This window comes from Dama dama, chromosome 25 (assembly GCF_033118175.1).
Source record: "Dama dama isolate Ldn47 chromosome 25, ASM3311817v1, whole genome shotgun sequence".
Lineage (NCBI taxonomy): Eukaryota > Metazoa > Chordata > Mammalia > Artiodactyla > Cervidae > Dama > Dama dama.
This window is the reverse complement of record NC_083705.1, coordinates 71948702-72020485: the sequence shown is the minus strand read 5'-3', so window position 1 is coordinate 72020485 and position 71784 is coordinate 71948702. Positions and strand designations below refer to the sequence as shown.

At 49.4% G+C, this 71784-nt stretch overlaps 1 protein-coding gene across 1 annotated transcript; it reads left to right on the top strand.

Moving 5' to 3' along the window:
* Positions 1–15002: 15002 nt before the first annotated feature.
* UBE2QL1 (ubiquitin conjugating enzyme E2 Q family like 1) lies at positions 15003–69009 on the top strand. The gene is made up of 2 exons (XM_061129720.1): positions 15003–15857; positions 67677–69009. Exons 1-2 carry the CDS (start codon positions 15069–15071, stop codon positions 67806–67808), a joined length of 921 nt encoding a protein of 306 aa, XP_060985703.1. The 5' UTR covers positions 15003–15068; the 3' UTR covers positions 67809–69009.
* The last annotated feature ends 2775 nt before the right edge of the window (positions 69010–71784 follow it).

Here is a 71784-nt window from a genome sequence, read left to right as displayed (position 1 = left end):
GCACATGGAGGAATTTGCAAAAGGAAGGGGACCACCGCAGGACCACAGCATGGAAATAAGAGCTGGATCCCACCTCTCCTCCTTAGCCAGAACCAGCCCTGCTGGGCAGGAGTTCAGCACACACATTTGATGTGAGCGAAATGTCAGAGCAACCAAGAAGGACCCACACCTCAGCTGCAGGGGCTCCTCCCCTTCTCGAAAAATATAGTCACAAAAATGCTCTGCCCTGCAAGACAGCAGTCTACGTATAAACTCCTCTATCCGAAACCCCAAACGTTGTTTATATAATGAGTTTGAAAATAAAAGAAAAATATTAGAAGCCCTTCTTCATGAATTCTGATAAGGATATTATTCTGTTCAGAGGCTTCCTAATTAGAAAGCTGCACAGTAAACCCCAATTCCAGCAGAGTTATTCTTCTTCATCAGGCAGATGGTAATTGCTTTCAAAAAATATATATATGTGTGCACGACTCCTGGCTTATCTGCTTAAGCTATCTGTTTTGGAGGAAGTAATATCTATCTTCTTAAATTGCCTAATTTCTTATTCTGCAGAAGCTCACTCAGAATAAAATCTCTTTTCAAGAAAATATTGCTGTCTAGATGAAACAGCAGCACTAAAACTATAGAATATTTTCTCAGAAAAGATGAGACTGCAAAGTGATAGATTCAGAGGGAGGTCTCATAAACGTTTGCTCCCCAGCTAAAGTGAATGCAAAGAACAGCAAGGAGGTTTTAGGCTGTTCAGACACTTGGGCTCAGACACATGGGCAGGTTGGGATGGGGGTGGCTTCTGGGTTCATCCAGACCCCAGGAAGGGGGTGGGGGAGTGGTAGACATTTTTGGAGTAATCCAGTGTTGACTACCCCCAGGGTCACAGATGACCATCTTCTTTCTTTAAAAGTGACTTAACATAGAGTGGTCCAGCCATAGATGGAGATAATGCTTTCCTCCCCATAAGATGTTTCAGGGCAACAAATGCTTTATGGTGTGTTGAGGGGGTGGTGGTTACATGGTACAAGCCGGAGATGGTGTAGGAGAGAATTTTAACACAGCAGAGCAAAGCCTATCGGAAAAGAGTGAAGTCAATTCAGCATCATCTATAAAAGAAAATCATGGCTTCCCAGGTGGTGCTAAAGAATCCAGCTGCCTGAACTTCCCTGGTGGTCCAGTGGCTAAGGCGCTGAACTCCCGATGCAGGGGGCCTGGGTTCAATCCCAGGTCAGGGAACCAGATCCCACGTGTTGCAGCTAAGTGTTTGCATGCTGCAACTAAAGATCCCCCCATTCAGCACCTAAGACCTGGTGCAGCCAAATAAATAAATAATTTTTAAAAAAAGAATCCGACTGCCTTGCAAGAGACGCAAAGGACTCAGGCTCCATCCCTGAGTTGGGAAGGTCCCCTGGAGGAGGAAATGGCAACCCACTCCCATATGCTTGCCTGGGAAATCCCATGATCAGAGGAGGCTGGTGGGCTACAGTCCATGGGGTCACAAAGAGCTGAACAGACTGCGCACACACAGACACACACACAAAAGAAAATCACAGGAATTGACTAGATTCCTGGATTAAGACAGGACAAATAAGAAAACATCCCAGGGCCTTGTACATAGGAAGGATAAGCGTGGTTGTACAAACCTTGAACCCTCCCAGGACTAAATAGTAAATTACTCTGGGCGAGTCACCTGCTCTCCGGGCAGTGGGACCTCATTCTGCCCTGGAGCCATTTATGCTGAGACCAAAAGCACTGGAATTGCTGGAAGGTGACCTCGGGAGCAAGAACCAGAAAGTTCCATGAGGCAGAGCAACCATGGTCAGACGGAAACGTGCACCGTCTCTGCTTCAGAACAACAAACAGGCTGATCTGTTCTTTGTTTGTTGGCTCGTGAGCCAGTGTCAACAGAGATCCAAGTCTGGGGCAAACAGAAAAATGCTGCCCACAATATCCACGAGCACTCAAACATAAACCTGCTCAAAATAGGAAAGACCTTCTCAAATAGGCAAACGGGACATTTGAAATGTTTTCCAAAAGAGTTCATGTTACTTCAGAAAGAGTTCTTGAACTTGCTATAGATTCTTCCCATCAATGCTCGCCTATATACTCCGGCCCACTCACACATCCCGTGTCCTAAACACATCAATTTCTTGCAGAAATATTGATAATTAAATCTTACATGTTTAACAAGCTAAAGGACAAAATGAAACCCAAACGTGGGTTACAGAGGTAGAGCGGCATCTCAGAGTCAGCCCGGGGCAATTCAGAAATACCATTCACAGACTTCACCCCTGGTCCAATGGTGAAGAATCTGCCTGCCAGTTCAGCGGACCTGGGTTTGATCCCTGGTCTGGGAAGATTCCACATGCCGCAGGGCAGCGAAGCCTGAGAGCCACAACTCCTGAAGCCCGTGCACCGTGGAGCCCGTGGTCCCCAAGGAGAGAGGCCTCCCACGCCCCACAAGGAGAAGCCGGAGCACCGCAAAGAGAGTAACCCCCACTCTCCACAACTCAGGAAAGCCTGCGGACAGCAACCAACACCCAGCGCAGCCAAAGAGAAATGAATAAAACGAAAGATAAATATCATTTGCATCATAAACATTTGATGACTCAAACCACCAGCATCAGCCCCTCAATATCTTGCTTTCATCGGGTTAAACAAAACATTCTTGCACTTTGGGACACTCATAGCTTCTAAATCCAAGACGAGACAGTCGCAGCCAGGCATCGTAATCACGGCCTCTGTTTTCCATCAGAGCCTTGACCTTTGACAGTGGCTTTTCCCACCTTTTTTTCCCTAGTTCACGCTCGCTCTAAATTAAGCTAGAATATAGTTTTTTGGTTCTCTGCCGCCAGCCTTTTCTGTGTGTTTGAAAGAGTTCTCTACCAGGGCTCTCTCGTCATCTGATTTGTCTGTTGAAGGCGCTCTTGCCACCGACCTTAGGATAAAATCTTCCCCTAAATCCTGTGCCAGGAATTCTGGGAAGACATCTGAGCTCAGAGACGCCGTGTCATCACCACGGTCTCAGCTGCCAAGCAGCAGTCATGACTCGCTCCCACGCAGGGCAGTCCGTGTCTCTTTCCCACGTCACCTGGCTGTTGGTGTGGTCCCATCCCTCAAAGAAACATGGGATTCCTCTGGGGCAGGCCGCCCGACCGGAGACACTATCCCCTGCTTCAAAAGCAGATGGGGACCATATAACCCCGGAACAGGAAAACGACTCCTTGCACAAGACCATCAGCCCTCGCTGTCCACGCCGCCTGAACACAGGGACCGCCGCACAAACATCTCCCAGCAGCAGCTTCACCGGTGGGGCTGGCTTTGCTCACACCGGGCGCTTTTCATACATCTGGAATCGAGAAAAATGGTACTGATGAACCTATCTGCAAGGCAGGAATAAAGGCGCATGTGTAGAGAGCGGACTTGTGGATATGTCAGGGGAAGGAGAAGGTGTGACAAATTGAAAGAGTAGCGCTGATATATATGCCCTACAAGGTGTGAAAGAGCTAGCTAGTGGGAACCTGCTGTCTAACACGGGAGCTCAGCTCAGGGCTCTTAGGTGACCTAGAGGCGGGGAGATGATAGGAGGGAGGAGAGCAAGGCTCCAGAGGGCAGGGATGTATGTACACACAGCTGATCCACGTTGTTGGACAGCAGAAACCAACGCAACATGGTGAAGTAATTATCCTCCACTTAAAAACAGATTTTCAAAAATACAGGCTTTTCTCTTTAAATATACATTACTGGATTAATTCATTTAGGCGTGTGTTCAATTATTCAGTAACAATAATGTTCAGAAATGCCATCCCCTGAAAGACAGCAGGACAAATGTTATCTCACATTGCTTTTGAAGCTATCTGTTATATATATTGTAATCTCGTTTGCTATTCTTTGAGCTTTGTTTCCTCAGATGGTAGCTCTCTGGTTGGGTGGCTTTTCCGCAAGCCTTTGGAGGGGTTTCATTCTCTGCTCAGGAAACCCTGTTCATTCCCTGGGGAAGGCTGAGGCTGAATTTGCTGTCTTCCATGATTGTGGGTGACGGACATGAACAGAAGGAGCGAACCGGTGCTGATCATCCAGATAGCGTTAGTTGCTCTTTTGGGCCCAAATCTTTGCAACCCCATGGACTGTAGCCTGCCAGGCTCTTCTGTCCATGGAATTCTCCAGGCAAGAACACTGGAGTGGGAAGCCATCTCCTCCTCCAGGGGATCTCCCTGACACATGGATCGAACCCAGGTCTCCTGCATTGCAGGTGGATTCTCTACCATCTGAGCCATAAGGGAAGCCCGTTTGTCCAGATAAGCAGCTTCTAATTCACCCTGGGACGTCCAGTAGCTCCCATGCTTTCTCCAAACTTTGGGTGCATCTTCCAATGCTGCCTGTTGTGGCCCCTCCAGGATCACCGGGGTGACTGTCCAGAGTCCCCTCCCTGTTCTTTATCTTCAGTTCAGTTCAGTCGCTCAGTCATGTCCGACTCTTTGCAACCCCAAGGACTGCAGCACGCCAGGCCTCCCTGTCCATCACCAACTCCCGGACTTTACCCAAACTCATGTCCATTGAGTCAGTGATGCCATCCAACCATCTTATCCTCTATCTCCCTTCTCGTCCTGCCTTCAATCTTTCCCAGCATCAGGGTCTTTTCCAGTGACTCGGCTCTTCACATCAGGTGGCCAAAGTACTGGAGTTTCAGGTTCAACATCAGTCCTTCCAATGAATATTCAGGGTTGATTTCCTTTAGGATGGACTGGTTGGATCTCCTTGCAGTCCAAGGGACTCTCAAGAGTCTTCTCCAACACCAAAGCTCAAAAGCATCAATTCTTCGGCACTCAGCTTTCTTTATAGTCCAACTCTCACATCCATACCTGGCCACTGGAAAAACCATAGCCTTAAATAGATGGACTTTTGTTGGCAATGTAATGTCTCTGCTTTTTAATATGCTGTCTAGCTTGGTCATAACTTTTCTTCCAGAGAGTAAGTGTCTTCTAATTTCGTGGCTGCAGTCACAATCTGAAGTGATTTTGGAGCCCCCAAAAATAAAGTCTGCCACTGTTTCCACTGTTTTCCCATCTATTTGCCATGAAGTGATGGGACCGGATGACATGATCTTAGTTTTCTGAATGTTGAGCTTTAAGCCAACTTTTTCACTCTCCTCTTTCACTTTCATCAAGAGGCTCTTTAGTTCTTCTTCACTTTCTGCCACAAGGGTGGTGTCATCTGCATATCTGAGGTTATTGATATTTTTCCCAGCAATCTTGATTCCAGCTTGTGCTTCTTCCAGCCCAGTGTTTCTCATGATGTACTCTGCATATAAGTTAAATAAGCAGGGTGACAACATACAGCCTTGATGTACTCCTTTTCCTATTTGGAACCAGTCTGTTGTTCCATGTCCAGTTCTAACTGTTGCTTCTTGACCTGCATACAGATTTCTCAGGAGGCAGGTCAGGTGGTCTGGTATTCCCATCTCTTTCAGAATTTTCCACAGTTTATTGTGATCCACACAGTCAAAGGCTTTTGCATAGTCAATAAAGCAGAAGTAGATGTTCTTCTGGAACTCTCTTGCTCTTTCGATGATCCAGTGGATGTTGGCAATTTGATCTGTGCCTTTTCTAAATCCAGCTTTTTCGATGATCCAGTGGATATTGGCAATTTGATCTCTGCCTTTTCTAAATCCAGCTTGAACATCTGGAAGTTCACGGTTCACGTATTGCTGAAGCCTGGCTTGGAGAATTTTGAGCATTACTTTACTGGCGTGTGAGATGAGTGCAATTGTGCCGTAGTTTGAGCATTCTTTGGCATTCTTGATCTTCATTCAGTCTCAAATAGCCGCAGCCTCTGTGGCAGAACATTCATGTCATGGATTCACCGAACTGCTTTCTCTGACAATCTGCTTCCGTCTGCTTTTGTCTTTCAGGAATGCCTCCACATTTCAGGTCCACTGAGGATTCTCTCTCTGGTTTTCTAGCAGTTATGCTGATGAGAGTGGAAAACAGTGCAACCAACTTGGAAAAGAGTTTAGTAGTTTCTTGCAGAATTAAACACAGACCTAGTCTTTGACGTACTCCTGTCATAACCTTTTGAAAGAAGTAAAATCATACATTTTTTAAAGAAGACTTGCATCTCAGTGGGCACAGAAGCTATATACACAGTATCCAAAACTGGAAACAACTCCAAAGTCCTTCACCAGGACAACAGATAAACACCTCGTGGTATATTCACGCGATGAATACTGTAGCTCAGGTGCTCAGTCGTGTCCGACTCTCTGCGACCCCATGAACCGCAGCACACCAGGTGCCTCTGTCCTTCACTATTTCCCAGAGTTTGCTCAAACTCATGTCCATTGAGTCAGTGTGGTGAATACTACTGATGAATAAAACAAACTACCGATACAGGCGCAACATGGATGAATCTCACCATGAGACCATATATGGATTATATATCGACTGACAGATGCCAGACACAAAAGAGGATCTACTGTGTAATTCCATTAATATAAAGCTCAAAAACAAGTAAAGCTACTTTATGGTAATAGATACCAGAACAAAGGAGCCTTTGGTGGAGGCTTAGGATGGGCTTGACACATCATGGAGTGATGGCAATAGTCCATATCTTAACTGAAGTCTAAGCTACACAAGTGCATACATGCTTGAAAACCCACTCAGTCATGCAATAAAAATCTGTGCACTTCAGTGAATGCAAATGAACCCTCTACTTTAAAAAGTTCAACAATAAGATACTATTTTTGAGTACCAAATTTGCAGAGTTTATTTTTAATTATTTTTTTCAAAGCTGACATGAGCACACCAACACATTTATTGTCCTGCACTGCTGGGAAGATAAACAGCAAAAAAGGTTCAGAAGATTCCATTATATTCTAATGCTTTGAAAATGCATAAGATAAATATAATACATGTTCTCAGTTTCAGCTAATTACAATATTGCACTCACCACCCCTCAGCTGTGTCAGGAAGCAGGACTGACTTTCTCAGAATACTGTATTTGGGCCTATATTTAGACCTAATATTTAAGGTAACAGTGAATAGAGACACGCGCTACCTTGACACACAATATCAGCTGTCACTTTACACTTCCATACAACCAGAAAGTAACTGTCTTTGCCTCCAGCAAAGATAAAAAGGGCAGGAAGAATGAGATGATTATCTCTGGAAACCTCTCTAGGACCAAGCAGCTTCTTCTTCAGAAAAGAAAGCATGACTCATTTCATCAGTCAAGCATGCCTTCAACTGCCAAGAGAAAATCTAAATTCTGTAATTACAAAAGCCATCTCAAGGTCTTTCTTCTCTGCTCAAAAAGCTAAGTATAGCCCAAGAGGAAGCCTTTGGCGACCGTCGTGGCAATGGTTCATCAGGTCTTCCAGGTCATCAACACGCCGACCCCCTCTGGACTGGACCACCTGACCCTTGGAGGTCAAGAACGGACAAAGGCGTAGGGATGTTCTGCCAACTCCCAAAAGACGCTGCAGTGAGGGCAGCAGGAAGCAGCCGTGGGCAGCGATGGGGACCGCCCTCTGCAGCCATTCCAGCACTCATGCAACGCTGGGAGGGTGAGCGGCTAAAACCCAAGGACGATTCCCCTTTTTTTGGCTTCCTCGGCACCCCTGTTTCTTCTTTTGTTTCTCAAACACCTCCATGCCTTTGTCATCAATTTTCTAGATTAAATATCTCCTGCTGAAACACTCATATCTCTGTGTTGCTGATTTGTTGTTGTTGCTATTCAGTAGCTAAGTCATGTCCAACTCTTTGAGACCCCATAAAATGCCAGCCTTCCCTGTCCTTTACTATCTCCTGGAGCTTGCTTAAACTCATGTCCACTGAGCCAATGATGCCATCCAACCATCTCATCCTCTGTCGTCCCCTTCTCCTCCTGCCTTCAATCTTTCCCAGCATCAGGGTCTTTTCCAGTGACTCGGCTCTTCACATCAGGAGGCCAAAGTATTGGAGCTTCAGCACCAGTCCTTCCAATGAATATTCAGGACTGATTTCCTTTAGGATTGACTGGTTTGATCTCCTTGCTGTCCAAGGGACTCTCAAGAGTCTTCTCCAACACCACAGTTCAAAAGCATCACATCTTTGGTGTTCAGCCTTCTTTACGGTCCAACTCTCATATCCATAAATGACCACTGGAAAAACCATAGCTTTGACTACATGGACCTTTGTCAGCAAAGTGATATCTCTGCTTCTTAGTATGTTGGCTAGGTTTGTCATAACTTTTCTTCCAAGGAGCATCTTTTAATTTTATGGCTGCAGTCACTGTCCGCAGTGATTTTGGAGCCCACGAAAAGAAAGTATGTCACTGTTTCCACTTTCCCCCCTCCTATTTGCAATGAAGTGATGGGACCAGATGCGATAATCTGTTTTTCGAACGTTGAGTTTTAAGCCAGGTTTTTCACTTTTCTCTTTCACCTTCATCAAGAGCCTCTTTAGTTCCTCTCCACTTTCTGCCATTAGTGTGGTGTCATCTGCATATCTGAGATCGGTGCTCTTGATTCCAGCTTGTGTGTTCCTGATTGGACCTGGACTAATACAGGATTAGCACCAGGAGTGAGTCCGAAGACTGAGATGACCAGCTTTGACTTGAGCTTTGACTTGAGCACAACGATGGAATCGATGCTGGTGGAAAATGGAAACTGGTAGGCAGTGCAGAGCAGCAGCATCAGTTCTGTCATGTTCAGCACTTGTGCCGCCTGAGATGCGGGATGCACTTGAAAGGAAGGTTTGGGGAGAGCATGCAGCTGTTGCACTTGACCCTGACAGTAGAGACACTGATGACAGTGGAAAGGCAGAAGATGGGGGGCTCTGCACAGCGGGGAGAGAGCTGGTGGAAGGAAAACAACAGGCTCAGAGATCAGAACGATCAGCTCAAGAAGACTCAGAGCCGGCGGGACACTCCACCAGGGCCCAAAGAGACCATCATAACCCTTGGAGTTGCAGGACTGGCACAGCTGAAACCCGTCCCCAAAACTGCTCCTTGAGGCGGCAGGATCATACAGGACACTGAACTCACAGCCTTGCCAGCACTCGGATGTGAGAGCCTGGGCATGGATTGGGGAGAAACGGAAGCCAGATGACTGAGAATGGCCCATCTGGGTGACTGAAAGCTTTGAGAACCTAGAACCCTAACTGCCCTTGCCTGCCAAGGGAGGTTCACCACACCTGAATAAGGATACTAGCTCCCACGCCCGGGGAAGTATTAGTCACTCAGTCGTGTCCAACTCTTTCCGACACTGTGGACTATAGCCCGCCGGGCTCCTCTGTCCATGGGATTCTCCAGGCAAGAATACTGGAGTGGGTCACCATTCCCTTCTCTGGGGGATCTTCCTGACCCAGGGATCAAACCCAGGTCTCCTGCATTGCAGGCAGATTCTTTGCCATCTGTGCCACCAGGGAAGCCATTCTATGCCTGGAGGCCCCATGCTAATCATACCCAAGGAAGTCCTCCCCAACACTCACCTGCCACTCCGCCCTACTCCCCAACCAGAGCCCAGCTCACCCCAAGGGAACAAATGTCAGGTCTGATCCAAGAGGAGGGAGCCTGTACTCTGGGAGAAAGCAGCAAAGCCCGGCCCTGTTAGGCCACGACCTACGGCATGTGGAAGAGGCATCGGGCCTGGGGTCCAAGCTCCCTGGCCACCACCTCCTGTGACTCTGGCCAAGAGCCTCACTGCTGTGATTTCAGATGTCTGTACTGTAAAGTGAAAAGCTGAGTTTTCAATTAAATGATAAATTCTTCCGCATCCATCGTGGGTCTTGTGTTAGTGAGGAGCACTAACATTCCTTGATGTCCTCAAGCTCTTTCCTTTAGAGCTTCCCAGAGCAACTTTCAGGGGGCGCTCAGAGGGTGATAAAGATGCCCTCCCCAGAACCCCAGCTCCAGAGGGCAGGAGTCTGCACTGTGGTCTCTGCAGTGACTGCATGCAGTGGGTGCTCAAAGAGCAATGGTGCGGCACCATCTGTCCAGGTTTGAATCTTGGCTTCACTGACCATTCACTGTGTCATTTTGGACCAGGTACTTAATTTCTCTGTAAAGCAAGGCTAAATATGCTGCCTACTAAAGAGGTGTTAGGTCCCATCACTTCATGGCAAATAGATGGGGAAACAGTGGAAATAGTGAGTGACTTTACTTTGTTGGGCTCCAAAATCACTGCAGATGGTGACTACAGCCACGAAATTAAAAGACGCTTACTCCTTGGAAGAAAAATTATGACCAAGCTAGACAGCATATTAAAAAGCAGAGACATTACATTGCCAACAAAGGTCTGTCTAGTCAAAGCCATGGTTTTTCCAGTAGTCATGTATGGATGTGAGAGTTGGACTATAAAGAAAGCTGAGCACCGAAAAATTGATGCTTTTGAGCTGTGGTGTTGGAGAAGACTCTTGAGAGTCCCTTGGACTGCAAGGAGATCCAACCAGTCAGTCCTAAAGGAAATCAGTCCTTAATAGTCATTTGAATGACTGATGCTGAAGATGAAACTCCAATACTTTGGCCACCTGGCGCAAAGAACTGACTCATAGGAAAAGACTCTGATGCTGGGAAAGATTGAAGGTGGGAAGAGAAGGGGACGACAGAGGATGAGATGGTTGGATTGTATCACCAACTTGATGGACATGAGTTTGAGTAAGCTCCAGGAGCTGATGATGGAAAGGGAGGCCTGGCATGCTGCAGTCCATGTGGTCGCAAACAGTCGGACATGACTGAGAGACTGAACTGAACTGAAGATTAAGTGAATTAAGATTCAGATCACATAGTGCTTGGGATGACATGAGATATGAATTGCCATGTAAGTGTTGGCTTTGATGATTGGTGGAAAAACAAAGGCCATCACAGGTCATGTGACTAGTGACATCACAGATCAACACTATGTTGCCTTGCAGTGAATTCTTTTAGCAGAAAAATGTTTTTGAATTTTGGTCATGATCTCAACACCTCCATTCAAGGGAATAAACAATGTGCATGACTCGGGGGCTGACACTTTGAGCTGGTGTGGTTGATGCCTTTTTGAGACTAGACTCCAAAAGAAAGAGGGCCAGCTGGAAAAACTCAATACAGCCCTTTGAGACAAAAAAATAAATGGCCAAACCCAGTTCTGCATCTCTTTATAAAAACCGCCACTAGAGAGAGTTGGCCCAGACACCACGGATTCAAATGCTCATGAAAGTGTCATCAGCAGATACAACGCAGTTCCCAGATGACGGATGACGACTGTGATAAGCAGCTTCCCTTCCTCCCTACCTTTCTTCCCTTCTAGGCAGACTGGCCTCGGCTCTCTCTGCAGAGATCCCCATCCCATCACTGCTTGCAAAGGGAGAAGGAACTCGGGACCTGTAGTTATCCTTAGAGATTATTTTCTTTTGCTAAATGCTCACAATTCAACTGTCCTAATGGTGTAAACTTAATCTCTAATAAGGTAATTTTTAAAAACTTGCTAACTTTTTTTTTTCATTGCAACTGCAACATATTCCTTTTCAGAGTGTTGGAAAATCAAATAAACAAGAAAAATTTTAACAACAAAGTGTAACCTCTATACACTGCTAGGCTGGGTAATTCTTCTAACATAGAACTTTCTAGAATCTCCTGGGATAAGAAGAAAAGGGTCCTTCTTCCCATTGCTGCCTTTACCATGCAGTCACTGAAGCAAGTCTCCGGGTCCATTGACTGGTGGGTTGAGGGGACAGTAAGGTGAGAATACCTACCTGTAGTGAGGTTATAACTGTTACCATTCCAATTTTCCTCCTTCAGTCTTTCTTCCTACACATAGCTTTATGTAGCTGTAGCTATAGTGTGGATATAACGTTTCACTTTGCTTTCTTACTTGAAATTATTAAGTTCATCATAAATATTTCATTTTGCTATATAATCTTCATAGCTATAAGGTTATTGCTCCATACTATTCTCTCAAGCGGATTAGGTATAATAGGTAAGATGAGGACAATCTCACCTGTCGGTCAGTCCTGCTTCGGCCTCTTGCTTCAGCATCAGTATTAAATGAGGTCCCAGGTGGCTCAGACACTTTTGGGAGACCCGGGTTCAATCCCTGGGTTGGGAAGATCTCCCGGAGAAGGAAATGGCAACCCACTCCAGTATTCTTGCCTGGGAAATCCCATGGATGGAGGAACCTGGTGGGCTACAGTCCATAGGGTCACAGAGTTGGATACAACTGAGCAACTCCACCTTCACTGCATTCAGAGAATAAATTATATGATCACTCTAGTAATCTTCCCAACCAGAAATAAAGACCTAACAGACAGCTGCCTGGGATTTCAGTTAAACCATTCCCAAACCACATAGCATGACGCCCCTGCTTCAGGTAAGAAACATTGCTCGCAGATCCCCCAAGGCCCACTAGTCTGTGGGGATGACAGTCACATCTACAGAGGCTTCCTCACCTCCAGCTCCAGGACAGGACCGATACTCATCCCAAGCAGAAATCCTGTAGTGCAGGGTACCATCTGGGGCAGCTGGTCAACCCCAGCACAGGACTCAGGGACACGAGGTCAGGGTGTAAGTCCCAGCACGGGGCTGAGCTGGGCCAGCTGCTGAGCTTCTTTGAAACAGCTTCTTCATCAGTAAAACGGGTCAGATAAAACTTAAGATGGCTTCTCCGGCCATAAAATGATAAAACACGTAATGCTTGCCTGTCCCCACCAGCATCACCTCCGGATCTTCTAACATTCCATCTTCCCACGGGTTAAATGCACTCAGCATATTTACAGACAGACCTGTCATCTTCCTACCCCACTTCTCTTTAAAAATCAGAGCTGGACAGAATAGAGGTCACAAAAATGCCCAGGAGACCCGGACAACTACATCGCAGTCAGTTACAGCCGAGACTTGGTCACCAGCCACTGGTCTTGCCTGGGCAGAAGTTCTGCCCAGTCCCACCAACGGGAAAAAAACCCTCCACAGAGATGCACCTTTGTACCTCGTCCTTGATCCAGGGTGCGTGCACTTGCCACAAACCAGCGAGGACAGGCCAGCACCCTGCTCTGCTGGGAGACAACCCCAGAAAAGCAAACCGCAGACCATCCGGTCTATACTTATTTCCACCGTGGTCTGAAAAGTTATTTTTCACAGTGAAAATTTTTAACAATTTGGACAAAGTGAAAATGGTACAGACATTTAGAAACAACCCTCACGGTGACATCAGAATGAACACCCGGGGAGGATGAATTTAGAGGGTCCTCAAGTCAGATGAAAGCCAAACCAGAAACAGCGGCGAAGTCTGGAGTCAGCCCTGAGCCATCTAGGTTTTGGGGGCATTCCTCCTACTTTCACAGCTCAGTCGGTGAAGAGACCGCCTGCAGCATTGCAGGAGACTGGGTTCGATCCCTGGGTCGGGAGGGAAGACCCCCTGGAGCCGGAAATGGCAACCCACTCCAGTATCCTTGCCTGGAGAATCCCATGGGCAGAGGAGCCTGGCAGGCTACAGTCTGTGGGGGTCGCAAGAGTTGGGCACGACGGAGCGACTAGGCACACTCACGCCTCCTACACCGCGGCGCTCATCACCGCCCCACGCGGTTCCCCGTTGCGCAGCTGGGCCTCGCACACCAGACCCGGCCCGCGCGGCAGCGCGATCGCTGCAAACATTGCCTCCACGGCTCCTCTGGTTGGTCCAGCTTCGGGGGCGTTTTGCTTGGGATTTCACCAGATAAAAATACTTTTCAATGGGTGCAAGGCAGAAAGAGAGGGGAGGGGTGAGAGCGTCCAGGTTGAGGGGGGCTTCCCACCCTTTCCGCTGCCTGTCCCGAGGTCACCCGCGGGTACCGGAGTCCGGGGCCCGCCCCGAGCACCCGCGGGCGCCATGCGTCGGACGCAAAAGCCAGTGTTCAGAGGTCCCTTCCTTCCCCTTTCGGCGGAACGCAGGGCCCTTCTGGCGTGGCGGGGAGGAGAGGAGCCGGGCCGGGACGCAGGGGTCAACTCATGAAACGGTCCTCTTCTAAAGTCCTGACTCGAGGTAGGGGCGGGGGTGAGTGCTATTCTTTAGGGGGTTGCGGCGCGCACGCTTCCCGAGTCCTGCTTCGCAGGCTCTGATTCTTTGATAGGTCTTTGGGAAAGTGCTGGTTCCGCAGACTCGGGTCCCGGATTGCCGTGTGGGACCCCAGGCTCCATCTGGGACGAGGGAATCAGTAAACAGGTTGCTTTCCATCCTTTCCCCGACGTCCCCTTCCCCTGGGGATTGTTCGAGGTCGGAGGTCCCGGGCCGGCGGCCGAGCCTGGATGCCGGGGCACAAGGACTGGGGGCCTCCGAGACCCCGAGTGCGCTCCCACACACGTCCCTTGTATCCCTACTTCGCTTCCTCGTTCCGCGTCTGCCTGGCTCCGAGCGCGGCGCCCCTGCAGCCCGGCGCCCGGTGTGGCCGGCGCGCGCCGTTGTCTCCCCCCAGCGGCCGTGCGCGTGTCGCTGCCCGAGCCGGGCGGGCGGCTGGGGGGAGCGGAGAGGCTCGGCGCAGGCAGGCCCACGGCCCCGCCCCGCGCCCCCCCGTCCCCCCGCCCGGGCCGGCAGGACCGCCCCCTCCGCGCCGCGCGCCGCTCAGACGGAGCAGCCGCCTCTGCAATGTCAGCAGCGGCAGCGGCGGCGGAGACGCGAGCGGCAGCGGCCGGGGCCCCGCGGTAGCGGCTCGCGCAGCACGGCACGGCCCGGCGGGTGCGCACGGCCCGAGCCCGCGGCCCCCCTCGCTGCCTCCGGGGCGCGGCGGCCGGCTCTGCGCGCCCCGGCGCGGCGCTCGGACTCGAAGCCAGCCCCGGCAGCGGCCGCGCACAAAGGACCGCGGACGCCGGGCTCCGGGGACCGGCCGGGGGGGACGGACCACCGCGCCGCGCGCCCTCCACGCCTCCGCTTCCCCGGCGGCCGGAGCCCGAACCCGAACCGGCCCCGTCATATGACAGCGGCGACCCAGCGGCCGGCGAGAGCGCGTGCTGCCCGCTCGCCTGCGCCACGGCCGCCGGCGCCGGGGGTGGCCCGCGCCGCGCCCCGTTGAGTGGTCGCCGGTCGCCGCCCCGCGCGCCCCTCGGGCTCCGGGCGCAGGAGCCGAGGGGAGCCCCCCACCCGCGCCGAGCCTAAGATGGCCACGCTGCTCCGCAAAATCGGGCTCATCCGCCTGCACAACCGGGACACCGAAGACCCCAAGCACCACCACAACAACCACCGCGCCGGCGGCGGCGGCGGCCCGCAGAGCGCGGCGCTGCGCGGCAAGGGCGGCGCCAAGAGCGGCGGCAACAAGCCCCCGCAGCCGCCGCACCCGGCCGGGGGCGCGGGCGACGCCAGCCCCGGGCCCGGCAAGGGCAAGGGCAAGCGCGCGGCGGAGCTGGCCCCGCGCGACAAGGCGCCGCCGGCGGCGGCGGGGGCGGCGGGGGCGCCGGGCGCCGGGGGCCCCCGGGAGCGGGCGGCGGGCGCCAGGGCGGGGCCGGGCCCGGCGGCGGCGGCGGCGGCGGCGGGCGGCAGCCTGGTGCCCGCGGCGCGCCAGCAGCACTGCGCGCAGGTGCGCAGCCGGCGCCTCATGAAGGAGCTGCGGGACATCGCGCGCCTGAGCGACCGCTTCATCTCCGTGGAGCTGGTGGACGAGAGCCTGTTCGACTGGAACGTGAAGTTGCACCAGGTGGACAAGGACTCGGTGCTGTGGCAGGACATGAAGGAGACCAACACCGAGTTCATCCTGCTCAACCTCACCTTCCCCGACAACTTCCCCTTCTCGCCGCCCTTCATGCGGGTGCTCAGCCCGCGCCTGGAGAACGGCTACGTGCTGGACGGCGGCGCCATCTGCATGGAGCTGCTCACGCCGCGCGGCTGGTCCAGCGCCTACACGGTGGAGGCCGTCATGCGCCAGTTCGCCGCCAGCCTGGTCAAGGGCCAGGTAAGCGGGCGGGCGGGCGGGGGGCGGCTTGGGGAGCGCGCAGGGCGGGCCCCTCGGGCTCCCGGGGCGCGCGCGGGGCGCCCTCGAAACCTGGCTCCAAAGGGGAGACATCCCCCGGGCGCCTCCGCTCGACTTGCCTGAGCGTTTTCTCCGTGGCCCGCTTTTCCATCCCGTCTCTCCGCGTCCCCCCCTCTCCAGAATTCGGGTTCTCCTTCCGCACACCCTCCTGTCTCTCCTCCTCTGTTCCTTCTCCCCATCGTCCCTCTGGCTCTTCCCGTCCACCTCCGGTCCTCGCCTCAAACCCGCTGCCTCCGTCCGCTCCTGCCTTTTTCCCCCTTGCCCCTCCACCATCTCCGCCTCCTCCCTCCCTCCCTGCCCCCTGAATCCCCATCTCTTCTACCCTCCTGTCCCATCCCACCCCACCCCACACCCCAGGTCTCCTTCTCCGTGGCCTTCCCATCTCCTGTAGCCATAATCTTCCCGAAGGTGAAACTTTGTATGGACCTCAGAATCTATAAACGTCCAGCCCAGTTTATCGCCCCCTCGCCCGCCACACACAGAGGTTTCCCCACCCCCACCCCCAGTAGCTCAGGGATGCCCTGCGAGTTGGGTGGTGGGGGGCGGTCTCTGCAGAGGGCCACCTGCCTGCTGCCGAATCTGCTCGCCGGCCCTGCTTCGTTCGTCCTGACCGGCATCTAGTGCAAGGTGAAAATTCTGCTCTTGAGAAATTTGACTGGCGAGGCAGAGGTGTGGTGTGAGTTGTTCTGTAAGTGACAAGGCCAGACTCCCTCCAGGAAACGCCTGGGACCTGCCTCTCACCAGGACCATCAGCTCCCCCTGAGATCTAGCTCTCTCTCTCTCTCAGACCTGTGAACTTGCTTCAGTTTCCTCATGCCCCCAGGGCTTAAATCCATCATCAAGGTTAAAGATTTTTGACTACTGAAATCAGGGGCAAGCCTGATGTCTTCTTGCCTGCTGCCCCAGATGGCAGCTTTACTGCAAAGAACCCCCAAAGAACCTGAGAGCAGAGAATGAATGAACCTTCTGAAATCCCTTCCCGGAGCTGCAGGCAGAGGCGTGGTGGTTTTCTCTTCCCAAGCTATATGCTCTTGATCACGTTCAGGTTGGCTGATGTTTTCCTAAATCGCTATGAACATTACTTTAAAAAAAAAAAAAAAAACATAGTTTTATGTGGGTGTGTTTTAGATTTATGGAGAATCACTGTTTTGTTTAGGAGACCCCAAATGACCTCGATGTGATCTTTCTACAGCCAGCATCTTAGAAGCCATCAGTCCCCTGTCACCTGCCTCTTCAGGATTTTCACACTAATCAAATAATGCTTGTTCTGCCAATTTCGCTAGAGGTGGAGCCCCTGGGATTCCATGCCAGTCTCTTCGGCACTTAATTCTTGACTGAGGTCTGTTTTCACCAAGTAACTATCCTGCTAGTCCAGCTTTCCTGGGGTTTAGCTTCCGCTTGTTTCTCCAGTTCGAAACAGCATGGATGTGGCAGCTTTAGAAAGGCGAGGTTTAACACTTTAGCATCAGAAATTCACCCTGAAGCTTGTGGTTTAGTGCTGGCTCTGATGTGATGGGAGTCTGTGATGGAATACAAGCCACGGGGGTCGGAGGGGGCCCCGTTTATATCATCAGGATTGATGGGGAAGAATTTTTCACAGAAATGCATCTGTTATTGGTATCGGAAAGCTGTGCTAATCAGAACTCTCTAGAACACTCTCTTACCATCTTTTATCCTTCACCAGGACGACTCTGGGGACATGGGGCGGAGGAATATCATTTTGCCTTATAATCATAGAATCATATCATTTAGATTTGGAAGTGATCCCAGAGGTCACGTGGACCTCAGCCTGCATTTTGAAAGATGCAGGAAAATAAAGATTTCAAATGACAAGTAAGGACTTTTTTTTTTTTTCTAACATCTATCTTAGTAAGTTGTTAATAAATATTTCCCATGGTCACATCAATGCTGTGAATGATTGTTCTGTTGGTGCCTGGGCACTTCTATTAAATTGGGCAAGTCCTTGGGTATATATTTATTTTCTCTGTAACCCAAACTGAGAATCTTCATACAGTTGGCAAACTAGAGACCTCATTGTTGCAAGTAATTATCAACATTTTTATTAGTTTCAAAATCTTAGTTGAACTCAGCGCCTTCCCCACCTAGCATATTGTGTTATACTACCTGTTCTAAAGTCTAGTGTGTAAAATATCTGAAAGGAAGAGGAGCACTCAGAAGTTTATAAAAATACCAATTCGGTTCCTTTGCACTTTTCCTGCTGACTTCAGCATCCAAAAGAGAGTCGTGTAGGATACCTACAAACCACTCGAAAAGGAGTGTCAGGACCGGAGGGATGGTCGCTCACCAGTGTCTCAGGCTTCTGTGCAGGGCGAGATCTGCCCCAGGTGGTGTTTGGGGGCCTGTGTGTTAGGTGCCTTTCCGGCTTTTGTAAATTTCCTGCCTACAGGTTGTTCATTGCATGTACCTTGGTTACCGAATTATTTCCGCAGTTCAAGGTAATAGGCTTTGGGAAAACAATCAAAATACCTGATGAGGTTTTCAAAGAGAACCAAAAGTGCTACCAAACCAATAATTAATTTAAAAGGCAGAACGGTTCCATTCTAGTTACCTTCCTCTCTCTGTTGGCACTTTCTTTTTTAGGATGCATTTTTCTTATTTGACAAAGTTAGAAAAGGCTCCTTTTCCTCTTTCGCAACTGCTAAGCTTAACTTTCTGAATTGGGCATACCCTAAGGTCGATTTTGTTTCTCTGCCTATAGACACGTCATAAAATACTTTTAAGGGTCATATTAAGAAGAGATTGGTCTCTTAATTAACTGGTCATAGAAAGAAGAGATCTGCTTCACCATTTTGTGTAGAACTTTAAATGTTTGGGTTTATCACGTGGTGTGACAGATCAGTCATTTCACGAGTCATTTCACGCGTCATTTCGTGTTACCTAACTCTTGGGGGCCCCATGTTATCAACATCTCTGGTGTGCTGCTTTAGGAATTTTGTCTGTTTTAAATTAACTTACCAAATATTTCTTCTGTATGTATTCTGTGTAGAGATGGTGACATACATACCTTGCCTGTTTATTACCAAATCCTCTTCTGGCTACAAAGAGACATTTTAGGTTACTCTTCGTTTGTGAAATTAAATGAAAGCTCTCCATGCCTTGGAGGGTCATGCCTAGGCCATGCCCCATGTGTACCGGCTCTCACTCCCGGAATAATTGATGATTCTACAGATGCCCTCTGCCTGCACTTGTCTGAGCAGAAGGTTCCCCAAAATGACTTGCTGTTGTTGTTCAGTTGTGTCTGACTCTTTGTGACCCCATGGCCTTCAGCACACCAGACTTCCCTGTCCTCCACCACCTCCCAGAGCTTACTAAAACTCATGTCCATTGAGTCAATGATGCCAACCAGCCATCTCATCCTCTGTCATCCCTTTCTCCTCCTGCCCTCAATCTTTCCCAGCCTCAGGGTCTTTTCAAGAGAGTTGGCTTTTCACATCAAGTGGCCAAAGTATTGGAGCTTCACTTTCAGCAGTGTTGGAGTCAAAGTGGCTTGAGGGTGCATTAAGTTGGGGTTCTATTTTCACACCAGTGCGCCTCCTGAGGGTCCCCTTTTTAATTAGTGAGACATCACCCTGGGCAGGGGAACCAGATGGCGCTTGAAAGAGAGTTTTTTAGTCCTCCTCTGTCCCCTTGGTGCCAACCACGGGACTCAACCCAGTAGGAGGTCGATGCATTAGCAGCAGCGGCAGCTAGCATGTACTGTTTGTTCTGTGCCAAGCTCTGCGCATCTGAGCATTAAGGCGATCAGCTTACCTGGTTCTGCTGGTCACTGTACAGGTGAGGGAACCTCAGCTCCACATGGTCAGGGGAAGTGAATGCAGCTTCGTGTGCTAATACCAGCCATGACTGCGAGGCTCTGAGCACCAGCCCATGTTGGTGATGGTTGTCCATGACGACAAAGTCATGCCCAGGCCAGCTAGGACCCTGGTTATCTCCAGCCGGTGCTTGGAGGTGACCTATGTGGTCACCATTTGTGTCCACAGAGGACAGGGACACAGCCATCCATCAGCAGAATGAGAACAGTGAAACGCCTTCAGTTCTCAGGGTTTGAACCAGAAATAGGTGAGCGATTCTGGGACAGTTGAGTTTCCTGACAGCAGTCGTTTCTGGAATTTTGGAACACAGCAAAGTGGCAGGTGTCCAGACTTGTGAGTGTGTGATGAAGAAGGAGCAGGCCCTGCAGATTAGCTTTGTTTGATGATAAAGTGCATCTCGGACGTCGACTTTGGGGCTTCAAGGGTTCTGCATCATGGGTGTTCCTGAGTCTGGCGCGCACACACACACACACACACACAGCCCATCTTCAGGACTTCTGCCAAAGTACTCAGCCTGGAAGTAGCTTTTTACTTGTCACTGCACGATCTCCACAGTCTCCCAGGTGGCTCAGTGGTAAAGAACCCGTCTGTCAGCGCAGGAGTCTCGGGTTCAGTCTCTGGGTGGGGAAGATCCCCTGGAGAAGGAATGACAACTCACTCCAGTATCCTTGCCTGGGAAATCCCATGGACAAAGGAGCCTGGCGGGCTCCAGTCCGTGGGGTCGCAAATGAGTCAAACACAACTCGGCGACTGGAAGCAAGCAAACACAATCTCAAAAAAGTAACCAAGAACAGACCTGTGGGTTCCTACAGTGTCCTGGCTTCCGAGCTGTTGTAATTCACACACACAACGTTTTGAAAGCGCTGTGTGGGTTAGCTAAGGCTCTGCCCCAAAGTACCGCAGTCTGGGGTGCTCAAACAACAGGCTTTCACTTCTCGCCTTCTGGAGGCCAGAAGTCTGAGAGCAAGGTGACAGCAGGCTTGGCTTCTTCTGAGGTGAGGAGGATGTTCTCAGGCCTCATGCTTGGCTCGTGGACGGCCGTCTGCTCCCTGTGTCCCCGCGTGGCCTTCCTTCTCTCTCTGTGTCCTCACCTCCCCTTCTTGTAAGGACATTGGTCTTACTGGATCAGTGAAAGTGAAGGTCGCCCAGTCACGTCCAACTCTGCAACCCCGTGGACTATACAGTCCATGGAATTCTCCAGGCCAAAATATTGGAGTGGGTAGCCTTTCCCTTCTCCAGGGGATCTTCCCAACCCAGGTCTCCCACATTGCAGGTGGATTCTTTACCAGCTGAGCCACAAGGGAAGCCCAAGAATCCTGGAGTTGGTAGCCTATCCCTTCTTCAGCGGATCTTCCTGACCCAGAAATTGAACTGGAGTCTCCTAGCATTGCAGGCGGATTCTTTACCAACTGAGCTATGAGGGAATCCCCTGTGTTACTGGATCAGGGCCCACCCTAATCACCTCTGTTTGGCATGATCACCTCTGTAAAGGCCCTCCACACACCGTTAGTGACCTTCTGAGGTGCTGCGAGGTAGGACTCCATCCTGTGAGTTTCGGTGGGATCACTGTGCAGGCCTGTAACAAGCCCAAACAGGAATTTCTTAACCAGTGCAACCTCTTTCCTCTCGAGGCTGTTGCTGGCTTGCCGAGTAACGTAAATGAAGCCCACCCGTGTGCACACAGGGCCGCACTCAGCGGGGCCCGCTGGGGACAGGGACCGTGGCCCCTTTAAAGGGACGCTGGGCGGAGCGGGCATGTAAAGAGTGACAGGGGGGCGTGGGTCAGGCCATGTGACTCACCCAGGAGAGCGGATCTGTGTTTCGGGGCAGGGGTGGGGGGAGGTGTCTTATGAGTCCCTGTGTCTCTGTATCCTGTGCCCACGTGCAGGTGACGGAGGTCATCACCCATGCCGGATGACTGCGGCTGGAGGTCTCCGTGTGCCCGATGGTTCGGAGGAAAAAATAGCTTGTTCCGCTATCAAGTAGGGCGGCCGGGAGGACGCGGGCAGGGCTCTGCATCCTAAAATAGCCCCACGCCACCTTGGCGAGCTCGGCAGCGAGGCTGCCCGTCCCGGGGCTGACGGTGCAGTTCAGAGCCTAGTGACTCACCTCACCCTGAGCTGTCGCCTTTTGCGGATCAGACAGAAAGAGGATGGAAACGCCTTTGTGTTTACTTGTCTGGTTTGTAGTAAAGGCTGTAAAAGGTTTGCTTTCCTTCTTCAGGGTCAGGAGAGTTTAGGGGCTTTTGTTTGGTTTTTTAATGGAACGTGCCAACGCAAACAAGAAGTTGAAGTTTGTCTTAACCCAGAGTCCTGCCCTTTCTCATCCCCAGGAACAGGCATGTGTGAGGGCAGGTTTAGAAGGAAAGCAGCCTCAGTGGTGCCACTCTGGGGGCTGTGAAGGGACCAGACAAATGACTTTCATGTTCATTTAAAAGATAAAATTTTAAAAAGCCACTGATAGTGGGTTCTTTGAGCCACATTTCAAATCTCTTGAATCCTAGATTCTTACTGGGTTGATAAGGTGGTGGGAAGGGCTTCGCCGGTGGTTCAGTGGTAAAGAATCTGCCTGCCGATGCAGGAGCTGAAGGAGACACTAGTTCGATCCCTGGGTCAGGAAGATCCCCTGGAGGAGGGCATGGCAACCCACCAGTATTCTTGCCTGGAAAATCCCATGCATGGAGGAGCTTGGTGGGCTACAGTCCATGGGGTTACAGAGAGTCGGACATGACAGAAGTGACTTCACACACCCATGCACCCAAGGGAGTAGGGAGATGGGATGGGATAGGGGAGGGGTAACTCCTGTCCTCTCTGCTGGAGGTCATCAGCCCCGGGTTCATTAGATGCTCTGGGAAGCCTTTAAATTATCCCAGTGCTCACGTGTGAGCTCAGTCGTTGACTAGTGTCTGACTCTTTGCGACCCCACGGACTGTAGCCAGCCAGGCTCCTCCGTCCATGGGATTCTCCAAGCAAGAACACTGGAGTGGGTTTCCATTTACCCCTCCAGGGCATCTTCCCGACCCAGGGATCAAACCTGCATCTCTTGCATTGGCAGGCAGATTCTTTACCGCTGTGCCACCTGGGAAGCCCACATTATTCCAATGCCAGGTCCCCCTCCCCGAAGATTCAGATTTCTCTTGGATAAGAGCAGGCCCTAGTAGAGTCCTGCTGGAAGATCTCCTACTTGATTGTAATGAACGATCAGGGCTGGACCAGAACTGCTCATTTATTCCACATCCACCCTCTGTGGTCCCCTCCTCCCACCAGCAGCCGGAGCTCCAGGCCATGGTAGGTGTAATAACTCTTTAGCCCCCCCTCCCACCTTGCTTGAACTCACTGTCCTGTGTCCGCCCTGACCAGCCTTCTGGAAGCCCTGCTTGTGTAGAGGAGACCGTCACATAACCCAGGCCTGCCTCCCTGGACTAAAGAGTGGAAACCCTGTAAAAAGGGAGCGTGAGTGTCAGAAGAGTCCTCACCTCGGATCAGACACAGCACCAAGGCTCAGGTGCAGGACCACCCAGAACTGTGGATAACTAGCTGGTTCATGCACTGCAGGCATTGAGTGCCCGCTCCGTGCCAGGTGGGCACACAGTGAATAAAATCTGTGGGAAGTGCCGGTCACCAAGAACTATCTAGTGACTGCTATTCAGTTGCTCCATTGTGTCCAACTCTTTGCTACCGTGTGGACTGCGGCACGCCAGGCTTCCCTGTCCTTTACTGTCTGTCAGAGTTTGCTCAAACTCATGTCCATTGAGAAAGTGGTGCCATGCAGCCATCTCATCCTCTGCCACCCTCTTCACCTGCCTTCAATCTTTCCCAGCATCAGGGTCTTTTCCAGTGTGTCGGCTCGTCATATCAGGTGGTCAAAGTATTGGAGTTTCAGCTTCAGCATCGGTCCTTCCAATGAATATTCAGGACTGATTTCCTTTAGGATGGACTGGTTGGATCTCCTTGCACTCCAAGGGACTCTCGAGAGTCTTCTCCAATACCATGGTTCAAAAGCATCAATTCTTCAGTGCTGAGCCTTTTGTAAGGTCCAACTCTCATGTCTGTACATGACTGCTGGAAAAACTGTAGCTTTGACTCCGGGCCTTTGTTGGCAAAGTGATGATTATCTAGCAGGGATGATGCGAGACCCGCTCACATGTGTCTGTCCGTGCCCAGCAGCTCTGCGGTTACACTTGCTTAGTGTTTAGAAGAGGCGCGTTCACTGGTGTGTGCAGACTGGACATCTGGCCATGGCCTGCCTGTGCACTAGGGGCTTACGAGAGGCGGGGTTCTGGGCTCAGCAGGGTCTTCCAAGCTTCTGTGTGACTACCCCAGCAGGAACGCTCATTGCAGGTGCCTGATTGTAACACTAAGGGTTAGCCTGCTTTTCTGAGTATTGTTTCACTGGTCGGTTCAGTTCACTCAGTCATGTCCGATTCTTTGCGACCCCATGGACTGCAGCATGCCAGGCTTCCCTGTGCATCACCAACTCCCAGAACTTGCTCAAACTCATGTCTGTCGAGTCCGTGATGCCATCCAACCATCTCATCCTCCTCTGTCGCCCCCTTCTTCTCCTGCCCTCCATCTTTCTCAATCAGGGTCTTTTCCAGTGAGTCAGTTCTTGGCATCAGGTGGCCAAAGTACTGGAGTTTCAGCATCAGTCCTTCCAACGAATATTCAGGACTGATTTCCTTTAGGAAGGACTTGACCGAGGACCCCTGATGGAAAGCGTCAGGGGAAGGAGCAGACTTGGGACCAACCACGCAGCACTGGTTAGGGGAGGAGGGCGGGCTGGGATCCGGGAGCCGGAGCAAGTGGCCGGAAGGTGCACTCCCTACCTGGCGGATCTGGGGGTGGTCTAGCGCCTCCTTCCTGTTTCCCAGCCTTTCTCCTCCCCACCCTGCCCTGCTGTCTCCCTACAGGGCTGTCATCCCCCACTTGGCGTCCTGCAGTGTCCCGTCCAGCTTCTGCATCCCCTTCCATCCTCCCTGCTGGCGTTGCTCTGGTTCCCCTAAACCCTCACCTGGCTTTCTCACGCCCTCAGTCATGACCATTATAGAATACATCCAAAACCCCCAATCAGCGCCCACCCGGGGTGTGGCTCTTCCCACCAGGGCCCCCAGGAGGCCCCTCTCCCACCAGTTTCACCCTCCCAGGGTACACCGGCAGGTCTACCCCTTTGCTGAGCTCACTGGCCCACCCCCATCTGGAAAGCTCCCCCATTTATCAGTTGAGCCCCTTCCATCCTCCACAGCCCTGCAGAGATGTCTGAGCTCCTGAGGAAGACTCCTCCATCACTCCTCCAATAACGCGAGGGCTCTGTTCTCTAATACCTCCACGTGGTCTGGAAAATGTTGATTTCTACGCTGATCCTGTGAGACTGCATCACCTATCTACAGCTCTGTTTCCCACTCCCTTCACTCAATGCCCAGCGTATCGTATGTGCCGGACAAATGTGTCCATCACCAGTTTGCTCAGCTGAGCACACACCCCATCCCCTCTGCTCATAGCTATTTGAAATACAGTAAGACTGTGAATTTGCCAGGTGCTTACTGTGGGCCAGCTGCTGTGCAAATGCTTTAGTGGGTCATTTGATTAAATCTTTGCAGCAGCCTGTAGGGGAAGTGCTGTTGTTATTCCCATCCTACAGAGGAGGAAACTGAGGTTCACTGAGGTTGAGTCTGTGCCCGAGGCAGATGGCTAGTAGAAGGGCAGAGCTGAGATGTCACCAGGTGTCTGTCAGAGCCACCTGCTTCCCGTGGGCGGTCACATAGGCAGGTGGCAGCCCCCCGCCCCCCCCCCCCACCAGGTAGCACCTGCAGCTTGGTTGTTCCTCATGGGTCCCCACGCTCCTCAGGGATAGCTTTGTAAGCATATCGCGCTTGGCTTTGCTACAACTCAGATTTAATACACAAGGGGCGGGACGATGTAGCCATCAAATCTAATCTGAAATTCCATAGTTTGTGGTACGGAATTATCCACAAGCTTGAACAACTGTATTGGCCCAAATTCAACACTCAGCAGCTTGTATCTATTATGTGAAATGGAAGAATGTTTTAATTCTTTCAAACTATAGGAGAGAGATAATTATTACTGCATTATTTCTTCTATACACAAAAGGGAAAGACATTTTAAAGATTCTGAAAATAACCGGAGAAAGCAATGCTTTCTGAACGTAATGGTTACATTGGTGAAGCCACACAGGTTGAAGAAATTACTACTTTAAAAATAGTTTCTGTAAAATAATAATTCTCCCTCACAATATTTAGCAAGTATCCCCAAGATTTTTTATTATTATTAAAAGTTCTTGATGAGAGAAGGACATCCTATCTTTTAATGGATCAGATTATATTTTAAAAGTGTATTCAGCTCACTTGGGAATTGAAGGAGAAATTTCCCAGAAAAATATTGTTAAGGGGGTACTTGGCATTTTTTGATGGGGAAAATCAGACATTGCCAAACATCAGAATATGAAATTACAAAATGGATTATATGGGATTATAGTAAAAAGCAGCTATTCTTGTTTTATAAAGTTGTTCATTTTGTGTACATACACACACACACACACACACACACACACACACACACACACACACACTAATTACTTTTACCTTACCAATACATATGAATGAGGGTGATTTTGACTATCAGGCTGGGAGCCTTGGGTTTTACTTCCCAAGAGACACTGGCTAGGAATTGCATGTAACTGTACAAAATAAGCTTTCATTGCGGCAAGGGTTAACTTCGGTCAGTCTTCGACAATTAGAGGCATACCCTACCCCACTCTGCTCGCCTGCCAGTGGAAATATCTTGAAGGAAACTTGAAACTGAATTTGTTACAAGTTTAAATTAATTGTAATAAGATGACATGCGCTTTTACAATGTAACTTTTAAAAGCCATCCGAATACTAAATTAATCATAATTTCTTTAATCTCAGTTTGTACAAGAGGACTGCATCTCAGGGAAGCTTCCTCTGTAGGGCACGTGTGTGGGGACACACTCCCCTGAGGTCGGAGCCCCTCCAGCTTGGTCTGGGGAAGGCAGAGCCCCACAAATGTTCAGGTTAGGGTCCTCAGGAAGCCCTTCATCCAGTGAACGCCTGAAACTGACAGATGAGCTGCCCATAGTGGCCCCTGTGGTCCCTCCCCTCACAGAACTGCTTGCTTTTCCTTTGATCACTTTTATAATGCATATTGGGAAACATCATAATCCTAGCCCATAAAAGACAGAGTTTCTCTATAAGGATCAACCGGTAAAATTACATAAAGCGTAAAGGAAATTATTTTAATTCATAACTAAAACTAATCTAATAAAAAGTGGCTTTGAACTCTACTGGATTGAATTACAGTGATTTTTGTTTCAGTAATTTTATTTATAAGATCCTGGCATCCGCCTTTTCATAGACAAGAGAGATGGATGCCTTTTGGTTATTCTTACAGATCAGAGAAGGAACCAGAGGCCTCAGGAGCCCCTTCCTACAACTTCAGATCCCATGAGGCCACCCTTAGCATCTGTGGACATCTGGAGACACCTCCTCAGAACAATGCATCAAATGCATAAAATAAAATTCACAGGAAAACAGTCAGACTTAGAAATATAGTTATCACCTTTTTAAAATGATGAACTAAAATAAGAAGTTAAAAAGCATGACTTTATTGACACATTTAGTATCAAGACCTAGTTAGTGGGGTCCAGTGGCTAAGGCTCCATGCTCCCAATGCAGGGGCCCAAGTTCCATCCCTGGTCAGGGAACTAGATTCTACAGCCAAATAAATAAATAAAAATAAATATTAAAAAGAAATCTATATACTGTCCTAACCGGACATAGAAACTGATGACATTTCAAGCTATCTACAACTGTCGCATGAGTTTTCAATGTCTGGGATTTCTCTTGGTAACAAAATGAAAGCAATGCTGAATCTGCTCCACTTTGTTACTTCCAGGCACAACTAAATGAAGTGCTGAACTGCAGTTAGGAGTTAATGAAAATAAAGACGGCTTTTGCATCTAAGTTTATGTTCCCTTGAGGATTCGTGGCCCCTGGAGCCCATGGCTCTAGGTGTTGACAGCTGTCTTGGGAAAGAACTTAAATCTTACCATGCAGCTCATGGCCAGAACCTCTGGGGATGAGGGTCAGGACCCCAGCATGTAGCTCAGTCACAGTCTTGTTGGGTAGAATTAGGGTAAAGCCATGGACCTCAAGCAGGGGCCAGCTGCACCCCAACCCCTCCTCCCAAGCCAGCTTCCCACCTGAGCCTCAGTTGCCTCACCTGAAAATAACCCCACATCACAGGTGTATTATGAAGCTCAAAGGAAATGATAGCTGCAGGTGCATTGCATACAGGGGGTGATCAATAGATGCTCCTTCTTCTTATAAAAGTAGAATTTTATTGAAATAAATACATTAAAAAAGTACAACCAAAGATCCAGAATTGGTTTTACATTCAATATCCATCATAGGAAGCAATCTGCTTTCATAAGTATTAGTATTTCAGAGTGATATTGACATTCAGTTGGTTCAATTTTTTTTTAATATTTGACCATAATTTTATAATATTCACAAAAACCGCAGTGCAGCCTCCTCTTTGCTCTCCCAGAACTGTCACCTCTCCCTGCGGACTCTTGTCATCACCTGTTGACTCTCCATCATCAAGTCATTTTTTATTGTTAGAAGTTGATTTCTGATAAAAACCATGATTGTGTTATTACCCAAGCACAGATGTGAGAGCTGCTTTTTCAGCTTTACAGCCTTCCTCTCCAAGAACCCTGTTTGTTAGCAGTATCTTTAAATTACCTTAATTTCTGCTGCTGCTAAGTTAGAAAATCACATTGAAGAATATCATCATTTCTCACATTTATCTTCTCTCAATCACACCTTGGTACCCTTCCATATTGTTGAGATGCTTTCTTTATTACAGAATACGAAGGGTACTTGAAAACTTTTGGGCTTCCTTTTGTTTCAAGATGAAAAGCTGAGTCAGAAATCAAATTTTAAATGTTTTCAAATGCTGTGGTTTCCAGTAGTTATCACAGGTCACACAGGATGAACACAAATTGCCTCAGTACAGCTGAAAGAGAGTTTCACTTAGTGGTTCTCTGCCTGACTGATGCCTTTGGGGAAAGTCTTGTCTGTCTTTCTTTTTTCTTTGTCTTCTTTCTTATGCATGTGTATTTGTGTATATATATATATTTATATATATAGGAATAAGTATACATATGTATTTATATATATATATATACTCATGTGTATATACATTCTTGTCCCTCATTGGCTTTTATAAAATATTGATTGTAGTTTCCTGTGCTATACGTTAGATCCTTGTTTTTATGTTTTATATGTAGTAGCGATGTGTATGCTAATCCCAAACTCAAGGAAAAGTCTTTCTTTTAATGAAATTCATGAGAATTGTAGTTGAAATGTTCAATCTACCTACGTATACAATATATTACAATAATTGGAGGATAATCCACAGCAAACCCCACTCTTGTCTTACTGCTTAGTCAGCTAAGGCTCTGCGCATTGGCCTGGAAACTGGGGTAAGGCTTCCTGCATTTGACAAAATAGTGACTAGATGTCTTCAGGGTTTTTCCAGCACTTAAGACTCAGATGAATGGAATCAGCATTCTCACAAGGACAGGGAATAGTATACAGTTCATTGGTCCTCCAGGATTTTTACGTTGTTTCTGTTGTGCTCCCACTGATTTCCCGCGAGGCTAGCAATACTGAAATCTGAAATTCAACCTCGGAGATCACCAGAGACGTGAAGCACCCTCCCCTCCCCAGGGGCTCTCAGCTCGCAGGGTGCACCACTCTAAGAAGGGGTGTGAGCTGCTTCGTGGAAGTGGAGTCTGTAACAACATCTAAATCAACGTGTGGGCCTGGGTGGTGTTGCCATAACTACCCCTGTAGGTTGGTAGTGGTTTCAGCACTGTAGTCAGCAAATAGAAACGGTGTTACCTAGCACTGCTCAGATTGTTTATTTCACGGGCATTTATGTCTCTTTTCCCCTCCTATAAACTCATTATTCGGCTGTCATTGAACCTTCTGGTTGAGATCATTTCAGTTGCCCTACCCTAAGAAAGTCTTCGCAGATGGCATTAGTGGTAAAGAACCCACCTGCCAATGCTGGAGACATAAGAGATGAGGGTTCAGTCCCTGGGTTGGGGAGGTCCCCTGGAGGAGGAAATGGAAACCCACTCTAGGATTCTTTCCTGGAGAATCTCATGGATAGAGGAGCCTGGTGGGCTACAGTTCATAGGGTCACAAGGAGTTGGACATGACTGAAGCGATTTAGCACACACCCCAAGAAAAAATATCAATAGCCCTCAATCTGCAGCTTGTCCCCAACCATGTACCACTTAGGGTCTCAGAGGACAGCCGATCACCCCATTCAGATGAGGATGCACTCAGCAGCTGCTGGTCAACCCCTGACTTGATTGCCTTTGGGGCCAGTATGTCGCACAAGAGCAGACGACCACTGCTTAACCTTTTCAGGGTGTTTGAAGAAGGGATAGATGGTCTCATGCCATCTCTGTGGCCAGGAGAAACCCAGGGTCTTCAGAGCTGGGTCTTGATCAGCGCTCAACCCAGAAAGACACCCACAGCCCTAAACTCTAAGCTCAAATGTGGGAGGAAGTGTAGGAAGGATGCAGCCAATGGGAGGAGGTGAGAGCCCCGGGTCTGCGTGGAGGAAGGCGTGAGCATGCCGGCCAGCAGGGGTCTCTGATGGAGGTAGACAAGCCAGATCCCCACCTCGGAGTGGTGCTTGCATTCAGCATTGCTGCTGACAGAGCACTTCTACTCGTGTGGCTTCCTGGGGATCCGAGATAAGAGGAAGTCCAGCCTGAGGAGCAGGACAGACTAGCAGACCCAAGGGTATAGTAAGTGTCTGTTTTCTTGAGCTCCCAAGGGCAACGTGATTGAACCAGACCATTACTCCTCAAGTGGCAACTAGGGGCTTAGTGATAATTTCCAAGAGGGATCTTCTCTCCCTATTGTCTCATTCTGTAGCATCATTAAGTAGATGTTGTCAAATATTCAAGTTTGAGGACCACTAATTGGACAGATCACTTCATAACAAATAGATGGGGGAAAAGTGGAAAACAGTGACACATTTTATTTTCTTGGGCTCCAAAATCATAATGGGCTGTGACTGCAGCCATGAAATTAAAACACACTTGCTCCTTGGCCAAAAAGCTATGACAAACCTAAAGTGAAAGTGTAAGTCGCTCAGTCTTGTCCGACTCTTTTCAACCCCATGGACTACACAGTCCATGGAATTCTCCAGGCCAGAATACTGGAGTGGATAGCCTTTCCCTTCTCCAGGGGATCTTCCCAACCCAGAGAAGATTCTTTACCAGTTGAGCCACAAGGGAAGCATGACAAACCTAAACAGCATATTAAAAAGCTGAGACATCATTTTCCCTACAAAGGTCTGTGTATTCAAAGCTATGGTTTTTCCAGTAGTCATGTCCAAATATGAGAGCTGGACCATAAAGAAAGCTGAGCACCGAAGAATTGATGCTTTTGAACTGTGGTGCTGGAGAAGACTCTTGACAGTCCCTTGGACCAAAAGGAGATCAAACCAGTCTATCCTAAAGGAGATCAACCCTGAATATTGATTGAAAGGACTGATGCTGAAGCTGAAACTCCAGTACTTTGACCATCTGATGCAAAGAGCTGACTCATTGGAAGAGACTCTGATGCTGGGAAAGATTGAGGGCAGGAGGAGAAGGGGATGACAGAGGATGAGATGGTTGGATGGCATCACCGACTCAATGGACATGGGTTTGAGAAAATTCTGGGAGACAGGGAAGGCCAGTGGAGGGCAGGGAAGCCTGGCGTGCTGCAGTCCACGAGGTTGCAAACTGTCAGACACAACTTACTGACTGAACAAAAACAATAACAGTTAGTAAGAAGACAGTCTGCTGGGAAGGGTTGGACAGAATGAACTCGTTACAGGACTCCTCAAGGTAGAAGACCTCCCTACTAGTGTGCATTCAGGGCAGAAGGAGCCTTGTCCAGAATTCCTGTAGGGCAAACCCCGGAGTCAATGGAGACTTCCATTCTGTGCCATTGAATTAAGATGTCCCAAAAGGTTAAGGGAAAAGTTTAGGTTTTTGCCACAAGGAAACACTTCTGACATGTCTGCTTTCTAAACCTATGGAGAATTTCATAATTTGGTCTTCAGAAGAACAATGCAGTGTTATTAACTAGTCTTACAAGTCAACCATAGTTTGAGTGATAGAAAGAATTTTTCATAAGCAATGTTATCTTTCATAAGTATGAATGTCTAAATCACCCATTTATTTGCTTCTTAGTCTTTCCCTTCCTTTTCCATGTTATTTTCTCTACATAATTACAGTGAATATTGGTGCAATGTACCCAGTCTTCATTTTCCCCATTTCCTGCCAGTCTCATTTATCCCACTACTCTCTGCAAGGCTTTTAAGTCAGTAAGTCACAATATTTACAGATAGATAGCACATTCAATTCAGTTCAGTCACTCAGCTGTGTCCGACTCTGCAACCCCATGAACCACAGCATGCCAGGCCTCCCTGTCCATCACCAACTCCCTGAGTCTACCCAAACCCATGTCCATCGAGTCAATGATGCCATCCAACCATCTCATCCTCTGTCGTCCCCTTAGACACATTAGAAAATATTTCAGAATGCTATAGAAGGTCTCACTCTGAGGTTGGCTGAGCGAATCCTTTAAAACGTATTGCTGGCAAACCTTAAGCATGTACTGTTGTGTTAAGTTTAACATACGGTGATTCCAGTATTATTTTGACTTAATGAAACGTTTACTGTTGTACAGACCAGAAGAATGTGCAGCAGACAGTCTGGGGAGAGGGTTTGGTAGCGACTGGAAGAGGAGAGAAGGGCCCCAGTGAGGAGGAGGGTGGTGTCTCCTCCGTGCTGGGCCTTGGGTGGGGCCCCCCTCCGTTTCTTTATGCTGCCTGTTGCTGCTAAGTTGTTTCAGTCCTAACTCTTTTCGACCCCATGGACTGTAGCCTGCCAGGCTCCTCTGCCCATGGGATTCTCCAGGCAAGAATACCAGGGCGGGTTGCCATTTCCTCCTCCAGGGTATCTTCCCGACCCAGGGATGGAACCGGCGTCTCTTACATGTCCTGCATTGGCAGGTGGGTTTTTTTTTACCACCAGCGCCACCTGGGAAGCCCTCTTTACGCTGGTATAGACTGCAAGGTTACCCCTTCTGATACTGCCCTGGCCTCAAGCCATGATCCAGCCAGGGGAACCAGGTGCCAGGCCTTGATCCAAAGATCTCCTCAAACCCCATTAGGCTTAGTTAGCATTTCTATTATGATTTTATACTGAAATTTTGTTCCAGAAGATTCTAAGTTTTTTTAAGCAAATCCATGGAATCTCGGGATTAAGCAGAGTTGGGGAAACACGTTCACCTGTAGACCCAGATTTCAGTGATGCTTACTGAGCTGTGATGACATTTGGTATTTCCTTGGCATGCAACCACATTCTCTCCCCAATATAGCACGGTTTAAAATCCTGTGCTGGGAACACTGAAGGGCTTCCCCGGTGGCTCAGACGGGAAAGAATTCAACTGCCATGCAAGAGATCTAGCTTCAGTCCCTGGTTTGGGGAGATCCCCTGGAGCAGGGAATGGCTACCCACTCCAGTGTTCTTGCCTGGAGAATCCCATGGACAGAGGAGCCTGGTGGGCTGCAGTCCACGGGGTCACAGTCAGATACGACTGAGCACAGGGCACAATCATAGGAACTAAAGCTACGAGAGACTCGAAATCCTGCATCTGACGAAATTCTAGAGTCGAGGTGGTGAGCCATCTCATCAACGGGAGATCGCCCCAGTCAGTTCCTGCAGGACTGCTCGGCACGCAGACTGTTTCTGTGTCTGTAGGGTTCGGAAAGCCTTTATCAGAAGTAGCTGATCTCACTGTCTCCTGCGTGAGGGTTCTTGTCCCGTTCTGGCTGCCTTTCCCAGTCGGAGCTGAACAGGGTTGGCTCTGTGGGAGTCAGAGAGAACAAACTCCTGCCAGCCCTCCCCGGGGGTTTGGAGGGTCTGGGGTCTGCGAGGGTGGCCTGTGCAGGCTGCACAACCCGCCCCAAGTGCACACGCAAGCCTCAGGTCACCCTGAGTCAGACGCTAACACCACCCCAACCCCCGCCAGTGGGAACCTCTCCCCAGAGGAGGAGTACCTTCCCCCCGGGGGAGCACTTTGGTGCGGCTCCCAGGGAGCTTGTGGGGCCATGGGGACTAGCCCAGCCCTTCCCCCTAGTACACACCCCACAGCTATTATAGAATGAAGTTGAGTTGGTGGCCTTCCAGTACCCAAGACCGTGAATCATCAAAGGAAGATTAAAGGTGTTGAGTGCACTGTAATTACAGTGTCAGTGAAGTGGACATTTTTAGCAACAGACGCTCCATCAGGATGGTGTTTCTGGTTGACACTGAGTATGGAAATAATTTCACCCCCTGCAATGTGAGCATCCCAGGTGATCTGAATTTTTTATTTCTCCTCTAAACACTGAATGTTCTGATCCTGGTGTCTTAGTAAATGAGAATTCCTCTTATGAGCTTTTTAATCACGTGCCCTTGAAGTGTCCTCATTTGATTTGCCAGAAAATACACCAGGGGGACAGTCATGAAGGCTGGCTTGTAGAGTCCAGGAAAGAGTGAGCGAGGGTCCTGCCCACTGGCCTCAGATCAGTCCACACGGAGGGCTGGTCTTTATGTGTCCTGTAGGTTTAATGTGGAAGAGCTTCCCTGTAAACATCTGTTTGTGGTCTTAGCCTGACTGCGGTTCCTATGAGGCCAGATAAATTCGTTCTGTCCTCTCCCGCTCCTTCCATTCAGCAGTGACTTTCCTTACTCGAGCCTGCACTGGGCTGTATTGTTATGGGAGGGCTGCTACAGCCACCAAGCGCCACAGTCTGGGCAGCTACGCCGCAGATGTTTACTTGTCACAGTCCTGGAGGCTGGAAGTCAGATCACGGTGTCCGTGAGGCTGGTTTCCTTGGAGGCCTCTCTTCTTGGTGTGTAGACGGCCGTCTCCTCCCGGTGTCCTCACCTGCCGGTTCCCATGTGCGTCTGTGTCCTGATCACCTCCTCTTAGTAATAGAGCACGTGAAGAAGTGAAAGTTGCTCAGTCACATCCGAGTCTTTGCGACCCCAGGGACTGTACAGTCCATGGAACTCTCCAGGCCAGAATACTGGAGTGGGTAGCCTTTCCCTTCTCCATGGGAATCTTCCCAACCCAGGGATATGGACCCAGGTCTCCTGCACTGCAGGCGGATTCTTTACCAGCTGAGCTACCAGGGAAGCCCAAGAAGCCTGGAGTGGCATCAGTTCAGTTCAGTCAGTTCAGTCACTCAATCGTGTCCGACTCTTTGTGACCCCACGGACTGCAGCACGACAGGCCTCCCTGTCCATCACCAACTCCTGGAGTCTACCCAAATTCATGTCCATCGAGTCGGTGATGCCATCCAGCCATCTCATCCTCTGTGGCATAACCGTTTATTTAAGAATGTATTCCAATTTCAAATGGCACTGTTCAGCAATGCAAAGCTGCAATTAGGTTTGCATGCACCTAATACAAGGATACCAGTCAGGCGGGATCAGGGCCCCTCCAATGACCTCACTTTACCTCACTCACCTCTGTACAGACCTGTCTGCAGACAGTCACATTCTGAGGTCCTAGGGGTGAGGGCTTCCACATACAAATGTTGGGGGACACGGCTGCACCCGTAGCACAGTCTTCCTTTCACGCCATATCAGTTTTGGCCACGTGTTCTCCTCTCGTGACCTGGATTTCCGGTTTCCTGTCTTCCTGTCGTTCTCCCGGGGCCCCAGCCCCTCCTCCGCCTTCGCTCCAGGCCCCTGGAGCGAGTGTCTGGATGTTTCTCGTCTCACGGGCCCTGTTCCTCCTGCAGCGCCCATGCACATGTTCCTCCTCATAGGCAGGAGTCTCCTGTTTTCTTCATTTTTCGGAATGCCTTGCTTTTTTCCTTTCCCTGAAGATCTTAATTGCCTTAAATTTTTTTTCATGCTTTTCTTCTCTTCCTGAAAGATTCTTTCTGGCCCTGTTGGCTGTGGGCTTCTCCCTCTGCTTTTATCAAAACCAGGGATCGGGGGCTCACCATCTCCCTGGTGCTCACCCCAGCCCCATGTTATTCTCCCACACCTTGTGACTTTTGCCCCCCTTTTCTTTTCACAATGTTTAAACATCTCCCCACCCCTGCTCCCACACTGCTCCCACTCCTCCGCTTGGTCCCTGCTTGACCAGAATGTGCTTCTCCCTCCTGTCTGTCCACCTTTCACTGCCTCCCACATCCCCGTCCACCCTGGACCAGCCACGCATCCTTCCGTCTCTCTCTGGGTCGGTGTTTCGTCTCCTCCACTTCGCCCAGGTGCTGTACCTCCTTTTCTTTCTGGGCATCTCCGTCAGCCCTGGGAGCAGGGGTCTCAGAAATGGGGGGCTGCACTCCGTGTATCTGTCGGGGGTCTGCAGAGGCAGAGGACCCTGGGCAAAGCCAGGGTGCAGAGGGGATGCGTCGGGAAGGCAGTGTAGACACGCTGGGTGGCCCGAGAGGGAGAGATGCTGATGGGCTGATGATTTATTTGAAACAACAGCTTGAGATTCAGCCGTCCTGGAAGGCCACATTAATGGGCCAATTGAGGTCAAAATTAGAGTGAGTATGCTTTAATCAAATTGATTTTATGCTGATACCCCCAAGTTGTTGCATTTTTTTTAATCAAAAGCGATATTTACCATTCTAGTTGTCTTGACCAAACTTAGATGTAGGATGCTTTCTGAAAACCCTCATTTCCATTTTTATGGTAATTCTATTCACTCAGTGTGTGAGAAAACAATTCTTCATTGGTAAATTTATTGATCGTGTCTGAAACCAGCCCCTAAGAGTTTGGGGGGACACATCAGATGCAAGGTTTATCAGGGAGAACTGTTCGTTCAGCCATTTGCACTGTGCACGCATTCCTGTTTTATTCAAAAGTAGAGGAATTCATTAAACTATCCCCAAATATCTCTACCAGCCTGAGAACAGGCCAGGACAGCCCTTCTTGGTGACAACTCCCGGAAGAAGTGAATACAATTTATACACAGCCACGCTTCTCCTTCCAGCATCCTGAATGCCTTGTTCCGCTCCAGGCCGACTAAACAAGCCCTCCCATCTCTGGTTCTCTTGGAACACGGAACTCTGCAGGGCAAGGCGGGCTTGGTTTCATTGCCAACATTGACAAAGGTCGGGAACATGCTCAGACTCTTCCTGAATGAATCTCTTCTATCACAATTATGTTCGTCTGTGTGTCCAGATGAAATGCTTTGCAGATGACAGACACTCAGCCTCTTTTCCACAACTGATTGCCAAGACCAACTGACCCCAGATGTTACACAAGCGGAGGGATTTTTCCATAAACTTCACAAATATCAGAGTCTAACAAAATGTCGTAAGACTGAAGCCTTAATACTTATAATCCAAGGCATCTTATAAAATAAAAATTCATGTTTAAAGTAGTACAGTAATTTTCTTACTCAAACAACATACACTTAGATATTTACATTTTAATTTGGGGACGATTTTGCTGACTTTCACGGGATCATAGTTAAAATGATCTGTGGGCTTTTTTTCCTTCCACTTAATGCAGTTAACCACAAAAAGCCAATTAAATGAAAAACAACAAATGGGTGTCCTCTGTTGCAGCCGGCTTTGATCTTCCCCCATGATATCATGATTTATTAGAGAAGGGATGGCTCTAATTCAGTTCAATTTAACAACAGTTATTGAGTTGGAGTCAAATGCCCTTCTGAGATTAAAGTAGGACCAGGAACTGTTTTACTTTTTTATTTTACTTTTAATTTATTGCAGTGAAATATAATTGATTTACAACGCTGTGGTGGTTTCCGCCGTACAGTGAAGTGATTTACATAAATATATGCATATATTCTGTCTGTATATTCTTTTTCATGTTCTTTTCCACTACGGTTTATCAGAGGATATTGAATACAGCTTCCTGTGCAATACAGTCGGACCTTGTTGTTTACCCATCCTATACACACTAGTTCGAATGGCTAATCCCAACCCCCAATCCCTCCCTCACCCCTCCGCCCCTTTCTCAACCACAGGTCCGTTCTCTCTGTGAGTCTGTCTCCGTTACACACATAAGTTCATTTGTGCTGTATTTATCCCATAGGGCTTCCCTGAGAGCTCAGCTGGTAAAGAACACGTCTGCAGTCAGGAGACCCCCCGGTTCAGTTCCTGGGTCGGGACGATCCGCTGGAGAAGGGATACACTACCCACTCCAGTATTCTTGGGCTTCCCTTGTGGCTCAGCTGGTAAAGATCCGCCTGTAATGTGGGGGACCTGCGTTTTATCCCTGGGTTAGGAAGATCCCCTGGAGAAAGGAAAGGCTACCCACTCCAGTGTTCTGGCCTGGAGAATTCCATGGACTGTATAGTCTATGGGATCACAAAGAGTCGGACACGACTGAGCGACTTTCACTTCAGCTCCCACATATAGGTGATGTCATATGGTATTTGTCATTCTCTGTCTGAATTACTTCATTTAGTATGACCATCTCTAGATGCATTCTTGTTACTGCAAATGGCATTATTGTTTTTATTGCTGAGTAATATTTTATTGTATATACATACATTTTCTTTATCCATTCACCTGTGGATGAATGGGCTTCCCAGGTGGTGCTAGTGATAAAGAATCCATCTGCCAATAGAGGAGACATGAGAGATGTAAGTTCGATCCCTGGGTTGGGAAGATCCTTTGGAGGAGGGCATGGCAACCCACTCCAGTCTTCTCGCCTGGAGAGTCCCATGGACAGAGGAGCCTGGTGGGCTACAGTCCAGGGGGTCACAGAGGGTCACAGATAGGACTGGAGCGACTAAGCACACAGCATCTTGTTTATCCACTAATCTGTCAGTGAGCACTTAGGTCGCCTCCATATCTTGGGTATTATAAATAGTGCTTCTATGAACATAGGGGTGCTTGCATCTTTTCAAATTGGAATCTTCATCTTCTCCGGATGTATGCCCAGGAGTAGGATTGCTGGATCATATGGTAGCTCTATTTTTATTTTCTTAAGGAACCTCCAGACTGTTCTCCAGAGTGGCTGCACTAATTTGCACTCCCACCAACAGTGTAGGTGTGTTCCTTTTTCCAGGAGACATTTTATGATACCCAGGCAAGACCCGAGTCGGTTCTTGACAATCAGAGGCCAACAATGAGTGAGCTGCCGAGGGGAGCCAAGATTCAGGTGTGCTTCTGTGCCCAGCGCTGGGTCCAGAGGCTGAAGGTCCTTACAGGATAGCACACAGCCTGATGCCTTTGTCCCCTACCTGGAAGACAGCCTCTCAGAAGACTGCCCATCCCAGAGGGCGATCAGCTATGGCCTTTGTCCACTCAAGGCAAGACTTGTGATGACACACTTACATGATGCTATTACGGTTTTTATCATCATCATCTTTTTTAATTCTTACCATGAATATCAAGGACTCAGTATTTCCTGAAGGGGCCAGGAAAAGCATAGGTTTTGTGATAATGTGCAAAATTTTAATGTTATACATTGTTTTATCTAACATGTAAAATTCTGAGCTTTTTTCTGATTATAGAAAGTAGTACGTACTTATTGTACAAAATCCATCCAATAGCAGAATGTACAAAATAGGGGATGAACAGATCCAGAATTCTACCTGCCAGAAATAATGATTTTTTACACAGACACACACACCACACACACATGCACACACACCACACATGCACACACACACACACACACACTTGCACCAGTGTAACAGCTTTCACAGTGCTGGCATCGTGCTGCGTGTGATGGTCTGAAGTCTGCAAGTCTTTCCTCACCAGTGCACGTCTAGACATTAGGTCGCTGAGCCAGATCAGGTCGCTCTGCAAGGCTGCTAGGCACCCCGGGAGTGGAGTCATGGACTCCGGAGCTGTCCACAGAGCAGCCTCTCTCTTGTCGTTCTTGTGCATCACAGCCCCTCACCTGTGCTTGTGTTACCTTGAAGGACCCTCCCAGAAGTGGGTCACTGGATCCCAGGGGGTAGGCACACATATTGATGGGACAGTGTTGTCAAATTGCCTGTCGTCAAGGTCACACCAGGTTGCATCCCACCAACAGCATGAGCTTGACACCTCTCCACACCCCTGTACTTGTTATTCCAATGCATACTTCCTGGTCTCATTGACAAATCATATCTGGTTCTTTCCCAAACCCTACAATGAACTGCCTCCCTATTTATGTATTTGCCTCTGTATTTGTCTTTTTTAATCGAGGTCTAGTTTATTTTCAATGCCATGTTAGTTTCAGGTTATAGCACAGTGATGCAGCTATACATATGTATGTATATGTACATTCTTTTTCAGATTCTTTTTCCTTATAGGCTATTACAAAATATTGAATATAGTCCCCTGTGCTATACAGTAGGTCCTGGTTGTTTATTTCATATATTGTTGTTCAGTCACTCAATTGTGTCCAACTCTGTGACCCCATGGACGGCAGCACACCAAACTTCCCTGTCCTTCACTATCTCCCAGAGTTTGCTCAAACTCATATCCATTGAATCGGTGATGCCATCCAACCATCTCATCCTCTGTCATCCCCTTCGCCTCCTGCCCTCAATCTTTCTCAGCATCAGGGTCCTTTCCAATGAGTCAGCTCTTCCCATCACGTGACCAAAACGTTGGAGCTTCAACGTCAAGTGTGTATTTGTTCATCTCAAGCTCCTCATTTATCCACCCTCCCTTTTCCCCTTTTCTAACTGTAATTTTTTTTCTGTGTGTGTGGGTCTATTTCTGTTTTGTAAATACATTCATTTGTATCTGTATTTTTTTTTAATTTCACATCTAAGGGATATCATATGACATTTGTCTTTCTCTGTCTGACTTCATTAAGTATGAAAATCTCTAGGTCCTGCGAAAACATCTTTTTTTTTTTAAACTGAGGTATAGCATCTGTACTCATTTGCTAGGGCTGCCATAACAACGTATCACAGACTGGGCGGCATTTATTTTCCCATCGTCCTGGAGGCTGCAAGTTTAAGATCACGGTGTGGGCAGGGTCAGTTTCTGCTGAGGCATCTCTCCCTGTAGGTGGGCGTCTCCTCCATGCCCTCATGTGGTCATCCCTCTGTGCCTGTCTGCACCCTAATGTCCTCTGCCCATACGGACCCCAGACCTAAAGGACTAGGGCTTGCTTACGGGCTTCCCAGTTCTTCCCAGGTGGCGCTAGTGGTAATGAACCCGCCACCAATTCAGGTGGATGTAAGAGACGCAGGTTCAATCCTTGGGTCAGGAAGATCCCCTGGAGGAGGGCATGGCAATCCACTCCAGTATTCTTGCCGGGAGAATCCCATGGACAGACGAGCCTGGTGGGCTACAGTCCATGGGGTCACAAAGAGTCAGACATGACTGAGTGACTAACACTTAACACTTCACTAGTGACCTCGTTATCCTTGTGTGTGCTGTGTGCTTAGTCACTCAGTCGTGTCCAGCTCTTGCGACCCCATAGACTGTAGCCCGCCAGGCTCCTCTGTCCATGAGATTCTCCCGGCAACAATACTAGAGTGGGTTGCCATTTCTTTCTCCAGGGGATCTTCCCTACCCAGGATTCGAACCTGGGTCTCTTGTTTTGCAGGCAGACTCTTTACTGACTGAGCTATGAGGGAAGCCCTCATTAACTTTAATTACCACTATAAAGGCCCAAATTCTAAGTAGAAATAAGGGCCTAAATCGGCTGAGGAATTGAAGACCTGACGGGGTGAGGACCTGCTTCCCGGATGGCTCACATTCTGGCCCCTGGCGGCTGCTGGCTGGGCCTCCCTGGTACCCCCCGCCTCTCTGGGGGGCATCTGGCCTCCCTCGGAGGGGGCTGGTGAGAGAGCGAGATAGCATGCCCGCAGCAGAGGCCCCATCCCAGAAGGGACGTCCCATCAGCTCTGCCGTGATCTGTTCACATGACAAGTGACAGGTCCTGCCCACACTCACATCGCAGGTCACCAGGGGCGAGAACCCCAGGAATGGGGATTTGGGGCCACCTTAGAGGCTGTAATGGGCAGCCACTTAGAGGATGGGCCGTGTTTGCTGATTTGGTCAGTAACGCTTATTTTCGTTATATTTTCTAAACAGTTATTATTGACATATGGGAAAGCTGTCAAATTTTCGCATATCCATAATGTATTTATATAGCTGTATGTCCATTTCCATCTCATTTTCACTGTGGCTTTTTTCTTTCGGCCTCACGTGCTGAGAGAACTGGGTTAATCATGGCCCACCCGTCCTTCTCTCTCTCTCTCATCTTTTATTGAAGAAGAGATGGCTAATTTTGCAGCATGGCTAATTTTGCAGTAGTTCGGTTCATCCGTCTTTTCACAGCAAGAACTGTGTGTGAAGACCCATCTCCTCAGGCTTACCTCACAAGATACACCCCTGTATGTTCTTGCAGTAGCTTTATAACTCTATCTTTTGCATCTTAAGTGTGCCCCGTTTGCTTTGTGGGCGATGAGAAACCCAGCTTCTCCATGTGCTGCAGGGGCCTGTCTTCCACCGTCCTTTACTTTTTTTCCTTCGTTACTATATACAATTTCCCACATATGTAGAGTCCTCTTGGGCTCCGCTCTCCCATCTCCCTGCTCCTGCGCGAACATTATTCTGTCTTAGGGACACAGCCTCCTAGTCTGCTACTCTGTCCAGCGTCAGGTAGGACAAGACACCCCCTCTTGGCTCTTCGCAGCCCTTTGTGGATCATTCATGTTGCGCGTAAATTGTTTTCAACTGTTTGTCAAGAATTTTATCACAGCAGGGAGCTCTCGTTTCTGCAACAGAGCACACCGGAAATCTCAGTGTCCACATCGAGTGTGTGTTTCCTGCACACGGTCTGATGGGAGCTGGCGCCTTTTCCCACCATGTACCTTCTCCATCGAGAGCACGGGAGGTCAGATTCCCAGCCACGGAGGCTGAGGATGGCTGAGCGCAGCCGCTCCTACTGGCCCGCCCACAGCGGACGTGCCCCGCCCCCGTCACCGCCCACCGGCCAGAACTAGCCACACGGCCACCATCTGATGCACAGGAGGTGGGAACGCAGGGCAGGCATGCCCTCTACCCCATCGAGATCCTCAAAATCAGCCGCGTCTCAGGCTCAGCCAGTTGTACACGTTAAATACAAACAGCATTGGCCTGTCAATCATGCCTCACAGGGGCTGAAAAAAATTGCTAAGCCTTTAGGATTTTCTGCGTAGGCAATTCTATCATCTGCAAATAACGAGGTCAACAGGCGATTGCATCCCGGTGGCACGAAAACACTCTTAATACCATGAGAGGCAGGCAAACACAGCTGGAGCCAAACCATCGTTTTTTGCCATTTCAAATATCAAGATCGAACAAGCTTGAGTTTTGTGTATTTGCATCACAACACAAGCCAACATGAACGTCACATGACAAAGACAGGAAATTGTGAAAAATGGCTCTGTAACATTTAAAATATCACTGCAAAACGTACCTGGGATTACCTTTCCCATCCCCAGCAAAAGGGCAGCGTTGATAATTTAATTCTTTCACTCCCTTTGATACCTAATTAGCACCTCCAAAATAAACCCTATCCCAAATTGTCCACTGTAAACATAACCATTGCATGAGCTGTTTTTGGTAAAAGTGGAAGAAGAAATTTGTCTTCCGTAAACGTCGACTTTGTTAAAGATGCTTTTTGGAAACCTGATCAGAACTGGTGTGCTGGTTGGTTTTAAGTCTTCAGGGGCTTCCCTGGTGGCTCAGATAATAATGAGTCTGCCTGCGATAAGGGAGACCCGGGTTCGATCCCTGGGTTGGGAAATCCCCTGGAGGAAATGCCAACCCACTCCAGTATTCTTGTCTAGAGAAACCCATGGACAGAGGAGCCTGGTGGGCTAAAATCCATGGGGTCGCAAAGAGTCAGGCACGACTGAGCGACCAGCGCGTCGCTGCAGGGCTGAGAGGATGCTGGCCTGTGCTCACGGTGTCTGGGTGGGCCCGTCCGCGCTGCCGTCTGTGACACCGTGCAGATGACCCTCCAGCAGGAGCGCTAGTCCTTAGGCTGTTACTTAGGACGAGAGCAGGCAGGGGGTGGTGTGGTGAGAACAAGGTCTTCTGTCACCAGATAAGGCTGGTGTATCCTGGCTCACTCAGGACCATTAAATTTCTCATGCTGGCGATATGGTGATATTTCTTGTGAAAGCTGAGACGCACATCGGTCCCACGACGCCCAGTGTGGCGCAATGAGCTCCACGTCTGATTCCAGCAGCTGGCTCGGGTCACCGAGGGTGCGTGCTCCGCTGGGCCGCCCCTTTGCGGCCCCGTGGACGGCAGCCTTTGGGTCGCTGACAAACACCTGGCTACCTCTGCTGACACAGAGAAGCGACTCGCCCCTTCATTCTCCACGGGATCTTTTGCAAAATTACAACTGTGTCCACCTCCCAGGGGAGGATTAGATGAGCTAATGTGTGAAACGCCGCGTGGGGCACCCACGTCCCACTTCCCTCTGGCGTTCTGGCCGGGACGCAGGGGAGCCTTCACCACGTCAGTGCTGGTGACTCTCCCAGATCCCTGCTTCCCCCTCGGGAAGCAGCTGGACCACGCGTGGGGTGCGGGATGTGTGGTCCTGTGATGCCTGCATGGAGGCCTTGGGTACCCGAGACCGTGAGCTGGGAGGCCTCAGCCTCAGGTGTCCCTCCCAACACACAGTGAGAAGGGGTTTGTTCCCCCCAGTCTGTGCTATGTGTTGACAGGTATATGAAAATATATCTGTGGGCATAAAACACATAGTCACAGCTGACCTGAATTTGCCATACAGACTAACTCCATACATTATATCCATGGTTAAAATTAGGTATCCAGGGGGCTGCCCTGGTGGTCCAGTGGTTAACGCTCTGTGCTTCCACTGCAGCGGGCCTGGGTTCAATCCCTGGTCATGGGACTAAGATCCCACATGCTGGGAGGTGTGGCCAAAACATAAATAAACAGGCTCCTCTGTCCATGGAATTCTCCAGCAAGGATACTGGAGTGGGTTGCCATTCCCTTCTCCAGGGGATCTTCCCAACCCAGGCATTGAAGCTGGGGTCTCCCACATCACAGGCAGATTTCTTTAATGGTCCCAGCCACCAGAGAAGCCCATTAGACACTTAGGTTTCCAAAATGGAAATATAATTCTCTTCAGTTAGAGTAGACTAGCCACTGACAGCCAATATGGCTTTCTCATGCTTCCCCCAAAATGTTACCAAACCAAATGTTACCATACCGAACAGTAAAGCCAATCCACTGACACCAGGTTGTGGTGAAGGACAGTACAGGGTTTTTTGCGAGGCATCCAACATGCGGCAGGGAGAATGGGCAGCCCGTGGTCAAAAGACCCAAAGTCCCCAGTGGCATTCAGGGAAGGGTTTTGAAGACAGTGTTTAGGGTGAGGGTCAAAGGTGCCTGATCAGCTCATGGGTATTTTTTTTTTGATAGGTTGGTGGTGAGATTGTTGTTCTGTTGCTATGTTGTGCCTAACTCTTTGCGACCCCATGGACTACAGCACACCAGGCTTCCCTGTCCGTCACTGTCTCCCAGAGTTTGCTCAAACTCATGTCCATTGAGTCAGTGATGCCATCCAACCATCTCGTCTTCTGTCATCCCCTTCTCCTGGCCTCAATCTTTCACAGCATCAAGGTCTTTTCTAATGAGTCAGCTCTTCGCATCAGGTAGCCAAAGGATTGGAGCTTCAGCTTCAGCTTCAGCATCAGTCCTTCCAATGAATATTCAGGACTGATTTCCTTCAGGATTGACTGGTTTGATCTTCTTGCTGTCCAAGGGACTCTTGGTGGTGAGATAACCAAGTATCGGGCGTCAACATCATCAACCTTCTGGTTCCAGTGGGTCTGGGGTCCCCACGCTTATGAGGAGCGTACAGTTAACTTCTTCCACCTGGTGGGGGTTTTAGTGTCTGAAAAACAGCTCAAGGGTACAGCTCAGAATATCATCTACAGTCCTCGAGGAGGAAGTAAAGGCCCTTGACTTCATTTTATGGCTAAGCTATTGTTTTGTCTTACTTGACTGTTTTCCTTTGTGTCCGCATTTTTTTACTTCTCTGATTAAATTTCTTCTTTGGAACTCTGAGAAGGTCAAGAAGGCTAAAGTTTTTCTGCAGATGAGATGCGGGGGACACAGAGAGGGCGGGGCACAGAGAAGGGGCGGGGACACAGAGGGGGCGGGGACACAGAGAGGGGGCGGGGGCAGCCTGTCCGTGGGAAGGCCCTACGGCGTCCTTGTTGTTCGGTCGCTCAGTCTTGTCCGACTCTTTGCGGGTCCTGCTTGGTTTCAAAAACTTAAACCATGATTCTTCAGAACATTTGATAATGCTGTTGTTTACTCAGAAATCTTATCTGTAAGAATTGCTTTGTTTAATTTGTATGAAGCAAATTTAAATTTAAACTTTGTTTAAAATGTATTACATTTTAGATGTCTTGAGAATATATTTGGGTTCAATTTGTATAGTTTTTTTATTAGGCTTAATACCAAGGCTATCATATAAAAACTTCATGTATCTGGAAAACACACTGTTTGCATTGGGTGTGCAAACATTATCCCTAGAATTTGTTTTTCCTCAAATGCTTTATGAAAAGTATAAAAGTGTTAGTGGCTCAGTTCAGTTCAGTTCACTCGCTCAGTCGTGTCTGACTCTTTGCGACCCATGAATTGGAGCATGCCAGGCCTCCTTGTCCATCACCAACTCCCGGAGTTTACTCAAACCCATGTCCATCAAGTTGGTGATTCCATCCAACCATCTCATCCTCTGTCGTCCCCTTCTCCTCATGCCCCCAATCCCTCCCGGCATCAGGGCTTTTTCCAATGAGTCGACTCTTCACATCAGGTGGCCAAAGTACTGGAGTTTCAGCTTCAGCATCAGTCCTTCCAATGAACATCCAGGGCTGATCTCCTTTAGGATGGACTGGTTGGATCTCCTTGCAGTCCAAGGGACTCTCAAGAGTCTTATCCAACACCACAGTTCAAAAGCATCAAGTTTTCAGCGCTCAGCTTTCTTTATAGTCCAACTCTCACATCCATACATGACCACTGGAAAAACCTTAGCCTTGACCAGACAGACCTTTGTTGGCAGAGTAATGTCTCTGCTTTTTAATATGTTATCTAGCTTGGTCATCACCTTCCTTCCAAGGAGTAAGTGTCTTTTAATTTCATGGCTACAGTCACCATCTGCAGTGATTTTGGAGCCCAAAAAAATAAAGTCTGACACTGTTTCCACTGTCTCCCCATCTATTTCCCATGAAGTGATAGGACCAGATGCCATGATCTTAGTTTTCTGAATGTTGAGCTTTAAGCCAACTTTTTCACTCTCCTCTTTCACTTTCATCAAGAGGCTTTTTAGTTCCTCTTCACTTTCTACCATAAGGGTGGTGTCATCTGCATATCTGAGGTTATTGATATTTCTCCCGGCAATCTTGATTCCAGCTTGTGCTTCTTCCAGCCCAGCGTTTCTCATGATGTACTCTGCATATAAGTTAAATAAACAGGGTGGCAATATACAGCCTTGACATACTCCTTTCCCTATTTGGAACCAGTCTGTTGTTCCATGTCCAGTTCTAACTGTTGCTTCCTGACCTGCGTACAGGTTTCTCAAGAGGCGGGTCAGGTGGTCTGGTATTCCCATCTCTTTAAGAATTTTCCACAGTTTATTGTGATCCACACAGTCAAAGGCTTTGGCATAGTCAATAAAGCAGAAATAGATGTTTTTCTGGAACTCTCTTGCTTTTTCGATGATCCAGCAGATGTTGGCAATTTGATCTCTGGTTCCTCTGCCTTTTCTAAAACCAGCTTGAACATCTGGAAGTTCATGGTTCACATATTGCTGAAGCCTGGCTTGGAGAGTTTTGAGCATTATTTTGCTAGCGTGTGATGTTGTGTCCAACTCTTTACCACCCTATGGACTGTAGCCTGCCAGGCTCCTCTGTCCATGGAATTCTCCAGACAAGAACACTGGAGTGGGTAGCCATTCCCTTCTCCAGGGGATCTTCCCAACCCAGGGATAGATGCCAGGTCTCCTGCATTGCAGGCAGATTCTTTACTATCTGAGCCACCCGGGAAGCCAGCTGTGTAGAGGCATCATTCTGCCCTCTGTGGCTACTCAGATTTTTTTGGCTACATCAATTGTTATTGTGTACCATTATATTGATCAAATAGTTACCCAACTTGATCTTTATAAACAAAACAAAATTAATTGGACTTGCCATGGTGTAGTCTTAACATTGAGATTATGTAACTAATAATGTATAAATCAGAGACTCCTTTTGGTCCCATTTCTAAAATTCTGGAGTCTGTGGGGTTTGGTAGATCTAGGAAGCTGCTGCTTACTATCTTAGATAATGTGGGAGGGATGTTTACAAATCAGTGGGGTCCCAGCTCCAATCATGACTCCAGCATTTCTTTCGGGGTGACCCCGTTCCCCACCTACCAGCATCCATTTCCACCTTTTATCATAGAAGGTGATAGTTGCTGTCTCTGCCATGCCAAGAAGCAAGACGCAAATGAGAAAGGTCGGTTGAAAATGATGTAGAAACCGTAGCAGGCTTTGCAGGGATCGCTGTCGACTTGTAAAACAGGTTTCATTACACAACATGATAAAGCAGAAGGTACCCACAGGTCAGGCATCAGTCAACTTGGCCCCTCTGTCTCCGGCAGCCAGCTTGTGACGCACATATGTCCCCAGAGGGGAGGAGAGGTTCTGTGGCTGCCGTTTTCAGCACACACACAGGTTTTGATAAAAAACAAGCCCCCTACCCACTACATGTAACGACAGACCTGTATCCTCATGGAAGGGATTGGAGGGAGGGACACACTTCTTCCGCTGGCCCCAAAGTTCACTGCCTTTGTACAAAAGAGGAAAATTAACTTGGGAAAACAAGGAAAGGAAACAAGCATAACCCTGATTACTGTGAGAGGAGGGGGCAAGACTAGGAAAGGATCCAACAGTCTGATATAAAGAAATAAAGTGATCCTTTCTGTTAAAGGGACTGGCACAATGGGGTTTATTGCCTTTAGAAATCTATCTGACATTTCAATACAATTGCAAACTGCTCAATTAAAGATTGTACCGGTATTGTGCAAACCTGCTGATACCCTAGGCATGTGTGGATGGGAGCCACTCTGGCAAGCCACTCAGTCTTTCTATTTGCATCAGTGAAGATTGCTTTATCTAGTACAGCAGATCCGTGATGGGCAGGGAAAGTGAAAATGTTAGCCAGTCAGTCATGTCCGACTCTGCAACCCCGAGGTCTGTAGCCCACCAGGCTCCCCTGTCCATGGGATTCTCCAGGCAGGAATACTGGAGTGGGTTGTCATTTACTCCTCCAGGGCATCTTCCCAGCCCAGGTCTCCTGCATTGCAGGCAGATTCTTTACCATCTGAGCATTCAGATTCCAGCTCCACCACTTACCTGCAGTGTGACCATGGGCTGTTGAACTCTGAGCCTATTTCCTCCTCATGAGGGCGGGTATCGAGATCTCTCTATGGTGTGGATTAAGCAAGTTGATACATGTCACTCTGTCAGAACTGTGACCAACCCAAGCTTTATGTTGTTGGTGGTGGCTGTTCAGTCACTAAGTCATGCCCAGCTCTTTGCGGCCCATGAACTGCAGCACACCAGGCTTCCTGTCCTCCACCTTCTCCCGGAACTTGTTCAAACTCATTTCCATCGCGTCAGTGATGCCATCCAACCATCTCATCCTCTGTCACCTCCTTCTCCTCTTGCCCTCAATCTTTCCCAGCATCAGGGTCTTTTCCAATGAGTCAGCCTTTCGCATCAGGTGGCCAAAGTACTGGAGTTTCAGCTTCAGTATCAGTCCTTCCAATGAGCACCCAGGACTGATCTCCTTTAGGATGGACTGGTTGGATCTCCTTGCAGTCCAAGGGACTCTCAAGAGTCTTCTCCAACACCACAGTTCAAAAGCATCAATTCTTCAGTGCTCAGCCTTCTTTATAGTCCAACTGTCACATCCATACATGACTACTGGGAAAACCACAGCTTTGACTCTATGGAGCTTTGTCAGCAAAATGACATCTCTTCTTTTTAATACACTGTCTAGGTTTTTCATAGCTGTTCTTCCGAAGAGCAAGCATCTTTTATGTTTGTGACTGCAGTCACCATCCTCATTGATTTTGGAGCACAAGAAAATGAAATCTAACACTACTTCTACTTTTCCCCATCTGTTTGCCATGAAGTGATAGGACTGGATGCCAGGATCTTAGTTTTCTGAATGTTGAGTTTTAAGCCAACTTTTTCACTCTCCTTTTTCACTTTCATTAAGAGGCTTTTTAGTTCTCCTTCACTTTCTGCCATAAGGGTGGTGTCATCTGCATATCTGAGGTTATTGATATTTCTCCCAGCAATCTTGATTCCAGCTTATGAGTCATCTAGCCCAGCATTTCACATGATGTACTCTGCATATAAGTTAAATAAGCAGGGTGACAATATACAGCCTTGACGTACTCCTTTCCCAATTTTGAACCAGTCTGTTGTTCCATGTCCAGTTCTAACTGTGGCTTCTTGTCCTGCATACAGGTTTCTCAGGAGGCAGGTCAGGTGGTCTGGTATTCCCATCTCTATGTTTATTATATTACAAAGCATGTTTTGGCTGAGGATTCCCAGTGATGTTTATAAAAATCACTGATTGAATTCGTTTCTCTACTTACTATAGTTCTGACTTAATCAAAAAGAAAAGATTCTGTAGCACCACCCTTATACAAATAAAGAGCTGAAATCAGAACATCCCTAAAGTAATGACCTGCAGGCAGTAATAGCCATCCCAGGTGCTTATAGAAAATCCCTTTTTAGATTTTTATTAGGTCAGCCAGAATCAGCCCGTCAGTTTCCTAAGCTTTTCAGGCAGAGACTAGAAATTTGAGTTTGAAATTGACTTCCTTTCTTGATTACACTCTTGAGACTGTTCTCTGGTGACAGAACATGGTGTTTTCTAGAAAGATCCCCACCCCTTCCTTCTCAGCACTGAGTAAGCTATTTCATGTGTTATCTTTGCCCTGCATTTTCTTGCCAACAGAAAAAGCAGACGCTGGGTTTCACCTGCACTGGCCCCAGCACCTGTGTGCCTCCCACATACGGATGGATGGCAGCATGTAGCCCTGATGTTTGCAAGCCTTTCCTTTATCCAGGTGTTCATAGCGCGTGGCTGCAATCCTGAGTGCTGTGCAGCAGGGCTCTTCTCACTGCTAGCGCTTTCTTCATTTAATGAGAAAACAGGGTAAGGAAGGCAGTGTAGAGAGCTGGGGGGCTGGGTGGGAGTGGGGGAGGCATGGGACATAATGCGGGGGGCAGAGGAACCCAGCGGTGGAAGTGAGACACTGGCTTGCGATGGACGCTCACGGGGCAGAAATGCACAGGCTTGCAGCACCTGCCCTGGTTATGGGCGCTGCACCCGACTTACGGGTGCTGGATTTCACCCCAAGACCCTCCAAAAAGTACACCTGATGAAACACTTGGTTGTTAAGGTCAGTGCACTAGGATTCCTGTGTTAGGATGTCTTTGCACCATTGACTTGGCTCAGAACAGTCTGGGGTCCTCGGAAGTCAGGGTGGGGAACTGGGGGGGGCGGTGTCTACACTCTGGGTGGGGAGGGGGAGGGGGTCTGGATGGGGAGGGGAGGCAGGGGGCTGGTCCCACTCTCGCCTCCCCTCCTCCCAGCCTCCCTTCCTCTGCCTCTGCCCCCAGCACTGTGCCTCATTAGCACCTCATTACCAGCCAGCACACAAAACTGTCAGAGTCAAGTTCTCCGGGCAAATACACCAGGCGTGATTTAAGTTTACTACAAGCTGCTTGCTTATTCAAGGTTTTTCACACATAGATGGCCACTTTTCCCAGGAAAGAAAGTTCCCTATTTTTTAAAATTTAAGTATAGTTGATTTACAATGTCATGTTAGATTCAGGTGTACACACAGTGACTCAGTCCACATTTCATATATATATATATGTAAATTATATATATATATATATATATTCTTTTTCAGATTCTTCCCCTTATAGGTTATTACAAAATATTGAGTGCTATCCAATAGGCTCTTGTTAGTTATCTATTTTATACACAGTTGTGTGCATCTGTTAATCCCATCCTCCTAAATTTATCCCTACCCTGCCGTCCCCTTTGGTAAACATCGACTGGTTTTTCTTTAAATTGTTATTGTAGTTTAGGTGATTGACAGTGTTGTTAGTTTCAGCCGTGCAGCAGCGTGAATCAGTTATACGTGTACCTGTGTCCACTCTTTTTTAGAGTCTTTTCCCATTTAGGTCATGACGGAGAATTGAGTAGAGTCCCCTGTGCTTTACAGCGCGTCTTTATTAGCTATATATTTTATGTATAGTAGGATGTAAATGCCAGTCTCAATCTCCCAGTTTATCCCTCCCCCCTGCCCCTCCAGGAACCATAAGTTTATTTTCTACATCTGTAACTCTGTTTCGTAGATAAGTCCATTTCAGGACAGAAAAAGACAGATACCAAGTGATATCACCTACATGTGACATCACTAAACAACAGCTACATCAGTTTGTTTTTTATGTCTGGGGGTCTATTTTCAAAACTCCCCATTTTAAGACCATGGAGGTGGGACAGGGCCCAGGCAGCTGCTGTTTGGCCGGGATCTCCGTGCTCATTATGGGATGGAACGGAAACTTGGGACCCGCCCCCCTAAAAAAGACACAGGTGCATCCCGAAAGCGTGCAAAACCCACCCCAGACCTCGGCCAGTCTGTTGCAGATGTGCCAAGAAGCAAAGGTGCGCCGGGCGTGACACGTTCCTGGTGACACTTGTCTGGCTCTTTCCATTACCTGGAAGGCACATCCTGTTAGCGATGCCCACCCGCCCACGAGTCTCCTTATTTTCCATTTTTACAACCAAAGCACCATGGTCTTCGCCGGACTTAGGTGCCTCCGGGATGGTTGCCATTCCTGGGGCAGGAGCGCCGCCCCCGTGATGCAGAGAGAGGAGAGGGGTCAGAATCCGCTCGGTGCCCACCTCCAGGGGCGGCCTCACCTGGGAGCCCGGGGCCCGGCTCACATCAGTGCTGGAGCTCCGTGGTCGCGTGAGGGGCGGGGCCAGCAGGACGGACCCTCCCACACGGCCCCCCACCCCCACCCCGGTCAGCCCCCGCTTCGGCCTCAGACTGCGTCACCTTCTTCCACCCCCGGACCTGCCCCCACCTCTGAGCACCCTCCAGGAGAGTGTGGCCTCACAAACAGAGCCCGGCTGAGGCCACGACCCCCGTCCCAAGCCAAACCGAAGTCGCGGGAGCCGGCATCCCAGGCCGAGTTCAGGGGCTCCTGGATTCAGCCCCGCTACGGATTCTTGGCGCTCTGCCCCCGGGTCGCAGCCCTCCCTTCCCTAGTGGCTCAGACGGTAAAGCATCTGCCCGCAGTGCGGGAGACCCGGGTTCCATCCCTGGGTCGGGAAGATCCCCAGGAGAAGGAAATGGTGACCCACGCCAGTTCTTGCCTGGAGAATCCCATGGACGGAGGAGCCTGGTGGGCTAGTCCATGGGGTCGCAAAGAGTCGGACACGACTGAGCAACTCTACTTTCACTTTCTCCCAGCCCTCAATCGGCGACCTGCAGGTGTGTTGGGCTGGGGGGCGGGGCGGAGCTTGCAAGGAGCCGCCCACTTTCTCCTCCCAGGACAGGAGGGCCCCGCCCCCACTCCCCTCCCCCCACCACCTTCAAAACCAGAAGGGCTGGCCCAGCAGGCCTGCTTGGCTGAGCGAGGGACTCTTGGGGACGTTCCAGACTTTGAGGAACAGCTGCCTAGAAAGTCGGTAGTTTAGTCCCTCAGTCGTGTCCAACACTTGTGACCCGGTAGGACGTAGCCGGCAGGTTCCTCTGTGCGTGGTATTTCCCAGGCAAGAACGCAGGAGTGGGTTATCATTCCCTTCTCCAGGGGAGCTTCCCGACCCTCCTCCAGGGATCGAACGCAGGTCTCCTGCACTGCTGGCAGAGTCTTTACCGGCTGAGCCACCAGGGAAGATTAGAAAGCTGGTGGGGTTTGTGCAACACAGGAGGGTGGGGGTGCCCACTGTTGGCTGTAGGACAGGCGCAGGAATGTATTATACAAGGAGCGTAGCCAGTGTTTTATAATAACTGTCAATGGAAAAGAACCTTTAAACTGGTATGAACAATAAACAATTCTTTTAAACTTATGTAGAAATACAAAGTCAAAGAGAAAATGGGGGAGTTAGGGGAAAACGCTGATCAGAAGGCTGGATAAGTTGGACGCCCGCAGTGTCCACGCAGGCTGCAGTGGTCGGCCCGGTGACCGTGTCCAGCAGGAAGTGACCGGCACCTGGGAGGCGGGGGAGAGGCTGAGCTGTGGACTCCAGGGTTCCTGCTCAGGGCATGATGTGTGAACCAGGACGTGTGCACCGGAGACCCGGTCTGCGTGGCTCTTCAGAGACAAACCGTGTTCTGGGCTGCTGTCCGAGCCTTCATCATGTCCCCGTTACCCCGGCTTCCATCCTTCCCCAGCACTTTAAGAACGCAGACCCTGCCTTCTCAGACCCATCCCACTGGAAGCAGGTGGAAGGCAGCCATGGGGTCTCTCCAGTGGGCAGAATTGAAATTTCACGTTGTTAGGAACACCACCACTCTCCTGAGATTCAGTGAAGTTGTGAAGAACAGGGCTTCCTGAGTAACTCAGGTGGTAAAGAATCTGCCTGCCATGGAGGAGACCCGGGTTCGATTCCTGGGGGAGGAAGATCCCCGGGAGAAGGATAGGCCACCCACTCCGGTATTCTTGGGCTTCCCTGGTGGCTCAGATGGTAGATAATCCATCGCCTGCCATGTGGAAGATCTGGGTTCGATCCCTGGGCGGGTAAGATCCCCTGGAGGAGGAAATAGTAACCGACTCTGGTATTCTTGCCTGGAGAATCCCATGGACAGAGGAGCCTGGCGGGCTATAGTCCCTGGGGTAGAAAAGAGTCAGACACGACTAAGTGACCAAGCGCACACACACAGTAAAAAATAAAGTAATACAGAGTCTTCATCTTGCGATGTCACGTGTTGGGGGTGGGGGCAGAGGGTTGGCCCGATCCTGACCCGAGAGCTCCGGTGGGTAGGAAAACACCCCCGATCCCTGCTCACTCGCCAGAACGTGGAGCTGCCCCTGTGAGAAGGCTGCTGAGTGTGATGGAGCCAGGTGGGGGGGAGTGTGACCAAGCTGATGAAGAGCCCCCGTAGGGCTCTCCCGGCAGGGCAGAGGGTCTGCTGTTGGGCTTCTCCAGGCGCCAGGATCCGCTCGTAAGCAGCAGACCCAGAAGCAGCGCGGTGCTGCGTTAAACGGGCCTCCAGCTTGGAGAAGGGAACACGCCGTCCTCGGCTGGCCCATGGCCAGCGGCTCCTCCCACGCCCTGTGTGTGGCAGATGGAGACCACGGATGCCGGCGTCCCACGGAACAGGGCCCGGCGGGTGAAGGCTGACCGAGGTCCCCGGAGTCGGGCAGGGGCCGAGGTCTCCACGACGGTAGCCGGAGGGCCAGACGCTTGGTGCTGAAGGCAGACTGGGCGCCCAGATCAGCTCAGAGCGTGCTCGCAGGGTGAGCTCCAGGCGGGAAGAAGGGTGCGGGGGGAGGGGACGGAGGCGCTCAGGGAGCCCAGCGCCCGCATCCAGCGAGGGCAGCCGGGCTGCAGTGTCCCGTGCAGCGAAGGGTCGGTGTCTGATTCCCTCGCCGACTCCTGGGAGCTGCTCCCTGTTCTGAGCGCCGGCCTGGCCTGGGACTCAGCTGGGGCATCCGGTGTGGTTTTGAGCACGTGATTGCCTTCTCTGTGTCTGTTTCCTCACCTGTGAATCAGGGTTGATGGGTTGTCGATAGCAAAGCCCACCTGGTGGGGGTCGAGGGACCACCCCCCACCCCACTTAAGGAGTCTCTGCAAGCTGGGTCCTGAGAACAGTGCCCGGCACAGCAAGGACGAGCGGCCACCACCATGACCGCCTTTAAAGGGTGGAGTCCAGCTGCCACTGCCTGTGTCCCACACAGCTGGTGAAACCCACCAGGACCCAGTTGCTTAGGCAGAAGCCTCCAGATAAAAATAATTTTGAAGTGATTATCTTACATAAAGTCTGATCATCACGTTCCTTTTTCCCTGTTTGCGTCTTCTAAGAAAATGCAATCTGTCTTAAAACAGATCCCATAATTGCTAGAACTTTATTTAAAATGTAGAAGAAAGAGATGCTTATGTTTTGCAAAAATCAAAAATATCCACGAACTGCGGCTTCAGTGCTGCCAGTGGCTTGAGGATGGTTTAACGGTTATCAAGTCATCCCTTCTTATCTGCGGGGGGACACACTCCAAGCCCCCCCAGCAGATTCGTGAAACCATGGATCATACTGAACGATACACTGTGTCATTTTCTCCACGTGGAAATGCTGGACAGGGAGGATTCACGTCCCGGGTGGGACTGAGGGCGATGGTCGGGCACACGTCGTTTACTGTGCATCACAGATAATGTGGGTTGTTTTTTTTTTTTTTTAAACAAATTCAAGGTTGTGGCAACCGTCTTCATCAAGCAAGTCTATTAGTGCCAACTTTTCAACAGCATTATTTTGTACTTGGGCTTTCCAGGTGGCTCAGACAGTAAAGAATATGCCTGCAATGCAAGAGACCCAGGTTTGACCCCTGAGCGGGGAAGACCTCCGGGAGAGGGAATGGGGACTCACTCCAGTATTCTTGCCTGGAGAATCCCATGGACAGAGGAGACTGGAGGGCTACAGTCCATGGGGGTCACAAAAAGTCGGACACGACTGAGTGACTAACATTTTGCACTTAATGCTGGTTTTTAAATGTTTCCATTGTTTTTTAACACACAATGCAATTGTGCACTTAATTTACTAGAGTGGTGTGTAAATGTAGCCTTTATATGCACTGGGAAAGCAGAATATTCGTGTGACTCACTTTAATGCAATACTCACTTTATTTCAATGGCCTAGAACCAAACCTGCAGTGTATCCAAGATCTGCCTGGGCAAGAGATTTCATCTTGCCGTTCAGAACAGTGTGCAATTTAAAACTTGTGAATTTTTATTTCTGGAATCTTCCATGTAGTATTTTTGGACCGTAGCTGACCAAGGGTAACTGAAATCACAGAAAGGGGAACAGTAGCTAAGGGGCGCCACTGGGTTAAATGACGTCGTGGCTTCACTTTAATTTCTATTAAATATTATCCAGGTTTATATAAAAGTGATGCTGACTTTGTCATCCTAAGAGGCTCATAAAAATCAAGAGAGGCTATCTGAAGATGTTTATCACTTAATAATTGGGAAACTGCTTTAGAGACTGTAGTGGAGAGTCTTCCCACCCAGAAAACCTTCCTTCCTGCCGGCAGTGGCCACGTGTCCTTGGCCCTGATGAGGGCCAGTGCTGCGGAAATCTGGCCTGTGGTCCTGCCAGGGAGGGGACCAGAGTCTGGACAATTGCATTCATGCATCCACTCCTCCAGGGCTTCCCTGGTAGCTCAGATGGTAAGGAATACACCTGCCGTGTGGGAGACCTGGGTTTGACCCCTGGGTGGGGAAGATCCCCTGGAGGAGGGCATGGCAACCCACTCCAGTATTGGTGCCTGGGGAACCCCGTGGACAGAGGAGCCTAGTGGGCTACAGTCCATGGGGTCGAGAAGGGTCGGACAGGACTGAGTGATTAACACAGCACAGAGCATCCACTCCTCCAGACGTTCCCAGTGCGCCAACCACCAGGCCCGGGCCAAACCCTGGCCATCTCTCCCCCTGGCGTCTCCAGCAGCCCGAACAAGCTCTGCTCCATGGCAGGCACCTAGTTTATCTATGGGAAATGCAGTCCTTTGCACGTCGGCAACTGATAGACCAGCTGTGTCTTTAAGCAGGGATTCTCAGTGTCCGGCATCTAGTGCCTGATGATCTGAGGTGGCACTGACGTCATACTAACAGAAGGAAAGGGCACAATAAATGGAATGCGCTTGAAGCATCCCGAAACCGTACCCCACCCCAGTCCGTGGAAAACTCGTCTTCCACGAAATTGGCCCCTGGTGCCAAACAGGTGGGGGCTGCTGTCTTTCGGGGTGGGTCGACCCCAGGAGCATTAATGCTGGCTTTTAAATGTTTCCGCTGTTTTGTGTGTGTGCACACAACGTGTGTGTTCCTGGTGTGCGTGCAGCGAGGGCTGTGTGCTGATGGGAGCGTCCCGCTCCCTCCCAGGTGTCCCCGGGTTCGCCCAGTTATCCTTCCCAGACACAGCACCGGCTGCTGGCGCTCTGCCTGCCTCAGGCGGGCGCGTGCTGCCCCGCGATGCTCTGTGAGGACGTTTCCAGTAGAGGGACCACAGCGCCTTCGGCAGCGGGCGGGGGAGCCTCGTGTGCACCCGCACAAAGCTCCATGCAGCCCGCTGAGCGGAGGAGTCTGGGCTTTCCACCTACAGCCGCCAAGCGCGGCTCCAATCCATCCGGCGCCACGCGCACACCGCCCCCAGCGTCCTCTGTTCCAGTGGAATGTTCTAGCGGCCTGCCTGGAACGCGCTTTTCTAATAGGCTTTGCGTGTCTTAACTGTGAATTAGTACCTGGTGTCAGAATTAGAAGACAGACCTTGTGTCCTCAAGGTGTAATTTCCAGAAAGATAGACAGCTTTTTTGTTTCTGAGATGAAAGTTTTGAGTTGATCATTTCTAGAGTCTGCATCACAGTCTTTTTGTGTGTGTGTGGTTTATATTATAAAAATAAGACCTTTAATATATAGTACAATCTTTATGGGCTTCCCAGGCGCTAGTGGTAAAGAACATGCCTGCTAATGCAAGAGACGGAAGCGATGTGGGTTTGATCCCTGGGTCGGGAAGATCCCCTGGAGGAAGGCATAGAAACCCACTCCAGTTCTTGCCTGGAGAATCCCATGGACAGAGGAGTCTGGTGGGCTACAGTCCATGGGGTTGCAGAGAATCAGATACAACCGAAGTAACTTAGCAGCAGCAGAATCTTTATAGTATTTTGCAATGAGGATATAGAGGCTTGATTTTTTAATTGAAGTATACCTGATGTAAAATATTTAAGTCATAGGCATACAATATAGTGATCTGCAAATTTTAGAACTTGCAGTTCGTTTATAGTTATTATGAAGTATTGGCTGTATTCCCTGTGATGTACAGCATGTCCTTGTAGCCTATTTTATACCTAGGAGTTTATATCTCCTACTCCGTCACCCTTACACTGCCCCCCCCCTTCCCACTGGTAACCACTAGTTTGTTCTCTGATATCTATGAGTCTGGGTTTTTTTTTTTTGTATTCACCAATTTGTTTTGCTTTTTAGATTCCACATATAAGCGACACCGTACAGTCTTTCTCTGTCTGACTGAGTTCACTTAGCACAGTGTTTTCCAAGTCCATCCATGTTACTACAAATGGCAAAATTTCATTCCTTTTTATGGCTGAAGACCCTGATACTGGGAAAGATTGAAGGTGGGAGGAGAAGGGGACGACAGAGGATGAGATGGCTGCATGGCATCACCAACTCGATTGACATGAGTTTGAGTAAACTCCGGGAATTGGTGATGGACAGGGAGGCCTGGCGTGCTGCAGTCCATGGGGTCGCAGAAGATTGGACACGACTGAGCGACTGAACTGACTGAATATTCCATTGTTTATGTATACCACATCTTTATCCGTTCAACATTTCCATGTCTTGGCGATCGTAAATAATGCTGCTATGAACTTTGGGGTGTGTGTATCTTTTCGAATTAGTGGTTTGGGATTTGTATTTTTGTGTTTTTGGTTTTTTTTTTTTTTTTTTTTGGATATATACCTAGGAGTGTATTTGTATGATGTTCTATTTTTAGTTTTTTGTGTCTCACCAAAGATGTTCCCAATAAGATCTAAGACTAAATTACAAATAGCTGGGGCGGGATGTGAGGATGGTGTGATAGGAGTCATGTTGGGTGTGAATTCTGGTTAAACCCAAAAGGAGGGCACAGGGGCCTGAATGCCCAGCACTGGGACAGGTCGCAGGGAGGGACTGAGCCTCTGTGTCCTCGGCCACCCTGGCTGCCGGGAGGGAGCCCCGGGTCCGGCAAAGCCCTTTCCCGGCGGGTTCGGCATGTCCCGAGGGCCCAGCCACGGGGCCATCTCCCCTTGGTCCCATGCCGGGGGTCTCTGGTCCTCACCCGGCCGTCTGCGGGAAGCAGCTGTGCTGGGTGGGGATTCAGCTGGTCAGTGGAAGCCCACTGACCAGGCCTGACAACCAAGCTGACGTGGAGCGTTGCCTGTGGAGGTTTAATGAGATGCAGTGCGTGAAAGCGGCCCCACCACTGCAGCACAGGAGCTGATGTGAGCCGGACACGGAGCGGATGCCTTTGCGCTTGCGGACGGGGCCACGCGGGCCATCAGGGGCTTTCGTGGCTGTCAAAACCCAACACCTTGGCGGTCCAGTGGTTAGGACTCGGTGCTTTCTTTGCTAAGGGCCCAGGTTCAATTCCTGGTCTGGGAGCTAAGATCCTGCAAGCCATGCAGTCCAGCCAAAGGAAAAAAAGAAAAAGAACCATTTCCAGCACCAGCTCATCACCTGCTCAGGTGGCCACATGGCACGTGCCTACAGCATCATTCTTCCCCCTCACTGCCTACCCTTCTGAGCCCCTCTGCTCCCCTCCCCTGCCTTGGCTGGTGCTGGATGGGGTCCCTGATGGGCAGCGGGCTCCCCCTGTAAACTGACCATCCTCCAAGTCCAGCTATGAGGCCTGAGGCTTCCCTCAAGGTGACCCTTGGATTCCAGTCAGCTCAGGGACCCTCACGTCTCTCTCCCTGCAGTTTAACAGCATCACTGAAGCCACACGTAGACACACGTGCACATGCAAGCTCACATGTGTGTACATGCAAACGCACATGCATATGTGCATCCGTATGTACATGTACATACACACATATTTGCATACACACATTCTCAGACCCACGGTCAAGGCTGCAGAATCACCTCGGCACGTTTCCAGCCCGCATCAGCCTCTCCCTCATGCCTCATTGGACCACATCCAGCGGGGGTGCCTTCCTCGCTGGTCAGCAGTTTCAGAGTCGCCCTTTGATTTGGGAAAGTGTTGCTTTGAAGCAGTCCCATTCACTGTAGAGTCTTATCTGTCCTTTAGAGCTTGTAAGCTGACCTGCTTTGAACGCCAGAGCTTCAAAGAGAGGTGAGATCACTGCCGTCTTTCCAAGCGGACCTCGGACCTCCTTCCAAATCCGCGTGTTCTTCTGTTTTCCTCAAGCCGAACACGGGGCCAGTCTGAGCGTCTCCTGCACGTGCGGCGTCCTTGAGAGAGTCTACGCTGATCACAACACACGCTTGAAACCCACATCGGAGGGGTGGGGTGCATGAGTGCCTTTAGACTAACAGTCACACGTTCTAAGACTTTAAAAACAAATTACAGCTACTCTGTAATTCAACACAGGAAATGAGTGAAGGAGCCTCAAAACTTTTCATGAAGAGTCTATAAGTTCCTACTAGTTTTAAAGGAGCAGAAACCTGTAATTCATGGGCAAGTGAACCACAAAAATGCATGACAGTATGTTTGCAAAGAAGAAAAATAGAAGAAAATCTAATCAAGAGAGAAATATCAAACGAATATGTTTATGCCAACCAGTTAAAATGATGTTACTGAAAGGGCTAGGAAAGCAGCCCTACAAATACAGAATCCTGAAGATGTTTTTGTGACCGAATAAACCGTCGTAATATCCACACATGTTTTTTGCAGGAGGGCAGAATGAAACTAACTTTGCCAAAGAATAGGGATAAGATCATCTGTGATAAGTTTAAAGATGAAAATCCACATTTATTGTATTCATCCTGTGCCTGGTACTGAGCTGAGCATCTTACACCTGTTAACATATTAAGTCCCTATAAAAGCTCAGTGTCATATAGTACTGTTATTATGCTTATTTTCCAGGTGAGGAAGTTGCAATTCAGAGAGGTTAAGTAACACACCCAAGATCACACAGCCAGGAGGTATTGGAGCAGGGCTTTGAAGCCAGATGTATTTAATTCTTCACCCCCGACACACACACACACACACACACACACACACACACACACACACGCGCGCGCGCGCGCGCGCGCGCGCCCTAGCTTCACCAAGTGTCTGCCCATCCTTTTCTGAATACAGCCATGTCTTTCAACCTCCACTTGGGATCCCTTATCCTCACCCCCATGGCCTGGCAAACACTTTCCACCCATATTTCAAGGCTCAGTTCAAGTGTCTTCAGATGTGGAAGTCTTTCTGAACCCACAGACAATGAACCCTACCTCTTCTCTTTCCCTCTTCCCGAAAGGTAGAACCCATCCTCCCTTCTGAGCTATAAGTTCCATGAGGATCAGAACCGTTTCCAATTTAGAAAACCCTGCAGTCCCAGTTGGAGAAGGAAATGGCAGCCCACTCCCGTATTCTTGCCTGGAGAATCCCATGGACAGAGGAGCCTGGCGGGCTGCAGTCCATGGGGTCGCAGAGTCAGACACGACTGCGGTGACTTGGCACGCACACGTGCAGTCCCAGTAACCAGCCCAGTTCCTAACTCCAGGAAGACTTGGGGCGACTGTTTGCTGAATGAGCGGAGATGGGCCATCTCCCCCCTTGCTTGGGGCCATCTTTATTCCATACACCAGTGGCTCTTGTTTGGGGGTGATTTTCTCTCTCAGGGGACCTCTGGCAATATCTGGAGACGCTTTGGATGTCATAGCTCACATAGTCCTACTAGCATCTCTGCAGACGCTGCTAATCACCCTCCAGGGCATGGGAGACCCCAACAAAGAATCACCCAGCCAGCGTTGTCGGTGGTTCTGGGGTTGAGAGAACCCCCTTCTGTCTCGGCAGCGACAACACACTCAGCTCTCTCCCCGTAATGAATCTAAGGCCCTGCAGCAGGGGCCGCAGTCCCTGTCTTTCTACACCCAGGATTCAACATACTGAGTGAGAGAATGAATGAACGAGAGATGAGTAGGAGACAGAGCCAGACTGAAATGCAGCGTGCACGTTGGGGATAACAGAAGCCGCGGCAGAGCCGGCGGCTGGTGCAAGGCCCTGAGTCTGGGTCACTCGTTAGCTCTGTGGAAATGTTCTCATGTTGTTCATCGTGATTGACAATGCCCCCCCAAAATTAAAAAGCCATGAGCAAATAGAAAGTTCAAACCAACTACCAACGAATGGCTATGTTTGGCAGATGCAGCCCCAGGGAACTGGGTGCTTGTGAGCACTGCTCGGTGTCAATATCACAGTGAGATTTTGAGCTTTCTAAGGTGCTTGGGGCAGAACCCTATGGTTACATATAAGTGTACATTTACAATCTGGAGCAAGGCTGATGGTCATCGGGAGAGAGAGGGTACTTTTCTGAGCTCTTTGTGAGAACACAGGGCCATCACGTGGGCTGAGTAAACTCTCAGATCAGGTCCTTTAGCATTAAAGTAGAGGTGTTTGAGGGAAAACAAGAGTTATTTGAAGGGAAATCTCCAGGAAAGACTGTCTGAGTATTAGTTACATGGAAACGGATAGGAGAAACTATCAGTGTACCAGGAAAATAAAAAAAAACTGTTCTTAATTTGTTGTATACACCTTAAAACTCTCAACATGTTTTGAAATTCAGTATCTTATCTGACGTTCATAATGATGCTGTGAAGTGGGTTTTGTCCCTGATTTATAGAGGGAAGTACAGAGGGTCGGGGAGAAGGAAATGGCAACCTACTCCAGTCTTCTTGCCTGGGGAATCCCGTGGACGGGAGCCTGGTGGGCTACAGGCCATGGGGTCTCACAGAGTTGGACTCAGCTGAAGCAAGGTAGCACGGACGCGCACAGGGTCAGAGAAGTTAGGCTGCAGTTTCCCCGAGCCCAGACTCCAGGAGACTGCACCCTGGAAGGAAGAATGGGAGGCGCAGCATCACCAAGTATTAGAGAAACACAGACCAAAACCACAGTGAGGGGTCACCTCACACTGGTCACAACGGCCATCATGAGAACGTCTATAAGCAAATGCTGCAGAGGGTGTGGAAGAAAGGGGGCCCTCAGACACTGCTGGTGGGAATGCAAACCGGTGCAGCCACTGTGGAGCAGTGTGAGTGAGTGAGTGAGTGAAGGTCGCTCAGTCCTGTCTGACTCTTTGCGACCCCATGGACTATACATACAGTCCATGGAATTCTCCAGGCCAGAATACTGGAGTGGGTAGCCATTCCCTTCTCCAGGGGATCTTCCCAAACCAGGGATTGAACTCATGTCTCTTGTGTCTCCTGCTTTGGCAGGTGGGTTCTTTACCACTAGTGCCAACTGGGAAACCCAATGTATGCACATATATGTTACTATATACATATGTCACTATATACATATGTCACTATAATACATATGTTACTATATACATATTATATATATACAGAATGGAATATTACTCAACCATAAAAATGAATGGAATATTTTCATTTGTAGCCACATAGATGGACCTAGAGATTACCATTCTAAATGAAGTCAGAAAGAGAAAGACAAATATTAACACCATATAGTATCATTCATATGTGGAATCTGAAAAAGGTGATACAAATGAGCTTATTTCCAAAACAGAAACAGACTCACAGACACAGGAAACAACCTTGTGGGCACCAAAGCAGGGGAGGGATAAAATTAAGAATATGGGATTTACATATACACACTACTGTATATGAAATATATAATAAGAACCTACTGTATTGCACAGGGAACTGTACTCAATATCTTGTAATAACATAAAATGCAAAAAATATATGTACATAATGCATGTATTCAGAGAATTAATATAAATGTGTGTGACATATATGGATATATGCATATATAACTGAATCACTCTGCCATACACCTGAAACTAATGCAGCATTGTTAATCAGCTATACTTCCATTAAAAAACAAAAGAAGTTTCCTGGCAGTCTAGTGGTCATAGAATTCATTGCTTTCACTGCGTTGGCCTGGGTTCGATCCCTTGCTGGAAAACTAAGCTCCCACAAGCCACATGGCACTGTCAAAAAAAAAAAAAAGAATGGGAGTTGGTTCAACGTCAGAATGGCCTGGCCCATCACGGGGCCCAGGGCGGACAGAGTGTCCCTGGCCTTCTCGGTGCCTGGGCTCCTCACGGGCATTTCAGCAAGCCTAGCTCAGCCGCCCTGGTTTTCAGTAGCCAAGCAGAGGAGGACAGGCTGTCTAGGCAGCGATGTCTGTTAGCTGCAAACTCAGGCGTAAGACTAGAGGCGTGAGGGGAGGTGTTGGCAGCCAGCTGAGCGCAGTGGAGATGCCGAGACCCCGGCTGCCACACACTCGCTCTGTCGCCCACAGGCTCTGTCTCCCAGCTGCTGAATTGACTGGGTGCTGGTGTTTTATGTTCATAATTCTTCTCGGGGAGAAGAGGCCACAAAGACTGGTCTGTTCATTTGGGGTTTTGTCTGTTGTTTTCTGTAACAATTGGGACTTTCACAAAGAATAAGCCAAGTATACGTTCACGCCAAGAGCACAGGAATATTCCAACATTATTGTGAGCTGGTATTTGTCTGGCTGCTTTTAGTTCAGAATTCTCAAGTAATACCATAAATTTTCAGTATCATAGAAAAGAATGATAGAGATGGTTAGAATTTGCATTTTATGCAAAAGAAATTAGCTCTTGATACTTGCTCCCACTTATGTAGAAATTGATGCCAACATCCCTGCAAAGATACATTTGCCTGTGTTTAATGAAATAATGCTGGACTTTGATCTTGGCCCACACAGTGATGATTATAAATGCATTTAGCTTCTCGTGGTCCCTCTGTATCTAGTAAAACTACATCCCATAAGCAAAGCAGAAGAGGCACGGGGACATTTCTAGAAGTCAGTAAATGGTAGTTTCCTGTCTTTTCCAGTTTTCCTTCACTATTTAGAAGCTCATTTGACATGGTAATTGTTGCTCAGTCGCTCAGTCATGTCTGACTCTTTTCAACGCCATGGACTGCAGCACGCCAGGCTTCCCTGTCTTTCACCATCTCCCAGAATTTGCTCAGACTCATGTCTATTGAATCGGTGATGCCATCCAACCATCTCATCCTCTGTCGCCCGCTTCTCTTGCCTTCAGTCTTTCCCAGCATCAGGGTCTTTTCCAGTAAGTCAGCATCAGGTGGCCAAGGTATTGGAGCCTCAGCTTCAGCATCAGTCCTTCCAACGAATAGTCAGGGTTAGTCTCCTTTAGGACGGACTGCTTTGATCTCCTATTTGATGTGGGCCAAGAAGCTGATTAGAAGAGGTGGTCTTGCCCTTGACTGGCAGGTGGAAAAGTTCAGCCAGAGAGATGGCCCGAGGAGACAGAATGGGAGCTCCAGGTTTCTGACTCCTCGGCTGGGCGTGGCTCTGAGTCTGCACTGTTGAAAAGACAACAAGTGTTGGAAAGGAACGCGAAGCCCTGAATTTAAATGTGTGACACAGCCTCCCATTCTCAGTTCCTAGGAATCGGTGTCATTTTCCCCGTGGACTCAGATGTCTTCCCAGGGGACTTGTCAGTGGGTTATCAGAGAGAGCTCGGATGGGGAATCTCGCGCACCCAGCCACACAGACCTGGGGGAGGGGGCTGCCTTTGTGGAGGGACAGGTATGTGGTGAGGCCCTGGGGATGAGGTCTGGTTCCTGTCCGGGTCCCCTTATGGGGTGGCGCACGCCCATGTTGTGTATCACATGTCGGGAATGCAGAGAGCCTGCCCAGAGCGCATCGTTAGTGAATGTTCTTTTATTGAGAACAGTGTGCGTGTGTTCACTAGTGGGTGAAACTGCGGGTGTTTGCATCCCACCTACAAAACGTGTATATGAGATGCTCGGGAAGAGAAGCGGATCTGCCAGGACAGACGAGCGCAGGGAGGTCGGGTGCAAGGACGTGTGCCCGAGAGGCTCAGACAGTATTTCCGCTGATGGGCTGTCACGTGGGGACTGGAGGAGCCCGGGGCAGTAAGAACAGCAACAGCTCATCTGACGGGAGTCCGGCCCCGCCCCGCCCCTCGTGGGCCTTCGTCTGCCCATCCCCACCACCGCCAAGTTAAACCTCTCTCCCCAGGGCTCCCCGAGGGGAGTGATGGCCTGAGTCACGACCATGCAGTGGGGTCTCCTGGTTCCTCCTCACTCGTGGTCTGGGGCCCATGACCATGTCGAGATGAGCCAGACCCCCCGTTCACTGCAGCCCCACATGCTCCGTCCTGCAGACCACGGCCTGCCCAGGCACTGAGAACTGGGCAGACCTCTCCCCTCGCCCCCCACCACCAGGGACTGGCCTCGCCCGAACCCCTCCCTGGGAACACTCAAGGCCAAGCTTCTACCTCCGTGCCCATGGCCCCTCTGTCTTCTCAGGAGCTGGTTCCCTCGCACCATGAAATACAAGAAAGTCACTTACTGCTCCTGAGCTTGAATGTGAAAAGTCAGAGTTTTCAAGTGTGCATGTGTATGTGAATGTATAAATACACAGATTATACATAAACACGTTATCTCTAAGTTGTAATTAAAGGCACCCTGAGGTGGGAGGGAAGAGAAGTTAGAATAGCATTTTTGCCTCCAGGGCGACACTCTGCTTTCTGCATGGATGCTCTTTTGATAAAGCTGGTCCTCCCAGGGACCGCCTGCCAGCATCCAAGGATGAGTGCCTTCCAAGGACACCAGCAGCACGCGTGTCTCTCCCTCCCCTGAAATCTTGCCTGCTGCTGGACTCCTGCATCTGTTTGGTACCAAAGCCGTGATGTTCCCTATCTCTCCTTTCATGGCGGACTTCAGAAATCCCCACCTCTGTGAGTGTTCTTCACAAAGAGGGCGGTAATCGGGATGACTGCTGGGCTCTCACGGGGTTTTTATCTTTTCTCTCTCACACAGGGGCGGATCTGTAGAAAAGCTGGCAAGTCGAAAAAGTCCTTCAGTCGCAAGGAAGCTGAAGCCACCTTTAAGAGTTTGGTGAAGACTCATGAAAAGTATGGCTGGGTCACCCCGCCTGTCTCTGACGGCTGATGTTTGCAACGTGCACTAGACGCTTAAGCTGCCTCTCCACACACACAGACACCCGCCATCTCCTCTCCACGCTGAGCACCCTTCATCCTTTTTATAACTCCAGCCTTCGGAACAGAATCCTGAATGCCAAGGAGACGCCTAAGTTATTTATGATCGGATGTGTTTACAGAGAGAAGGGGGGGAGCCAACGCCGTTCGGGATTAGGTTTCGATGATAAATGAATGATCATCTCTAGGTCACTTTAGAACACACGTCGAGATGGTGACGTGCCCCCACCCGCCTGCCCTCCCCTCCCCTCCCCCACCCCGTCATTGGGCCCCTAGCTTCTTCTCATGACAGCAGCCCCAAAGAGCAGGCAGGACCCTCAGCTCCCCTCACTCAACCCGTCGACACACCCCTGGGAACACCGCACCCCACCTGGTCCCCGTTTGCTGTGCCCCATGTCTGTTCCTCTCCCCAGGAGGTCAACATCGTAACTTGAAGACGCGTCTTTCCATGGCCCCGTGTCATGACATGTAGACCTCATTTGTGCTCTATGACCGCTGGTTCGTGAGAACAAAACATTCAGTATGGCCAGGTTCTCGGGATGGAAAACAGCAACTGCTCTCTTGACTAGACCGTGCTCCCCAGGCCGACGCCGAAGCGTGTGCGGTCCGCAGCTCAGCCCGCGCCCGTGGGTGAAGGCGGGATGCGGTGGCCACAACGGGGCACACGGGTGCAGACGCCGGGCAGGAGGGGGCGGTGCTCAGAGCAACGGTGGTGGGGTGCGGACGGGGTCTCTTCCGACATCCTCAGACGCTCCTACGACGTTCATGTTCCTGTCTCCTCTCTGCTGGTCGACCTACCGCCGAAAGCATAAGACCGTGTCCCATTCGCTGACGTCGCCTGACCCATGTCCTCCTGTGTGCTCGTGACAGGGAATGCCAGAACTGCCTTTGGAGACCCGGTGACGGTAGGACGATTTGCATGGCCCAGTAGTCACTCGTGTGTCCCCGAGGCCGCGACGCGTGAGCACCCTCGCTAGGATATAAATTTCTGTTACTTGATCCCCCCACGATTTCAGTTTTCTCTTCTGTTAAGTTACTTAGACCTTTCCAAGAAGTTCATGAAATGAGGAAACCACTGTTTCTTATAATATGCGGAAAGAGGTAAAATGTTCATTCCAAGTGGAAAAATCTTATTGGACACATTTTAAATAAAATCACGCATACCTGAATCCGTTCATCGTGGGCTCTCCTTCCACTGAAAGTATGTAATCTATTTTTAGGCTTTCCAGGTGGTGCTAATGGTAAGGAATCCACCTGCCAATGCAGGAGATGCCAGAGATGCAAGTTTGATTCCTGGGTTTATTTAATAGTTCAGATACTACACGTGCCAGGAAGGCATTCTGCCACCATTTGCAGGAAAAGAATTTCAGGAACCCATGGTCTTTTCAAAAATCCAGTGGATTGAAATGGTCCCCAGAAGCAGCCAGAAAGACAATAGGAAACTAACTGGAAGGACTGATGGATTATTTGCCAAAACCTGGATGTTACCACTTATAGTTTAGCACCATGAAGGGAGAGGAAACATCTTTGCTCATTATATTAAACCCTTCAGGCAGTTTTGGGTACTTGGAGACCCATTCACCTGTCCCAGGTGGTCAGAGATCTGAGACACCAAACCTTAAAGTCAAGGACCAGCTCCTTCCAGTGGGGTTTGTCCTTGCCCAAATCTACTCTTTATTGCTACTTTAATTATTTTAACCATGTGCTTACGGCCCTGGATACAGATGCAGTTCTGGGCAGCTAAGATGATTGACCTCTTGTTCAAATTCCCTCTGAGTAAGAATAGTCATGAAATTCGATGACAATGAACTTAAAGCGTCCGTTCACCTGATCCTCCACAGCAGAATTCTCCATCCTGGACGCATGACATTCAGCCGATGGTCCCTGGGCCCCTGGGTTCCACTCTGTAATGGAATCACACGTGGGAGAGTGAGGACCTAAGGCAGAAACGCTGGTCAGGGAGAGACCTCGGTTTCTTTCTTTCCAGAAGTCCCCACTTCCAATTGTAAAATAAAAGTAACTTTCTGTTAGAAACGTAGGCACATATTTGACCCAAAGCTGGATCACTTCCGTGCTGCTCATTAGCTGATGGAACAGCTTGTCCACGGTTGGTTCAGGTGCAGCCAGGTGGTGGGCAAGGTGACTGCCAACAGCTGGTGGGGGGGAGACCGTTGGCTTGGCTCAACTCCAACCTGTACATCCTAAACCTCCTTTGCATGGCATTTCCATTAGTTTTGTTAGCAACTGGAAGTTATAGAAGAAATAACTTTGTTTAAAAAAAATACTAGTCTTAAATTGGGAAGACTTTTTTATTTTAAAAAGCAGCAGGGAATAATTTAAAACTCCACTATTGCTTTGACTCTTAGAAGCAAGAATTCCCCTTTCTAGGGGCTGGAGGCAAACATGGCAGGGTTGGCCAAACAGTGGAGGCTAGAGGGGATGTTCTGTGATGACCCTGCGTGTGGGTCCTGCCTGCCCTCTGAGTTGGGCTGGCTGGGCTCATGTTCCCACACAGGCCAAGAAGCCCATCACTCTGCACGCGGACAGCAAGGGAGGAATTGAACGGGCCAACACGTGTTCAAGGCCCACCATCTCCACACCCCTGCTCATGGACGGGAACTTGAATCCAGCCGGTGCCCACAGAACCAAGGGAAGAAAAATGCAAACCCCCACATGCCTCCTTTCCAGTCAGCGGTTTTCCTAGACTGACTTGCCCGAGCCCCTGCGTGTCCTCTCCACAGCAGGCCAGGGGCTGTGCGGGGGACCTGTGTGTAGATTATGGTCTTTGTGAAGATCAAGAACTACTGCTGCTTAGGAAGTTCTTGGGCTTCCCTGGTATCTCAGATGGTAAAGAATCTGCCTGCAATGCAGGAGACCCAGATTCAATCCCCAGGTGAGGAAGATCCCCCTGGAGAAGGGAATGGCCACCCATTCTAGTATTCTTGCCTGGAGAATCCCATGGACAGAGGAGCCTGGCAGTCTACAGTCCATGCGGTCACAGAGAGTCGGACACAATTGAGTGACTAACACTTTTACTTTCGGTAAGTTCTCTGTGATCAGTAAGGTTCCACATACACACATACAGAGTCTCTGGAAGACTAACAATTTCTAAAATTCATTACTCAGAAAAAAAACAGGATTTAGACCTCAATTTATCAGCCCCCAACTTCATTCCATTTATCACAATTCAACCTTATTTCATGAAAGGAAACTTGGGCCTCGTGAAAAAGAGCCGGTATAAAAAGACGAACGCCCGCAGTGTCTGTGTGACTGGCAATTCACATCATCTGTTTGAGCCTCAGTTCCCTGGGCTGTAGCTTCCCTCATAGCTCCGTCATAGGGTTGGGAAGATCTGCTGGAGAAGGGGTAGGCTACCCACTCCAGGATTCTTGGGCTTCCCCTGTGGCTCAGATGGTAAAGAATCTGCCTGCCATGCAGGAGACCTGGGTTCGATCCCTGGGTCAGGAAGATCCTCTGGAGAAGGGAAAGGCCACCCACTCCAGTATTCTGGCCTGGAGAATCCCACGGACAGAGGAGCCTGGTGGGCTACAGTCCATGGGGTCACAAAGAGTCGGACATGACTGAGTGACTAACACAACCTTATTCCGTGAGCGGGAACTTGGGCCTCATGAAAAGACCCAATGTGGAAAGGTAAACACCCGCAGCCTCTGTGTGACTGGCGACTCACGTCGTCTGTTTGAGCCCCGGTTTTCTGGGCTGTAAGCTCCTACCAGGTTGGCATGAGAATGGACTTAAACAATGAGGGAAAGTGCTTGGGAAGCAAATAACTGTCATGTGACCTTGAAGTGTCATTTTTAGAGCACGAGGAAATGTATGGTGCAACACACTTGGATGAAGGCTCAGATTGAGCAGTTCCAACGGCTCGAATGTAATCAACTCGAAATCCTATGCTGGCTTTCTGTCGTCAG

Coding starts and splice junctions, on each gene's coding strand:
- UBE2QL1 (XM_061129720.1), top strand. CDS start 15,069: ATGGCCACGCTGCTCCGCAAAATCGGGCTCATCCGCCTGCACAACCGG. Junction 15,858..67,676: donor CCAGCCTGGTCAAGGGCCAG/GTAAGCGGGCGG, acceptor TCTCTCACACAG/GGGCGGATCTGTAGAAAAGC.